The following is a 72,089-nucleotide window of genomic DNA, read 5'->3' as shown; positions in this document are numbered from 1 at the left end:
TCGTCCACCCGGCTACCGCGAGAGGGCGCGAATTTCGGCGGCGGGGTAGACCACGGCAGAGAGAAGTGCGCATAGGTTTACAGTGTCCGCATGGTTTTAAGTGCGAAGCACTTCTTAGCAAACTTCGGCGACTTTGGCAGTATCTATCTATCTATCTATCTATCTATCTATCTATCTATCTATCTATCTATCTATCTATCTATCTATCTATCTATCTATCTATCTATCTATCTATCTATCTATCTATATATCTAGCTGCCTGGGATTTTTAGCTTTCCCGGCCGTTTCAATAACGGTGTATTACCAAAATTGGTATGGCATAACATGACTGTATGACGAGCATAATTTACTAGTCATAACATGAAAATGGTGACACGTGTGTCATGAATGTCATAATTTATATTGATTATCTTGCTGCTCTTGCGGCAGTTTCGTTCATTTGACATTATGCAAAACTGGTATGTATGACATGGCTGCATGGTGAACATAAGTGACAGACCCCATAACGTGGAAATCAAGACATGAGTGTGATAAAAGTCATGACTACATGCCACGCTCGTGGTCATTTCGCTAGCGTCACATGTACCGAATTCTGTATTATGTGACGTCAATGAATGGCGAATGTGTATAACTGGTGCAAACATGATGATCATGACATGAATGTCATGTACGAACATGACAACATACCACACTCATGATGCGCTTATGGCCGTTTTGCTAGCTTCACATATACGAAATTTATGTTACGTGACGTGAATGGACGATGAAGGCAAATGACACGCCGAAACATGATAATCTTGAAATACGTGTTATGAAAAACATGACAACATGCTATGCTCATAGCGTGCTCGGGGCCGTTTCGCTAGCTCCTCTTACCGCGCCACGCGATACTAGAATAAATATCACGTGACGTAAATTTTATGTACAAAAGTGATAATCATGGCATGAAAGTCATGTACGCCATAAGTTACGTTCATCTCGTAAAGTTTTGCTTCTTTCAAAGTAACATATCAACCCTGTTCATCCGTGCTTCGCTTATCAACGATTCCCACAGTACGTAGTTTCTGCAAATTTTTTTTAATATGAAAATGCTTGTTATCTTTTCACCTGCACGCTGAGGACTGCATCTGGCTTGAGCAAGCTTGGGAGTCTGCATGAATGCAGAGACTCAGCGTGATGTGTGCTTCAATCGACTTGAGGTTGTTTTCTTTTTCCTCTACTGTGACTTTCTAAAACTCTATTAGTACGTTCTCTTTCATGTTTTCACCTTACGTGCTTTATTGTAACAAATATCATTATTATTATTGTTATTAATATTATTATTATTATTCCAGCTGCTGTGATTCCGATTCACGGCTACTTACGGAAAGTAGTGGCCATCCCTAGTATGCTTTGACTTTCACCTTCTTGGAGTACTTATTCCATCATTTGAGCATCAAAAATGTGCAAACTTTGTCATTTTCAAAGACACTGCCGGCCCACATGTGCATTATAAGTGAACGCTTTCGAAAGAATTTTTGCAGAAAAAGATTGTTTCTGTTTTTTCTTCTGCCGCGGTTAGTGACGGAGCATGCATCCGAGCCTTCTGACCACGACAAACAATTTTTCATGCGTGAAAACAGAATATTATTTATTTCACTCATTGCTTGAAGAGACAGAACACAAAAACGAAAAAAAATGCTTTGATATGACCGCGTTAATGATCTCCTGAGGCCAGAGTTGTCACATACACTTGCTACATCGTTTCTGTCACATTGGCACCACCATGAAATGAAACAGTAGGTAGAAACCTGAGCATTGCTTTCGTGGTCTAGCCTGCGCAACGGCCTGCGGTGAGTTAGCTCGGAGTGTCCCCGCGAGATTGCGGCGATAGGTAGAAACAGACCCCTGTGCGCAGACGGTAAAGGAAGCAAGTGCGCCCCTCCAGACCAGCCGTAGCCCAACGTATCCACTGAACACCGTAAAATTCACAGTACAAATGGGTGGGCATATGTCACCAAAACGTGCCTGTAACCAGCCTGTGGTCGTAACAGAACCGGCGACGTTTAGTATAGACCTAGTCTAGACGCATGGTGACCGTCTACACCCTCGTCATCCTGCTTCTGTAGTTTGACGGAAAAATTCTTGAAACGACGCTACAACGAAAAGCAGCGCTAGTTCCATGAAAGGGAAGAAAAATCCACCCTTTTAAATCGAGTGCAACGCGTGAACGTAGAAGGCTGCACACTTCTGACTTCATTGTTGATCGGGCTGCCATTTCTTTTTCTTCGCCAGTACCCTTTACACTACAAAGCCGGCAAATTTGGAATTTTGAAGTACAGTAGGTTTCCAGCACAACCGGACCTCCTGCAGAAGAATCGCAATTATAGGTGCTCTAGCATAGCCAGCGCGAATTCGAAGCAAAAAAAAAAACCATTGTAGAATATGGATGGTGAAGCATTGGATTTACCTCTCGTGCGCCTTTGCCCGACATTCTCAAATGAGCGTGGAGTTACATGAAAGCACAAAACAATACTTTTTTCACCACATGCAAGCTTTGCCAACAGGGTGGCAAGCCTTTTCGACCATACTTAGTGGCGCCGCGGTATGGAGAAGAGAGCGGGTCACGCCCACCTATGGAAACACGATCTCTCCACGCGATCGGCATGGCTGGAGACAAACCCGCCGCACACCCACCATCTCGGAGGCCATGACCTGCAGGACACAATCTCAGAAAAGGCAACCTTCTTTTTCTAGTGTTGGCTACACTGGCCGAGCCGATACGGTTTCGCGTGCACGTAGAACAGCCGTGCTGGGCACGCACGAGGAGCAGTGACTGCGCTCGCCTTGGCGGTCTGCTCATTCCACAGGAATTACGTCATAGCCGTGGCAGACGCATTCTGTTCGTGCCTTGTTCCTCCTGCATCTTGAGACACGTTGCTCTCTTTGGTCACGTGTGCCGCGGCACTACATAAGCATAGCAGGACGCTTGCCAGTATGGTAGAACAAAGAGCACAAAATTGCTACTCTGGGGCGCAGTGGAGTAGAGAAGCTCAACTCATCGAATCTCAAATAGTTGCCTGGCATGTAGCAGCTGAGCGTAGGAAGAACAAACAAAAGATGGCTCAACGTGCCGCGGAGACACCGGAACAAAGCGAAGCAGGTCTAGCAATGCGGCGTCGCCAGCAGGCCGATTGGCTGACTATACGGTGAAACTTAGCGGAAGTGCCAGTGCGGCTCGAACTATGCAGACAGACTTCGTAAACAATCCGGTGACGGATTGTTTACGAAGTGCATCTGTGTGAAAGAGTGCGGCACATGAAAGACTTGACGCTGGTAATTAGTGTCATACGTGAGACGATCTGTTAAGCAGCGCTCATTAGCTCTCGAATATCGCGGCATAGCCAACCTAGGCCACTGCCAGATTTTTTAACACTGGTCCTGGACATGCTTCTTTTTCCTGGCAGAAAAGTCACGACACGTTTCCTAATCTGAGAGGCTTTTCTTGTAGAAATCTTTTTTAACGAAACCCATGTTTTTTAATGTATACGGAGCAGATGAGCGAGTGTATGGTAACCGTTAAATGCTGCGTCTCCGAGTTCGGTGGTTATTGATGTGCGCAGCTAAACACCCCGGTTTTCGGGAGGCAATCAAGTTTTTTGGTGTTTTTTCCTCTACATATACCGAGGTAACCCGAGAGTTTACGACTAAGAAAAAGTACATTGTAAACGTAAGACGTGGGGCGCCTACATATATAGCGGCTAAATTATCTGTATTTCAATTAGGAGCTCTCACTTTTTCCGTCTCACCAATGAACTAGAGTACCTTCACCTGGCTGCTTTCCAAGAAATGCCGTTTAGACGCTACGTTGGTCGTCTAGTTATCTCACCTATCGCTGTCACGTATCGGGGGTATTCCAAAAGTCATAAACTGAGCCGTTGCTATACTTAAGCTAATGAATAGAGTACATAGCTAGAAATATTCGCATGCTGAATTGTAATGCTTGAACAGGTCGCCTGTACTGGGCACAATCTTGGCTGCAGTTTATGAGTACGTGGCACAATATATATATATATATATATATATATATATATATATATATATATATATATATATATATATATATATATATATATATATATATATATATACATATATATATATTTATATACCTTTTTGCTTCCCTCTCCGACGTTTTCCTTATCTTGGAAACCATTCTGTCAGTCTCAGTTCGGTAAGGCTGCCCTACCCTTACTGTTCTTCATTTAGGTTTAGAATAAGAAGTCCTAAACACCCATTTGTTGTGTGATCTGCCTTATGTTTTTTAGGTTATCATTCTGTCAGGATACCGTGCACAGTTAGAGACTTTCTTAGTGCCCGTGAGCTGGCAGTGCAGCTTGTCGCCAACAAAAAGAAACCACTCCTACGTGAACTCACATGCATCGCGAGAACCGTCTACTTTCTGAGACATACACTTATGACGCGAAAGGTTTGATGCCCCGTAGTGAATAAAAATTCAAGCCATTTCTAACCTCCTCTGGTGTGAAAGTGTTAAGAAACACAGCAGCTGGTGCCAGAAACAGAAAGGTTTTTGGCGAGGAAGTATTCTGGTGTTTGGCAGAAACTGGGAACTTCGCACGCAGTACGCGAAAAAACAGAGTGCAACTTAAAGTACACCTTTGTGGTTTCATAGATGTGTGGGAAAGGTTTGATTTTTTACCACTGAAAGAAGTTCGATTTAGCACTGAATCCGGACTGACGTTTTTGTAGTACATGGTTGAAGCTAAACTTATATAGAATGTTGGGATTCTATGCGATGAAATCGTGATCAATTTATATTAGTTGTGTTAGTTGGAACGTAAGCTCTATTGCCACTGACTACCAGCGATGGAAAGGCGACTATATATGTAGGTGTGGTGGGGCACAAAAAAATAGAAAGTAAAGTCTAGTTTAGTGAGATGCTACAGAACAAACAACGAAAGAAAACATCTGACAATACAGTTAGCAAAATCTCTTTGTTTTCACAAGTGTGCTTTTAATTTTTATATTCCAGTTTGTTAGGTGTTCTCTTAGCGACCCTCAGAGATGTGTTATTCAGAGACAAATAATAGTGAAAATACGCTAGCTCGTGCACAGTTTATTCATCGCACGGAAGTTATCACTTACTTAAGGGCAGTGTTTTAATCACACGCTTGTGGATTCTTTGCGTTTGTGTATTCGCCGGGTCGGTTGATAAGTTGGTTTATTGCGTTTAACGTCTCGAAGTAGACTCTTGTAGCGAGAAAGGCCACAGTGGATGGCTGTGGATGATTCCCACCATCTAGGGTTCTTTAACGTGCACTGATATAGCACTGTACACAGGGTCTCTTGCATTTCACTTCCACCTAAATTCAGCAGCCACTGCACAAAATCGAAGCCACGCCCTTGCAAATGCTAGCGGTGTAGTATGGCAAGCTTTACAGCCTGCGCGGCAGCTAACGAAAAAATCGAGAAATTTCTTGCGTCCAGCTCGGGACACGTACTTTTATTCAGTAGCACACACTCCAGGAGTAAATCATTGAGGAGACCAACCACCCATCCGGAATGGCCCCTCGCAAATTCCTTGATCCCAGGGACAGCGAGGCACGCTGCGAAAATACACGCCCCCCATAAATCACTAGAAGGGGGTAGGGCCGTGATTGACCCAGGGTTGAAACGAGGGTTTTTAAAAGCGTACAAAGAATAAATACAAAATTTTCAACACTGTTTGGACACGCCTGTTCGTGAAGCGGTGGCTCGCCATCGCTCTATCACATTTCTTGGGGATGCCTAAAACGAGCACCACAATTGTGTACGTTTTTTGTTCAATATACTCGTCGTGATACTTTCAAGCAATAGAAAACGCAGCTCGCCCGAAGGTACAGCTGGCCCACTGGGGTCACGTCAGGCAGGCAGCAGCAGCCACAGGGGCCCTGGACTTGGGACTCTAGCCAACGAGCTCATGACCATTTGTTGTTGTTGTTGTTGTTGTTGTTGTTGTTGTTGTTGTTGTTGTTGTTGTTGTTGTCGTCGTCGTCGTCGTCGTCGTCTTCTTCTCCTTCTGAACCTGGCTCGGGGCCATTGAAGGAGATTGATCGAATATAAGATTAATTTTCCCGATACTTTCTGCATTGCTTCAATCCTAGGAACACTAGTTGGTGAATTATGATTTGAAATGCTAATCGCGATTTTGAAAATATGTAGTGAACATACAATTTCTCAAGAAAATTGTTTGGTCGCAGTGATCCATTTTCCTATGGCGAATAAAACATGCCTCAAACTGTACGCCAGTGTAGATGTTCCAAAAGAAAAAGAACAGGCTCTGATAACTCCAGGCCTAGATATTGAAGATGTAGTGTTAATATGCTCTTCCTGAATAAATGGAACCGGAACAAGATAATAGAAAAGGACTAATTGTTTTCTTTTGATTACAGTAAATGCACATAGGGGAATTCAATTGACCCGATCTATGCAAGAAAAAATTAAGAAATGTAATGCAGCAACAAAGTTTTATCATGGTAACTTCCATCACGCTTGAATTAGACAGGTGACTGCGCCAGGGAAATAGGTGAGTTTACTGTGGAGAGGCCGTCAGTGCAGGGTCTGATGAACTTTGCCTTATTTCAAGTGTGCGAAATCACACCACCGTAATGTGTACTGTAGGGGAGAAAATAGGAATGATCAGTGCCGAGAGCGGTGCTTTCGCAAGACAATCAGCCATGTAATTTCACAACAAAGCTTTGTGTTCTGGTGCCTAGAATAAATACATGCTTTGGAGATAACAGGGAACCAGTGATCTAAAAAGTTTCAGTATAGGTGAGCAACCAGATGTGAACAGGGAAGAGCACAAAGATATTGAGTAAGTTGTTGCTACGACTGCTATCGAAATATTCAACCTGCGCAAAACTAACATTATTGGCAAAAACTCAGCCAAAAAAAACAGCGATAAAATCTGGTAAATTCAGAGAAAATGACAAGTAAAGTACCCGACAATATATTATGACGCCTACCTTTTAATCTGATTGTGATTCATCTGTTGCAATAATGACATTCGTTGAAGAGTGTTTTAATGTTCCTGCAATAAACCATTTAAAATACCGCTACGTAATAGCTTAGCATTAATTGGGAAGATATCATAGTGAATAATTTCTTGAGAATTCCATTGTGCAGTTGAAGAAAGGAGATCACTAACTTGTAAATTTATAGGCTCAAATAATGATCGAACAAATACTATTCGTGGTTTTTTTTATCCGGGCCATTGTGCGGAGAAAAACAGGTCGGGAATAAGACTACAAGTTATTTGATCAGAGTTAAAGGTTTCCTCATATATACGTAAAAGAGCCTGCACAGTGAGAATGTTAAAGCCCTGAAGATATCGCAATCAGCACTTGGCTGAGCAATCAAAAAGTACATGAATAGTGGTGGCCGAGCTAACATCTTCTTCAAGTCCAATTTGCTATGAAGGGTGATTTTAACCGAAAAAGATGAAGTGCTATTGAAGGAATATCTACTGAGAGCAATGACATGGGAGCAATCTGAAGCACACGTGTGTAACCTAGCCTCTCAGCTTGAAATGCAAAGTTCTGAACTTTCTGGTAGTATCTCGAGAGCACATAGGTTGGGCGCTTTTTCAGCCACAAAAATGCGACCCATCATCGTCAAGTTTTCTTCTACCAAAGTGAGGGACCGCATACTTTCACGAAAAGCCAAACTTAAAAGCTCAGGCGTGTCAGTGGGGGAGGACTTTTGCCGAACCACTCGACAGTCGCGCAAGAAGCTAATTGAATTTGCAAGCGGTCAGCGTTTTTCACTGCGTAGCAGCAAACTTGTAATGAACAAGAAAACGTACGTATACTGCACGGCGACCGATGAGGTTTGTGACGTCACTCCTAACCAAGTTTCGCATGTATCGAGCGGTAGCGCGTCAGTGCATACTCCCCGCGCCAGTCCCCATCCATAGCTATCTTCATCGCAGCCACATGTCGAGCACGTGTCTGTACTTTTCACAAATACACGGAGCATGATGAACAAGCGAGTGCAGTTATCTTCTACAATTGATTCATGTTCAAGAGATATTATTGTTTGTACAGAGACTTGGCTGTATGCCAAAATAAAGAACAGTGAAATATTTGAATGCGAAAAATCGTACAACATTTATCGTTACGACCGTGACGTACGTTCTGGGGGAGGTGTATTGATTGGTGTCAGCAGTGCTCTGAAATCTTATGTGGTTAATGTATCTTCTGGCCTAGAACTTATCTGAGTACGAATCTGTCTGCCAAGCCAAGATTTCATTCTCTGCGCGTGTTACCGGTCACCCACTGCCTCGCCATCGTTTTCTGACGAACTACATGATGTTTTAAACAGTGTCGTTATTAGTTACCCGAATTTCCTCTTATTTCTTTTGGGAGACTTCAACCTACCAAACATAAAGTGGCAAAGTGATATTGTAACCCTTACTCAAAATTCGTCTGAGTGTGTTGACTTCATAAACGTATGCTCTGACTTCAATCTAACCCAACTCGTACACAAACCCACACGCACTACAGCTACTTGTTCCAACACCTTAGACTTGATCCTAACAAACAAGCCAGACTTGGTTACTTCCCTTAGTTACCTTCAAGGAATAATGATCATTTCATGTTACACTTTAATCTAAAGGCACGTGTTTCTTCTAACAAAAGTGTTAAAACCATCCGGGATTACTCTAGAGCAAACATCAGGTCAATAACAGAAGAAATGGAGCGATTCGTCAATGAATTCATGGCGAACTTTGATGAACGATCAATAGAAAAAAAACTGGTCTATTTTTAGAAATAAACTTTTATATTTAGCTGACCGTTACGTTCCCCAAAGAAATGTCCGCACTAACCCCCGTTCGCCATGGTTCAATGCTACACTTCGACGCTTACGCAACAAAAAGAAGCGATTGTTTCGCTCTGCCAAAAGAGTAGACAGACCCAGCCGTTGGTCCGAGTACCAAAACGCTAACGCCGAATACCTCCATGAAGTTGCTAATGCAAAAAATGTTTACTTTAACGTTACTCTTCCCTCTTATCTACAAAACAATCCACGAAAATTTTGGTCTCTTGTGAACGGTAACAAAAACAAGATAGTGCAATTAACACACTCTGGCGAACCTGTTCCAAATAGTGAATGTTGCAAGCTTTTAAACGATGCATTTTGTTCAGTTTTTCTGCGCAGTTTTTTGTCTACTGTTCCAACAGCCCCTAGCCATAATTTTTTTCTTATGGACTATATTGTAATAGATTGGGTAGGAGTTAGAAAACTGATCAACAACTTGAATATGTCTTCTTCTGTGGGTCCTGATGCCATAAATTCCAAAATATTGAAATGTACAGAGTTGTACTCTTCACTAATTCTTTCGAAGATTTTTCATCAGTCTTTGCAGTGTTCATCCCTACCTGGCGACTGGAAAAAGGGCAAGGTGGTTCCGGTTCACAAATCAGGTAACACTAATTCACCGGAGAACTACCGTCCCATTTCATTGACAAGCATTCCATGTAAAATGTTAAAGCACATATTATATTCACATTTAGTTAGTTTTCTCGAAGAAAATTCCTTTTTGAACAACTGTCAACACGGCTTCAGGAAGATGGTGTCATGCGACACCCAGCTTTTGTCCTTTACTAACGACCTGTTTGTTAACGCTGATCAAGGTTTCGATACTGACTGCATTTTTCTTGATTTTGCGAAAGCATTTGACACTGTATCTCACGACTTACTAATTCTGAAGCTTACCAAACTGAACATTGACCCTAATTTTCTCTCTTGGATTAAAGACTTTCTTTCTAACCGAACCCAGTACGTAACCGCTAATGACTGTTTATCCCCCTCTTGTGCTGTAACGTCTGGCGTACCTCAAGGGTCAGTACTGGGGCCGTTGCTCTTTCTTATTTACATTAACAATCTTCCCGCCTGCATCACTTTTTCAACCATTAAACTCTTTGCTGATGATTGTGTATTGTATCTGAACATTTCTACCCCAGCTGACACCTTGAAACTTCAAACCGATCTTATCAACCTATCCGAGTGGTGCAATAAATGGCTCATGCGTCTTAACGTGTCCAAATGCAAATACATGCGAATTACGCGTCGTGATAATACTGCTAACACGTGCACGTATAGTTTTCATGCCGCTTCTTTATCACACCTCGATTCATATAAATACCTCGGCCTTCATATCACAAATAATCTGTCTTGGCAGATGCATGTTGACTATGTAACTAACAACTCTAACCGCATGCATGCTCGGATATTTACGTCGCAATTTTTCATCTGCACCTTCATCTCTAAAACTAACTCTTTACAAAACGCTAGTACGTCCAAAATTAGAATACGAATGCGCCATCTGGGATCCTTCCAAACATACTCTAATCCTCGCCCTCGAATCGATTCAAAAACGCGCAGCTCGTTTTTTATTTTCTAACTACTCCCGCAATTCTAGCGTAACTGCAATGAAGATGTCCCTAAACTTGCCTGATCGGTCGTTGCGTCGTAAATGTTCTCGGCTTTCACTTTTTCACAAAATATTTCATCACAACCCCATTTTAAAAGAACAGCTTTTCACAAACCCCTCCAACATTTCATCCCGTTTGGATCATGGTTTAAAAGTTGGTGTGCCATCTAGTCGAACTAATCTTTATTATGACTCTTTTATTCCACGAACAAGCAGGGACTGGAACCACCTTCCCGCCGCCATCGCCTCCATCACAGATGTAAATAACTTCAAGGTCATCACCCACCAAGAAGTGCTTTGAATGTATTATTGCGCGTCTTAGTTGTGAAACCCCACTCCTTTCTGTAATGCCCTCGGGCCCTGAAAGTAAATAAATGAAATGAAATGAAATGAAATCAAAATGCATTACGCGCTTACGAGGATGTAGGTCACTGATTGACATTTATTACACGGGTAGAGTCGATAGCAATGATAACATTGACGTTAGTGTCGAGTTCTTGCGCAAGAAAGAAGAGAGCTCCAGTTTTTACTTTCCTTCTCAGAAAGATGCAGGGACCATACCAATAGCATTTATCATGATGAAGCTGCCTGTACCAAAGCCTATTGGGGGCACAACGCGTCTAAAATTCTGCTTCAAGATTGATGTTGATCTTTCGACCTATATTGTTCACTGAAGACATTTGGACAAACGTGTGCGGACCTTCCATTCCTCCCAAGTGATGTGCCACTCCACCCACTGAGGGACGTGCAATGGGACTGATTTTGGCTGTTATAATATTGTTTTACAGCTACGCAAGAAGTTACAGAAATCAGTGCTTCTGAGAATATGTGTGGTGTACCTCGACCTGTATTATAATGTACCAAACTTTGTTCTGCGTTCGAAATAAAGAAAACTAAAAATACATTCGTGAAAAGTGTCCTAATCTCAAATTTTCTTCTTCCATAGTCTCGTGTGCACTCATTATTTCACCATCTGCTAGGCATGGTACCTTTGGTTGACGCCGAAGCAATTACAAATTCTGAAGTGTTCTTGGAGATTTCTAAAGCGGAACAGGCGCTTTTGCCAAGGTCCTTTATTTCGACCACTAGACACTGCCTCGATCTTTACCGCAAGCAGATTTTATGGTTTGTATTTGACCAATGTTTTCCTCTTTCTTGCAAGACATTTTATAGCACATGCAATTTCAAAGCGCACAAGAAGATGGTCACTATATTAACAAAAAACAAGTGTTTACTAAGATTTCAAAAAACACTTAAGCTACAAATTGTAATTTGTAATGCTGATCGTGTCTGACCACGAATAAATGTAGGCTGCCCGCCAATTATGCAGGTAAGGTTTTCACGAATGATTCAATCTTACAGAATAGTCCCGGAAGAGTCTGTTCTGGATCTCCACGAAACATGATTTGAATTGAAATCACCAGGCAGAAGAAATTCATTCTTGCAACTGGCTAAGTCGGTACAACATTGTTGAGTATTATGCACACCCGTAGTAAAATATTTGTTTATAAAAAAAAGGTCGGTGCCCAGGCATACTGAGATCTATTGCCAAAATTTTGCCGTCTGAGGACATAAGCTGAAAAGCTATGCGCGCTATGTCGTAAATTTTGTGTAATACTATAGTATCATTAATCTACCTCCTAGTGATAGGCGGTCTAACCGCAATGCTCTAAGATTTCGAGGATTATAATTCTTAGAAGGTTAAGCTAAATTTCATGCCATCATGTAATATCGCGAAATTATTGATTAATCAAGCAACGTAAGTCAGTTGAAGCAGAAATCAAAGATGGACTTATTCACTGTACTACTTTCAAGGTATCTATGTTGATGTAACAATCACTTCAGCAACTGACGTTTTTACATTACTCTTTTTGAAAAGCGAGCTGGCAGTAGAGTCGCCCTTTTTGGTTTTTGCACTTGTGCAAGGAGATTTTACTGAAGACCCCGTTCACTTTTGACGCCTAAAATCTGGACATACGTGCAATACACTCTGAGCTTGTGCTTGAGTTGAGGTAGAAGGTCAGACAAAATTGACGTTCCTTCTGTTCGGGGTATCCGCTGTGAGGCTTAATTAGACATCGCTTGCACTGCACAAGATGTCCACTTGGCTATCGGTATTTCTGCTGTTGAAACCAGCTGCGTCATTTGTGAGCAGAACACTTAAAAAAGGCACTCATTCTCGTAACTATATGTCCTAGTGCTTTTTACATTGTCTTTTATACTGCTATCTCAATACAATTCAAAAGCTTCATCTCTTTTAGTGGGTCGTGCCTTGAAGTGACCCCGGCATACTTAAAGACCCTATCCTTCACATCTGTTACCCCTTCTTGCTGCGATCAACGTCGTATGTCCATTATATCGAGCAGTTGGGTTTCATTGGCTTTTCGAGTATCATCCTCATGATTTCCAGCCCAGAGGCAACACTTTTTGATTTCAGCAAAGCACTCATTTCATGTATGATCATTGCCACAGACCCGGAAGCATGAGTTTGACTTACAGCCCCCTACACTGTAGCCTAAACGCCAACAGTTTTAACACTAGAGAGGACGAGTACTGAAACGTTTGACTCTGAAAATGATTGGCCACATGTTAAACTTTGAGTGGGCAAGAAGCGCCAGCAAAAGTAGCAATAACTGAATGAATGAGGACTCTCGCGCCGTCAACTACGCGGCTGCACCGGTGCACGGCTATGACCCCCGCATCAGACAGCTCTGCCAGTCTCAGTTTTGCTGTTAGTTTAGAGTCGACTCCTCGAGCCATTTCTTTAGTGCCTGCTAAATGATACGGGATAAACGCGCTCCCCGAGACCGAAACAAATGTCTTGCAATTTAGGTTGTCTAAAACGCATGAGGGATATGACGATCTGCACACTAAACCACCTCTTCCGATTGACGAACATCACTTATCAGTTGAAAGGGCGGCGTCATGGCCTGAAGCTCCACCTGGATCGCATTTGGGTTGTTGAGGCTAATAAATCCACCACTCGAGGGCACCAGCCAGACAGGGATGCTAGCAACACTACTGCGGAAAGAGCATTTATAGGCAAGTAATCATTAGGCAATGAGGCTGACAAAGGGCCGTGCCCTTGACCAGGAGGCAAATTAAACTTTGCCACTGATGCAATTGCCTAAACAAGTAATATGCAGCGTCAGTTACTTGGAACAAGAAAAATTCATCCAAGAGACAGCTAAACTACTGTCCGAAGAAGACCCGAGACTGCTTGTTCTTCACACCAAACTCCTATCAATGAAGTTCTTCTTTACTAATGTCATTAAATATGGATCAAACGTGACGCAACACCATAACATAGCGGATGCTGCTGCCATAACGAGATGCATCACACAAAATTTCTTTATTATTCACGCGCCGTTCTTGTCATGTAAATAGTTACAGAGGCGCATAAGTGGTTCTAATTACAAGCGATTACAGACAATAGGACGATGGCGAAAGCCAATGTGATAGCAGTGCGGCAAGTGTTATAGTGGCAAATGAGCATCTTAGCAAAAACTTTCAAGCCTAATTTGACCAGCGCAATTATTTATAAACCACGTAAGGGAAGAACGAACGTCAATGCGAATTCTCGGAGAAAGTTCAGATGCTTTCGGCGTAGACAGGTATGTGTGGAAATACAATAGTCAGGTGGTTTGCTTACATACTACCACACTGGAGACTGGTGCATGGACCGAATTACGGTGCGTATGCATGTTCTGCGGATATAATCTTGTATTGTAGCTTTGCTCATGCAGTTGAAGTGCGCGTGCTTGTTACGATGCGTGTTAGTGCAGCTAATTGGCTTTACCGCTCTGGGGATGGTCACGGAGTCATTATTATTGAGTAGGCTCACTTTCAGCTTTATGAATCAGCCTTGCTGACATCACTGCTGACTTCGATAAAGTATTTTTCTCTCTCAAAAACTACGTGGAAATTATAGTTTGGTTAGGTGTACGTGGTGCACATCCACAACTAAATCAAACTGTGCATAACATTTCAGGCACCCGATAACAGAAGCAACGTTGAAACGACAAAGCTCTTTGGCCAATTAACGCGGTTCTGCTCGATGGCCCATACTCAGTGGTCGATGGCCCCTACGCAACGGCTGTGAAAGATACCACCCTCAAGCCACAATCTCTTCGTTTTCTGCAGGTAGTTCTTCTGGCCCACTAACATAACCGGCCTCGTTCACATCATGAAAGAGAAAAAAAAAGGAGGTGGATATGGAAGGCAAAACATGCAGTAGAAACCGGTTTTCCTCAGTCGGTCAGATAACAGTAATCATTTGCTAGAAGCTTACCCCATCACAGTGCTATGTCTTTCTGTGTTGTTCCGCTTCTTTTCGGTTTTTCGACAAGTCACACTGGCTGCCCTGTTCCTTGTTATGGCACAGGCAGTCTTGCAGCGTTTGTTTAACAGCTCTAAGTCAACGTCGGGGGATCGGCGGGCCACCAGGCGCTGTGGTGTATGCTTGAAAAAAAAAAAGGAAAACTACCGCTTTTGCTAGACGGCTTATCGTGCATGAAAGCTGTAGGAACGGTGCATAATGAGCGCTGAGAAGAGTCGCGAAGGCGACCATTGTCGGTCAAATCACGCGCCAGCTCATTCTTTACCGCAAGCACGAGTTCACTGCTCAATAAAGAAACCGACAGAACGTGAGAGACGCCGTGGCATTCGTCAGGCCCATTGTCCTCAGGATGCGTGGCACGCGGTCAGTCGGTATTTAGAAGCCCACGAGAAAGTGAGAGCTGCGCAACATGGGCCGAACATTGTCGATGTCGTACAAGAGACTCAACGCTATGTGGAGGAGACTACCGTGGTTTCGCACTTCGAGGACGTGTATGGCTCAACATCCGCGGTGCACAACACTGGAGAGGCACTCGTCAACAGAAATAATGAGCATAGAAGAATTTCAGCCTGTTTTGAATTTGCAAGATAAACAAGGAAAAATATTTGTAATAAAAAGTAAAATATTTGCATATGAGACGAGATTATCGAACGTGCTGTAGGCTCCAGAAAAACATTTATTAATATTTACCGTAGGTATAGTTATTTTATAGGCCACAGTGTTCTTCAACAGTGTCCTGATGCAAGTTGCATGAAAAAAGTATAATCATAGTATTTCCTAAACCATACCAAGGTGTAATTGGCTTCTTATAGACTAAGCTTCTTATAAACTACTCTCTTTTTCTATTTATGATTATGACCAACAATTTGTATAGCACGAAAACCCCGTTTCTATAGTTAAGCTGGTTTAGTTACATGGGACAAGTATAGTGGGGGAGTTTCTCGTCTAGAATAAGCAGTCTGCACACCAAACTCCCCCCACCCGTACTTTCACTTTCTTGCTTACACCACTACTCCAGTGTCGTCCGCTCCGGTGTCGACACTGGCCACAGCTATCGGCAGACGGTCGACGCAGGAAGACGCTGCCAACTGTTCAGCGAACCTCTGAGACATGACGCATGCCGGTGGTTCCGCCTTTCCGAGCCACTGAACCACCCTTTCCCAAAGATCGTTATCGTAGCTGAAAAGGAGCGCTCCCACTGTCTCCGCTTCTGACAGTCAGGGCTTTCGATGCGGTCCAAGTTATGTGCCATGGATAGCTCCGGGGCGTTCGGACGAATCTTTCAGAGCCTGCACCAAATGACGAGCGCAAGCGCAGTCTCCTGGGACACTCGCCCTTTCGTTGCGGCTGCCGTTGCTTCACTCGTAGTTGCCATCGTGTGCTATTTGCTCCAGAAGAAGGGGACATTGAACGACTCCCGGAAGGTTCGTAACTTTTTCCACTCGAGCGATCAAAACGGCTTTTAATTTCTCGTCAAGGGCCTGTTCGTATACGCACTGTCAAGCACAGAGGCGGACAGCAATGTTGTGGACTCAAACATTTCCAACATCTTTGCGCACATGTGACCTCGGCCCCTTGAGGTTCTGGAACAGCTCGAATGGGGGCCGTTTAAACAGGAAGGGGCACTTTGTGGGATGAGACGATTTCGGGAAATATAAAAAAATGATTTAGAGAGCCCCTTGAAGGCAGAGAGCTGACTTTTTCTCAATGCTGAGATTTCATTTTTCGTAGACACACACTACAGTTTTGCCTAGCTTGTACCTAGTACAGGTTAGGCAAAAAGAAAACAAAGGAGCTCACTTACACTCGCTGAAGAACTTTATTTTGTGCTTAGGGCACTCTCTGATTCAGACCCATTAAATGTATCTTCACCAGCATCACTCAGGCCCATACATTTGGCTCAATCTGAGTCTAGGTAAGCGTGAGTCAATCAGCTCATGAGTGTGTTAACGAGCGATTATCTTTTTTGATCATGGTGTGGATGTTGTTCAACGCCAATATCTCACATAATTTGTGCTAGAAGTCGAGCCTTTGATCTCGTCACTTCAAAAACGAATCATGAGGGGTTGTGATCTAATAGTTGTTTTTAAACGTGACCAGCATGAGATACGTTTATGAAAAAAGGGCAGCTCCCACGTACAGTGGGAATCGACGGTATGCGAGAAAGGAATGAGAAAGGTTTATTTGTCACTTTAAAATTAGCACAACGTTACGAGGTGGATGGTCATAGCACACAGTAAACAGAAGTACAATTATTATACGCACTCAGGTATCTAGATTAGATGCAAGTATGTTGCTTATAGTCGCGTAACTACGGTACAACTACGGTTTCCGATACCAGCAAAAGCAGTGATAAACGTGTAATTCATGCCATACATGACTTGTCATAATTTTTATGTTTGCGCCTGGAATTTGTGTTCATTTTCTATTCTCGTCATATAATATCAAGTTCGGTATGTGTGAAGATAGCGAAACAGCCTCAAGCGCATCATGATTGTGGTGTGTAGTCATGTTCTTACATGACACGCATGACATGAATATTATATTTGCACCAGTCATATACCTTCGTAATCCATTCACGTCACTCACGTAACACCAAATGCGGCATAAATGAGGCTAGCGAAACAAACGCGAGCACACTATGAGCATAGCATGTAGTCGTGTTTTACATGGCACGCATGTTATGATTATCATGTTGGTAAGAGTCCTTTACCATCGTCATCCATTTCCGTCACGTAATACCGAATTCGGTAACAGTGAAGCTGGCGAAATGCCCGCGAACACTTCATCAGGGTGGTATGCGGTCATGCTCCCAAATGACACGCATGTCATGATTATCATGTCTGCAGCAGCCGTGTATCTTCGCCATTCATTCACGTCTCGTAATACACAGTATGGTATATGGGAAGCTAGCGAAATGACCACAAGGGCACAATCAGTGTAGCGTGTAGTCATGTTCTTACATGACACGCATGTCATAACTATAATGTTTGCACAAGTCATATACAATTGCCATTTATTCACGTGACGTAATACGAAGTTTCGTACAAGCGGAGCTTGTGAAACGGCCGCGAGCGCATCATGACCATGGTATGTAGTCGTGATTTCTACACTGTCGAAATTTGGGCTTGTTGCTGCATTGTGACGACAGAAAAAATAGCGCAAAGAAACGGGGACACAAGACGAGGACACACGGCACAGGCGCTGTGCCGTGTGTCCTCGTCTTGTGTCCCCGTTTCTTTGCGCTATTTTTTCTGTCGTGATTTCTACGTTAGGACCTGTCATCTATGTTCACCATGCAATCATGCCACACCACACCAGTTTTGTAATATGTCATGTGAACGAAAACACCGCTAGAGCAGCAAGGCCACGACGTGTTTATCAGGACAATCATGGCATGCATATCACGATTTACTTGTTGTGACTATTCATTTATGCTCCACCTACAGTCATGTTAAGCCATGACAATTTTGGTACAGACTTCATTAACGAAACGGCCTGGAGAGCTAAAAGTCGTAGATAGATAGATAGATAGATAGATAGATAGATAGATAGATATACAGATAGATAGATAGATAGATAGATAGATAGATAGATAGATAGATAGATAGATAGATAGATAGATAGATAGATAGATAGATAGATACGGCTAAAGTCATCGGAGTTCGCTAAGAAATGGTTTGCATTAAAAACTTCCCTTGAAAAGTTTGCCGCGGGAGTTGAGTCATCTTCCCCTCCCCACAGTGGCACACGCTTCTGATCAATAAATATGAAGCTGCTGTACAAACGCTTCTGCATCGAAATGCTTGTTTGTAGACGTGAGTGTGAACGTGAGACGCATAGGACTAATATTAATGCTGAAGATGAGTAAATAGGGGTAAGGTGGGCAGAGACCTGGATACACGAAATTGCCTTATTTGCCTTATATAGGATTTGATTCTTGAACAAATAGACACGAATGCACGATAGGCGATTTCCTTTAGAAATCTTTTAAATACAAAGCGTTTCTTAACAAAATTTTACAAGTTTGACCACATCTATCTATCTATCTATCTATCTATCTATCTATCTATCTATCTATCTATCTATCTATCTATCTATCTATCTATCTATCTATCTATCTATCTATCTATCTATCTATCTATCTATCTATCTATTATTCTATCTATCTATCTATCTATCTATCTATCTATCTATCTATCTATCTATCTATCTATCTATCTATCTATCTATCTATTTAGCCGCCTGCGACTTTTAGCTCTCCTGGCTGTTAGGATAATTATACCTATACCAAAACTGGCATGGCATAACATGACTGTATATTGAGCATAAGTTACTAGTCATAACATAAAAATCATAATACACATGTCAAGAATGTCATGATTTACATGTCATGGTCCTGCTGCACAAGAGGTTGTTTTGTTCACATGACATATCGCGAAACTGGTAAGGTAAGACATGGACATAAGTGATAGGCACTCACGTCAAATTCATGACATGCGTGTCATGTAAGAACCTGACTACATGCCACGCTCATGATGTGCTCGCGGTCGTTTCGGTGGCTTGACATGTACCAAGTTCAGTAAGCGTGACGAGAATAAAAGATGAAGTTATATGACTGGTGCAAACATGATAATCATAGCATGTGTGTCATGTGACAACATGACCACATGCCACGCTCATGATGAGCTCGTGGTTGTTTTGCTAGCTTCACATATACGAAATTGGGTATTACCTGACGTGAATAGAGTTCGAAGGTATATGGCTGGTGCAAGCAGGGTAATCATGACCTGCGGGTCATGTAAGGACATGGCTACATGCCATAATCTTGGTGCTCTCGCGGTCGTTTCGCTAGCTTCACATATACCAAATTTAGTATTAGGTGACATGAATGGATGACGAAGCTATGCAAACGTAAAAATCATTACATGCGTGTCATGTAAAACATAACTACATGCTACGCTGATAGAGCGCTCGTGGCCATTTCACTAGCATCACCTACACCAAATGTGGTGTTACGTGGCGTGGATGGTGACAAAGGTATATGAGTGGCATAAACATGATAATATTGATATGAGTGTCATGTAGTGACATGGCTACATGCCATGCTCAAAATGCAATGGCAGTATCTATGATCGGATCTTTACCAAAATTCCATGGCATAACATGACTGTATGACGAGCATGAGTCAATAGTCATAACATGAAAATCATGACATGTATCATGTATGTCATGATTTACATGCCCAGTGTTGCTGCTCTTGTGGTGGTTTCGTTAACATCACATATTGCAAAAGTTCTTTGGTATGACATGACTGCATGGCGAACATAAGTGGCAAGTACTATCGTGGAAATCATGGCACGCATGCCTTGTAAGTCATCACTACACGCCATACACTCATTGTGCGCTCGTGGTCGTTTCGCTAGCTTCACCTATACCATATTTGGTATTACGTGACGTGAATGGATAAAGAAAGTATCATCATCATCATCAACCTGATTACGTCCACTGCAGGACAAAGGCCTCTCCCATGTTCCGCCAGTTAACCCGGTCCTGTGCTTGCTGCTGCCAATTTATACTCGCAAACTTCTTAATCTCATCTGCCTACCTAACCTTCTGTCTCCCCCTAACCCGCTTCCCTTCTCTGGGAATTCAGTTAGTTACCCTTAATGACCAGCGGGTATCCTGTCTACGCGCTACATGCCCGGCCCATGTCCATTTTCTCTTCTTTATTTCAACTATGATATCCTTAACCCCCGTTTGTCCGCTAATCCACTCTGCTCCCTTCTTGTCTCTTAAGGTTACACCTACCATTTTCCTTTCCATTGCTCGCTGCGTCGTCCTCAATTTAAGCTGAACCCTCTTTGTAAGTCTCCAGGTTTCTGCTTCGTAGCAAAGTACCGGCAAGATACAGCTGTTATATATCTTCCTCTTGAGGGATAGTGGCAATCTACCTGTCATAATTTGAGAGTGCTTGCCGAATGTGCTCCACCCTATTCCTATTCTTCTAGTTACTTCAATCTCGTGGTTTATTTAAGACCAACCTTTCTGCTCTCCTTGTCTAACTCCGTAATCATGAGTTGCAATTCGTCCCCTGAGTTACTCAGCAATGCAATGTCATCGGCGAAGCGCAGGTTACTAAGGTATTCTCCATTAGCTCTTATCCCTAACTGTTCCCATTCTAGGCTTCTGAAAACCTCCTGTAAGCACGCGGTAAATAGCATTGGCGAGATTGTGTCTCCCTGCCTTACAACCTTCTTGATTGGTATTCTATTGCTTTCTTTATGAAGCACTATGGTAGCAGTTGATCCCCTGTATATTTCTTCCAGAATGTTCATATATACTTCATCTATGCCCTGATTCCGCAGTGTCTGCATGACGGCTGATATTTCTACTGAATCAAACGCCTTCTCGTAATCTATGAACTACGTATAGTGGTTGGTTATACTCTGAGCATTTCTCCATTACCTGATTGATAGTATGAATGTGGTCAATTGTTGAGTAGCTTGTTCGAAATCCTGCTTGTTCCTCTGGTTGAATGAATTCTAATGTTTTCTTTACTCTGTTAGCAATTACCTTTGTAAATAGCTTGTATACTACAGAGAGCAAGCTGATCGGCCTGTAATTCTTCAAGTCCTTGTCATCTCATTTCTTATGTATTAAGATGATGTTAGCGTTCTTCCAAGACTCTGGTACCCTTCTCGTCAGGAGACACCTCGTAAACAGGGTGGCTAGTTTTTCTAACACAATCTGTCCTCCATGTTTCAGCAGATCTGATGTTACCTGATCCTCACCAGCAGCTTTGCCTCTTTGCATGCTCTTCAAAGCTTTTCTGACTTCTTCTATCATTACTGGTGGGGTGTCATCCGGGTTACTGCTAGTTCTTATAGTATTAAGGTCGTGGTTGTCTCGGCTACTGTACAGATCTCTGTAAAACTTCTCGCTATTTTAACTATCCTATCTATATTAGTAGTTATTTTGCCTTCTTTGTTCTTAGTGCATACATCCGACTTTTGCCTATCCCAAGTTTCCTCTTCACTGCTTTGACGCTTCCTCCGTTTTTCAGAGCGTGTTCGATTCTCTCCATGTTATACCGTCTTACATCGCATACTTTACGTCTATTAATCAACTTCGAAAGCTCTGCCAGTTCTATTTTGTCTGTTGTACTTGACACTTTCATGATTTGACGCTTCTTAATTTGGTTCTTCGTTTCCTGGGAAAGCTTGCCAGTGTCCTGTCTAACTACCCTGCCTCCAACATGCATACGTCAATGAAGGTATATGACTGGTAAAAACGCGATAATCAATACATGCGTGTCATGTAAGAACATCACTTCACGCCGCGCTCATGATGCGCTTGCGGCTGTTTTGCTAGCTTCACATATACCAAATTTGGTATTGCGCGATGCCAACGTACGACGAAGGTATATGACACATCCAAACATGATAGTCTATAAAATACATGTTTTGTAGAACATGAATGCTCAAGATGCGCTCGTGGACGTTTCACTATCTTGATATATACTAAATTTGGTAATTTGGGACCTGAATGGACTATGAAGGTAAATGACACGTCCAAACATAATAATCGTAATATGCTTGTAATGTATAACATTTACCTGAGCTACCTCTTTCAAATAGGACAATTTACAAAAATCGTCCTGTTTGCAGCAAAAATAAAATTTTGTAAAAGTAAAAGTAAAAAAAATATAAATACCGCACGTTAAAAATTACCAGAGTCTTCTATATGAACATTCTACAAGCATCATTTGGAGGCTGGCATTCCTACAGGGCGTCTTTGTTGACTGAAGTGAAGGCAAAGAGACGAAAACCTGAAGTACCTAAGCTTTGGTATTTGTTATATGCCCTACAAATGTCTTCGTAATCACTGTTTTTGAATGTGTTATTCGAAAAAAATAACAGCGAAAGCCAGCATAAAGATTGTAAATGTGAGTAAAACCTTTTAAACATCAATATAAGGGCCTTCTCATATATTTACGGCTAATATGTATATGACAATAATTTTGTATGCTATCGCGAAGCATACTGCGCGAAGCACAATGCGATTATTTGCCTTCAATTATTCCTGCATATAACATGTATAGCTCTCGATAATCATGATGAGGACCAACCAGAGACAAAACGTAAGGAGAAACATGCATATAGAGGTCGTGATACGATCTGACAGTTAACAAGAAAAAGAGTAGATGCATTCAATAGTTCGATGAAAGTTCGTCTGGTCAGGCATCATGAAGATTACGAAGTGGTCACTTCCCAAGCTAAAGAGAAAACACAGAGACGCTTCGCGACCCGCACGGGTTCTTTGATCACTCCAAGCAGGCAAGAGCCGTAAGTCACTTGATCCTGAAATGCATCGAAGGGAACGCGTAAAGCTTGCCGGTAGATTACAATCTGTCCGGTTGATAGTATCCATGGTCGTATAAGAGTTAACACGTATTCGAAAAGTAGTCTCATGGTAGAGCTACTTTCGTCAGCTATTGTAGCGGCGTTATCCTAATAGAATGACCACGATCACGGCGACAGTGAATATCGGCACGCTTGGCATAGGCGTTGGACGCTCTCTTGTTGTTGCCCAAGTCCCTTTCTCGTTCTTTTCATCTCCTGATGAAGCAGCCAATGTCGCCAATGTAACTTGAGGCTACAGCGGGCACATGGTATCTAGTAGGCATATATTGCTGTCCAAGCAACCTCCTATGTTCGTATGCTGATTCCTAAGCTCATTACACCACATGTGTGCAACACAAAGGTAATTCTTTCAAATTATACGGCATAGAGCTTCACTGACTCCAAGATTACGTGGGATGCAAGTGCGCATTTGAAACTACTTGCCCAAGGATGGTGCGGGATTGATCTTCAATACCCTTAATGAACTTTTTGCTGTACCCGTTCGTCAATGGGTCTTAATTACTGTACTTTTTGAAATTCTTTCCTCTATTCGTGGTCCTTTGAGCAACTGCTTTGCTCGCGCCGAAAAAAAAAAGAAACGACGGACTGATTGTGGTATGTTGGGTGGTACGAATCGAAATTAGAGTAATATGTGGTATGCGTCGCTTTCCTGTGCTGTGCAGAAGGAGGCGACGCATACTAGTTAATATACGTGAATTTTAACAACAACAACAACAATAATGATAACAGTAATAGTAATAATAATAGTAAAATAAGAATACTTTTATAATAACAATAATAATAATAATAATAATAATAATAATAATAATAATAATAATAATAATAATAATAATAATAATAATAATAATAATAATAATAATAATAATAATAATAATAATATCTAGGTTTACACGCCCCGAAACTACAATACGATTATGAGAGACTCCGTATATAGGAAAGATCCAGGAATTTTGTCCATCTGGTGTTCTTTAACGTGCACTGACATCACACAATAAACGGTCCTCTACCATTTCGCCACCTTGAAATGTGACCACCACGGCCCCGATCTAACCCGTGACATTCGTATCAGCTGTGGTGCACCCTAACCGGACTGAACTTACATTCGTACCAACAAGCCTGTCCCAAGCAATCCGTCATTGGTCCTCTGTTGGTGCGAGCGACGTGCATTTGCTCATGTAACGGCAAATTCAAAAAATAACTTCAAGGAATATTGAATAACGGGTTCGAGAAAAAGCTTGCTAACAAATTCGCGGATCGGGTCCTCTATTTGAAACAATCCCATGGATATTTTGAAAGCACACCGGCGTCCCATATGCTCCTTGGGTCAGCGAAACTCTAAGCTATAACTTGTCAAGGTATGCCTATCATGTTGCGCACATGCCAACCAACAAGTTGAGTACTAAGCTTGCGAATGTCGAAGATCCCTTGGGTAGCAAGAGATAACCCCTGAACTCTGTACAAGTTAGCATGCGCAGACAGTAGCTGCAGTAACATTGTCGGAACAGGCTACCTTATCAGAAGACGAAAAGAACATCCAAGATACGTGGGCAGCAACAAAAAAGCTTCAAACACCCTTGGCCGAGCATGCCGATAGTCATGCTCATACCATCGATTGGAATAAAGCCTAAATAATCATTACAATGTCACCTATTTGTGGCTATTAGAGAAGACAAAAAGACCCAAAAATATTGGGGAAACAAAGCTTTTTTTGAGAGAATAAAAGCAAAACTTGCCACTCTTGAAGTTTCGCAAAACAAGAAGTCTTCACATGTTAGCCGAGTACAAAATGCACCGTAATGCGTGAAACGCCGACCTTAAAAAGCAAGGTCGTCATTTTACAAAAAAAAAAGAAAAAGTTTTCGAGTGTAGGTAAGAACCTTCAGCAGATATTAGAATAAATAAAGATATAATCAGGAACAAGGTTACGCAACACCTCTCGAAATGTTTATTCATGTCATTCATTACATTAAAGTTGCGCTAGCCTACAAATTAAACGAACATTTCTTTTAGAAGCGCGTAAATATGTTAACACTATGCCCCTCCCAAATAATAACCCCCATCCCTTTACGTCTTTCAATGATATATTACACTACGGCTTCATAGTCTTGACGCCACCGACTGAAGGAGATATTACATCCATTACTAATTTCCTTAAAAAAATGTGCTTCTGGTAATGATTACATCTCGCCATTGCCAACCAAGCTTTGCATTGGTTTTCTTATAGAAGCAGTGACTTACATATTCATTCTATTGTTGGCTACCGGTGTGTTCCCGGGTTGATTAAAGATAGCCCAAGTCAATGTTAACTTTAAAGGTGGAAAGAAAACCAATTCAGCAATTACCGGTGTCATTAGGTACTACCACTTTTTTTAAGGTTGCTTAAAGAATTATTCGCAAACGTTTATTTATTTACCATGCTGCAAATATTGTGATAAGTGATTGTCAATACGGTTTTCAGCCCAGAAAATTGACTGAGAACGTGCATGCCAATTCGCGCAGTACCATCGAGGCCATGAGAACAATGTTTGCTCAGTTTAGTATACCACGTACTATGGTGTCAGATAATGAAACATTTTTTCACAGGCTTTGAATTCCATCAATTGAAGAATCGCAATGGCAGTGTTCATCATAAAACATCTCCACATCATCCACAGAGCAATGGGCTTGCTGAGCGAGCTGTGCGGACTGTTAAGAACTGATTATCCAAGACTGGAAACGCCGAGTTGACGACCTCTCTGGCCCGAGTGCTTTGAAACTCTACATATACGCCTCAGCAATCTGGCCTTTCCCCTTAGGAAATACTTTTGGGCTACCTGTTGCGCACAAAGCTGGACTTGTCTTTGAACCTTCGCAGTGTTTCGGCCAAGCCGACTAAATTTTCGCACCCGGGCTATCCGTCTACGAGCGCAATTGCGAAACGGGTGACGAATCGATGCCGGGAAGGGTCAGGGGCCACGACCGGTGCTCGACTTTTGGAACTCGATACTGAGGCAGAGATTACTTGTCGCACGAAAGTGTGAAAAGTAATTGTTCTTAGACAGCAAGAACGCTCGAGAATCGGCGCTGCCTGACAACGACGTGACGACCGAAGACGCCAAGAACGCGTCTGCAATAGCAGAACCACTACGACGGTTCACAAGAACAAAAAAAAAAAAACGGTGCATCGTTATGGGTACTAAGGCGGAAGAAGTGTTGCAACGCCAGCGGTTGCCGAAGTGGACGCAGGACAGAATGTGCATGTGTCTTCTCTCTCTTTTTGTTCCCTCTCTGCCCCCTTTCCCTTCTTTCAAGATATAAGTTTCAAGCGGTCAGTAAACTCTGTCTTCTGCCTCGTGACACCGAGTAGATCATGTTTCCCGTGGCGTCTCTGCTGCCAATGTCACATAAACCTTCTTTCATCTTCCATCGTTGTTTATATGGCGACGACAACAATCTCTTTTTTCTGGCCCCCACCTAGAACTCCAACAGAAAGCAAATAGCTGGCTTAAAAAGTTACTCAGATTGTTGACCTTAAATCAACCGAGATTGAAAGTTAAAGAAATTCATTTCATTTTATTACGTAGTAAAAACAAAGCAATAAATCACAACCCAACACTCTGTTTTGGTAATTCCGAAGTCACATGTAAAGATGACAATTGCAAGTTTCTTGACATACACTTCCGCAATGACTTGAGCTGGTTTGATAATGTCACTATTGTCGAAGTGAAAATGGCTTGATACATTGGTGTTTTCATCCACGACGACCATCTTGTACCACATTTTGTGACAAAGCAGCTATACCTTTTTTTTTGTTCTCTCGCATCTAACATACTGCAGTTTTGTTTGGAACAAGAAGGTTGATTTCCTAAAAAAATGGTCACTATAAAAATAAACAATTTGAGGCGGCTAACAACAAGGTCAAATAGCCATAGGAATTTATTCTTGGTTTTAATGTCGTGCGCTTTTCTAAACGCTACAAACTCGAACTTATGGTCTTTTTCTATAACCGTAAACAAAAAAAATTTGCTGAATTTAGCTACATGTATCTCCCTCGAGATATTGAATGCAACTTACGAAATACTTTCTTTGTTTAATTATTTATGCCACACAATATGTTGATGTAACTAATTATGGCACACAGTCCGTTCAGCATAAAATTGTACGTTCATGTAATAGTTTTCTTTTTTTTAGAATTAGCTCAGCTAAGCGGATCCATTCATTACTTTAACAAGAAGATAAGATGATTTTTCGACCTAGGATGAATTGCTTCCTTCCGAGTTTACTTTATGCGATTCTATCTCGCAAAGTCTTCTGCCTAATGTAGTTGTACTTCATATGATTTCAATCGTTAGGTATGCGCATTTTTAGCTACACTTGAACATTTGCTTCTTCGTATCGGCAATTCATCAATAAGTTATTGTTTGAATCATTTGTACGATGCCACAAAAGTTCTCTTCGATTTCCTGTATTTGTTACATGATATTTTTCATAGGATGTGTTTGGATTGCTTTGCACCCCCATTCTTTCTTACGGACAACGCTACTGCTTCGTGTTTATTTTTTTCCTCGAGCCGGATAGTTAAGCCTAGTCAGGCGACAGTCATGTAAAATGTAATTGTAATGTCTACATGCCATAATAAAGCTGCTATTAATAATATTATTATTATTAAGAAATTCTACCACAAGACCACTCTTGGAATCATCGATGGTTATTAAGACGACCGAAGACCATAATGATAGGACCGATGACGATCTGCCCGCAAGCTTCACCTGTTCTTTACAATATATTTTATAAAAAAGCAATTTACAGGTCTTGCTGACTAAGTGTACTCAAGGAACCCATACAGATCCCGAAGTGTCTCTCCATTTTCCCTTTCGCTTAATGATTATTACCTGTCCTACATTTTTTTGTGTCCCAGAGAAGAAAGTGCCTGCGTTATGCACCATAACATGGCAAAAAAAGAAGAAAGTCGCGTGACTCGAGGTACGCGAGCCAGATTTCTCGCTGTGCTCACTCGATAAATTACTAGCAAGACCAATGACGCTCAACCTAGCACCGGGCACCTTAGAGCCATGGTCTGAAAAGACTATCCGCTTTTCCGCTCATAACCATTGCTGCATGCACCTTCACTGAAGAGAGATAACCATCCAGCTATCATTTGAGTACCATATTTTCGGGACACTGTGTCACATCTTCACATTGTTCTTCAGACACGTCAAGTGCAAAATTTGTGTTTTGTTCAGGCCCATATATCTGACTAGTATTGAAAACATTGGCATAGGCAATTTTTTCCAGGTTTTTAGACGAACTTAACTTCACTAGATTTCATTTGTAAAATAGACGAAAGTCATCCGCAAGCAGGTAGGTCGCCACTTCTGAGTCGTTATAATGTGTGCTTGTGTAGTAGATACTGCTTGAGGGGTATGAGCTCAAGTAATAACAGAATGGATCCCTTACCGGTTTACAAGTCCGTCGCTGGTTGGTAGCTCAAATAAAGCTTCCTCTTTAACAAAGAAACGACACGACATACAGAAATGCTTTATTCATTTTTATGTGAACCTTAGAAGAAGGCTTGAAATGAGCAACATTCGTTTTGACACTTTAAAATAGTTTATTTTTGTGCTCGAGAACAGCAAACCACTCACCGGTTGGTACATCTCATTCAAAATGAAAAAAGCACTCCCCGGTTGGGAAATTAAGCCCTTTCACCAGAGGGAGTGGCTGCGGGCATTTATTCCTGTAAAACCGAATGAAAAGTTAATAGCTTTATTTAGAGATGTCTCAAGCTTTGCGCCGTTCTGGGTCCTCTGGAGCCCCTTTTACCTGATTCGCATGTTTAGAACACTCAGGAATCACTGAGACTGTTGGAATAGATTTAACGCATTACGCATGTTACGTGCGTTCCAAGGTTTCTTTTCACCCATGGTATAAATTACTGCTTATTAGTAGGAAAAGCTTCATTATATCAGAACTTGTTGTTGAGGAATGGCCTTAACTCAAAAAACTCATTCTCAAAGTTTTCTTTCAGAAGAAAAAACTTCGGGATTAGTGGTTAAACTTGAACATACTGACCGATACTTTTTTGTGGCCTCTCGCCTACACAACTTCTGCCTTGTTAGACCAACAAACGAAGAAACTAACTAATACACTGATGCTCGAGACAGTATGAAAACATGCTCACTAATGATCTGTTTAGGTCGCTGGTGCATGTGGCACTCTTTGCACCTACATTTTTTATCACTTTCTGGTACTTTGAATATTTGTTGAAGCTGCTGTTATCAAACAGTAATTGATACAAATATATGCTTTCAATGCAAGTGCTGCGATTCTAATGTAAGATCTTATGTGTGCCATGTGCGGTAGGAAATATGAATTGTGCGTTCAGTTTATGTAATAACTCCTCGTACGCTATTCACACAATCGGTACATGCCAACGGGTTTAAATGGTTTCACCTATGTTACGGTGTTAGCAGTGTTAGAGGCACTACGGCTTCATAGCAGATAGTTGGGGATGGCATCATTATTGTTGATAAATGAGCATGGCCTCATTTTGTGTTTTGGGAATAGTAACGTGGAGAAATACCGTGGTTTCTAAAGTAGTTGCTCAATGTACGGCATCTGTAGTGTTTGTAAGCAACTACGACTTCATTAGTGCCCTATGCTGCAACAGGATACAGTCTGGCAACAAGAGTTAACCTTGCTGTTATACCGCAGGGCCTGGTATAGGACATTTTTTAACAGTGATGTGTTAAAGTTGGCCTAGTTAATGGCAGCTACAGTTATTGAAACGGCGTAATAAAGTGCCGTTTGCTTGTGCTACGACACGGAAATGGTAGGAGCTCTGTTGATATAAGCACAATAATGTACAAGCACTAACACGTGGAGTCGACACCTCCTTTTCAGTTGAAGTACCACTGTTGGTCAGGTGAATGTGCAGCACAGTGAACTGCACTTGAGGACTTTAAAAAGGGTCTATTAAAAAAAACACGCACCAAGCTGAGTGCAAATGTTGCATTACACAATGCATAATGTGTCATTTTTTATTGAACTGAGTGAATAGGACTTAGTGGTAAGCTGGCAGGCACAAAAAATCACGCTCATGTTTTTGCAGCCCGTGCGCCCACGTTCAGCGCGAGCCATGAAAAACGCGCCACCCGTTTTCCCGAACGGATGGATTCCTGTTGTGGAGTCTGCGCAGCTTCAGACGGGTGAAGTGAAGGCTCTCAACGTCATTGGTGAGTCATTCCAACCCATGCGTACATTATTAGCTTCGATAAGAAGATCACACATACCATGATCACACATACCATTTTTCTTCTGATTTAACATGGTCCCTTCACATAACGCATATTACTAACGAAGCAAACCGTGCTCTTGGCTGTCTGCGCCGAAACCTTCATCTAGCTTCTACCCCTGTCAAACTACTCGCTCACCAGACACTAATCAGACCAAAACTTGAATACGCATGCGCTGTTTGGGACCCTCATCAGAGTAACAATACTAAAATACTTGAAACAGGCAGCAAGATTCATCTTTTCAGATTATTCATATCAGTCAAGCGTAACCGAACTTAAATCTTGTGCTAACCTCGCTACCCTTTCGTCACACCGCTGAATAGCTCGTCTGTGCCTGTTTTTTAAGTTTTATCATGGATCGCCTCGTACTCCCACCATCAAGCCAGCCCATCGTTATTCAGACCGCATCAATCACAGGAAAGCTGTTTACCCGCCAAGAGCTCACACCACTGCGCACCTTTCATCCTTCTTTGTCAAGACCGCACAAGATTGGAATGGCCTTCCTCCTCACGTTGCGCACCACTCCAGTATCATAAACTTCAAAGCAGCGATCGAGCATCTACTCCTTTAACCGATTGTAATAGCCCACCCCTCATGTAAAACCCCTTCATTGGGGCCTTTGAGGTACTGTAAATAAATAAATAAATAAAAAATGTAACACGTTTACAGACTTTAAGCGAGTGTTCGGATATACATAGCCATTTCTCACGTCCATAGAGAAGGCATGTAGCTGAAGCGGTAAGCTTATGAATGTTTTAAACGTGAAGCAGCTTACAGCGGAGATCACTCCGGTGAGCAGCGTGACCACCCTTACTGAGCATGAAGAACAGCTGCCCAAACACTGCCAGAACGCGCGCACACACTTGCGCGTTCCGGTCTGTGTAAGAGACTGCGTAAGACACAATGACCACTCCACAGGATTTGGGTTAACGCGATAGCGTGAGATAGCTCATGTAGAAGAAATACCGCCGGCGGTGTCGGCCCCGTTGGTTGTGAGCGAAAAATAGTCTGTGTGTCTGCGATCAAAAAATCAAGTTACTGAGAATGCTGCCGGAGGCTGCTACTTGTCCGCGCGTGCGCGTGCGATCACACTGAAAAAGCCCTGCATTCGAAGGAAAAAAAAGTGCTCAAAGTCACGAGGCGCGGTAGTTTCTCTGCCCCTTCAACCCCCCTCTCCCTGCTCAGCTTTCAGCGCTTTCGTTGGGACGAAAGAAGAGATATGACGATTGCAATGCGACAAACCTTTGTAATTCCACCCGCACTGGACGGATTCTTAATATTTTTGCAGCGTTGAATTCGTGAGGCAAAGAGCTCATCTAGGGAATTCATTTCATGGTTACTTGAATAAGTGTTTCAGGACCCTTTCAACGCATCTCGTTTGACAAGTGTCACGACAAAAACGAGCCCATTTGGCGATTTGTAGGAGCATTTGGGAAGCCTCAAACTACGTCACAAAAGGCCGGGGCAGAGAAGCCTTTGCCGATAAAAACACAGAGGAACTTTAGAACAGCTCTAAAAATGAAGAACTATGTCCATCTAGCGGGAAACATATCATGCCTTTCCAGAAGTGTTCATCAAGCAAACAGCAAACGCTAGATAGTGTGCTGCTATCTGTGAGGCAATGTGAGACTCTTTATAGCCTCCGAGATGGCGAGCACGTGGTGTGTATCTTGGAAGCCATGCGACTCTTGCTTTAGATGAAAATCCTGTATGTACCATTCACGCTAACACAAAATACTAATAAGTATGCACTTAGCGGTCAAAGGGCGCACTAGAAGCAGTATTTCGCGATCGCGTTCAACTCTTAAAGGCGAAGCATAAGGGTCCCTTAATTTTTTGCTCATCAAGACCTCGTTACAGCAAACGATCGACCAAAACAACTGATCTGGAGAGGAATCACTCAACGAGGTAAACTGCTCACTCCCGGTGCTTTGAAGCATGGAGTATGCATGTATTTTAGATACTTTTTGAGTATTAAAGATGAATGTATATTAGATACTCTTTAAGTATCTTGTATCGGTATCACGATACTTTTCGCAAGACGTGCAACAGTATCTGTTTTTTGTGGTAAATGAAATAATGTATTGTGTATCTTAAGATATAGGTTACTGTGACAACAACATCATCGTGCGAAACAATGAACGTTAGCTGGAATCCGAGTATGAAGCTTATATCGTGCCTTTAAGCAACCTGGCTACGGCAGAGACATTCTTTCTTCATCCTGCTAGTCCGCTCCAGCGAAAGCTGGCTTAAAAGTTTGCGTGCTCCTATTTCTAGAACTGTGTCGCATCGTGGCGCTGCGCCACGTTGACAAAAACAAGCGCGATCATATACCCTTAACCAACTGTTACTTTTATTGATTTTTTAGGGGCGAGGCTCCTTATGGCGTGGGTCCGTGGCTTTCCGTATGTATGTATGTGTTTATGTATGTATGGTTGTATGTAATGTATGTATGTATGTATGTATGTATGTATGTATGTATGTATGTATGTATGTATGTATGTATGTATGTATGTATGTATGTATGTATGTATGTATGTATGTATGTATGTATGTATGTATGTATGTATGTGTATGCACGTACGTACGAAGCCACCGGAGGCACATACCCACTATAGAGCGGGTATGTGCCACAGGGGTTGCGAGATGGGAGATAGCAGCACTTGGAGTGTTCACTAGATGGACGCAAGGACGGACGTACAGACGGACGTACAGACAGAGTGGCAGATGGACAGACGGATGGTTGAGTGTGGGGACGTACGGACGGATGGACGCACAAACAGACAGACAGGTGGATGGGTGGACTCACGGATGGACACATGGACAGGTGGACGTGTGCATGAATTAATGCACGGATCGTCACGCGGACAGACGGACGGAAGCCCGGATTGGCTGACGGACGCTTCGCCCCGCTCATGATCATTCACTCCAAGGATATGCTGTGAATTGTTCAGTTGTCGAAGCCCTGGCACTAGAGCTGCTCGCCATTGCGCTGTGGCACGTACGCCAATGCCTGTGGCTTCTATCGCGCAAATTCAAAAGCAGCTACTGCATCTTCATCGGAGTGTCTCTTATGTGGTGCTTTGTTACAAAATCTGAACAATGCAAGAATGCGGTTGCTTTGCGTCTCATGCATTCCACACATTAGCGATTTGATGGAACTGGTTTATGTAATGTAGCACGAACGGTATACGCTAGATTCAGTTCAACAAGCAATTGCCGAGCAGAATATATTATGGTGTACTGAACGTTTTTGTTGGTGCGATCTTTATTCAAGCAGTTTTCACAATAATAATTTTATTTTTATTGTCCCTGCTTTTAGAACGTGTTCTTAATCTAAGCTGTCTGAATAATTTTTATTTTAACTGCGATTCTGTTATAGCTGGCCGTAGGTTTTTCTGAGTTACAAAAAAAATCCTGAAGTTAGTATACCCCACAGAAGTTGGAAAAGCGCCACCACAGTGTACAGCTGATGTCAGTCCAAAACTAGAACTAACACGAGGGAAATAACGAGGAATAAAGAGAAAATAACCAGAAACAAAGAGAGAGAACAATACATAGTGAAATTGAGATTATGTTATGAGGGGTTTAACGCCCCGAAACCATCATATGAATATGAGAGACGCCGTAGTGGTGGGCTTCGGAAATCTTGGCTACATGGTGCTTTCAACATGCACCCAAATCTGACCTCACGGGCCTACTGCATTTTACCTCCATCGAAAATGCAGTCACCGCATCCGGGATTTGATCCCGGGACCTGTGGGTTAGCAGCTGGCTGAGTGTCTTAAGGGCGAAGCACTAGCGCGCGCGTACGCTTCAAAAGCGTCTAGTTGCACAAGTCGAGGAAAAAGGTGCGCCACCATTGGCATGCGTTGACCGCGTCGACACTCACGTGGCCAAGGCTGAAGCACAGTGTTGATTGCTCTTTTGGCTGGAGACTGTTCAAGTTTAGTGCAGAACAGCGCGTTCTCCACTAGAGCGTCTTCGTACGTTTTTGAAGATATTAGAGCAAGTTAAAATATTGATTGTGCTTGACCAGCCACAGCCTTTGATTATATTAGAAGGAATCGACATCGCAGTGACTAGAGTAACTACAGCGGTACGCACCAGAAATCGGCATCAGTGCATGTGCCGCTCCCGCGAACGAAAATTAGCTTCAAGGATACTGTACGTAACTAAATGCAGAAAGAGCGCTACATAGAAGTAGTTACTTCGTAACTACGGAAGCGAAAACAAAACAAGGACAGAAAAGAGCGCAGCGCTCTTTTCTGTCCTTGTATTTTCGCTTCCGTAGTTACGAAGTAACTACTTCTAGGTTGCGCTGTTCCTGCATTCAGTTATGTCCTACCAACTTGCCCAAGTTTCCACGATTCAGATACTGTACGTGTACCATAGGCATGCGCAGGTTTTTAAGCGAATGGGGCGAAGCTTCGTCGTAGTGCCCCCCTTCCTAATATGTCTATGTAGGGGCTCACTTATGGCCCCCCTCAGTATTACAATAACCTATGGATTTGACATGCTCCCTCCCATTTTTGTTACTAATGGGGGCGGCAGCCCCTCCTCCTAGTCATGTTTATAAATCACCAATGTTTATAAATCACCAGGTTTCTATACTTAAACTACGAAATTAATTAGTATTATTGTGAGTATGCTGGTACATTCAGTATGTTTACACTTCAGGTTTCACAGCGCTCATTACCTTAATAATCATGCCTGAAACTTCATCATGTGAGACATTTAGGTCATAAGACTACAATCGAGCTCTCTGCAGAAGGCTTTCGGATGATTTTGGAGGTAGAAGTATCCTCTAATGCAGCAAAGCACACCTGGGTCTTAATGGTACGACAGATATTGGTCATAAGATAGGACCGGAGCACTGCGTAGAATGCCTTTGGAAATTTTCTGTAGTCGAAACACGCGATGCCTCACACATCATAATGTGACAGATATTGGTGATAAAACTGTAACTGAATCCTGTATAGAAGACTTCTAAACGTTGTATGTAGTCAAAATATTCTCTGACGAACAAATCGCACCCAAATCTTCATGAAGTCAAAGATATGGGTAATGCGATTGCAACTGAACCCTCCATGGAACGCTTTTGAACATAGTCTGCAGCCTAAATGTTCTTCAATTCATGCAAGCAATCGAACCTGACACTTCATGATGTGACAGGTTTGGGCCATAAGACTGGAATTGAGCGCTGTGTAGAAGGTTTTCGGTTTATGTGCCTGTAAGAAATATCCTCTAATGCAACAAACCACCCCTGGTTCCTAATGATGCAACAGACATAGGTCATAACAGAGGAAAAGAGCACTGTATACAATCTTTTGGGGATTGTTTGTTGTCGAAACATGCTTTAATGCAACAAACTCTGCCATGATGTGACAAATATTGCTCATAAGAGTGCAACTCAATCCTTTATGGAAGACTTCGGGACGTTGTTTGTAGTAAACGTATTCTCTGAAGCCACAAACCACACTCCACACTTCATGAAGTCACGGTTATCGGTCATAAGATTGCAAATGAACCTTTTGAGGAAGGTTTTTAGACGTTGTCTGCAGCCACATTGTTTTCCAATGCATCAAACCACACCCGACACTTCATGATGCAACAGATATTGGTCATACAACTTTAACCGAGCACTGCGTGGAAGTCTTTCGGATGTTATTTTTATTTGTTTTCAAATACTAAAGCCCTATGCAAGGCTACTGCAGAAGCGGTGTACATAAGTACAAAATGAAAGCATATAAACAGTAATATTATTAGAAGTGCGCCAACCAAAACAAATATTGCTGCCTCCTGAATGCATCGTGGAAAATATGAGAGATATAAAACAATAATATCATACAAGTGCCTCCAAAAAGTCGTACACACTTGTTTCACAAACCAAACCAGGTAGATCATTCCAGTGTTTGATACCTTTATAAAAAACACACGTTGGAGAGCACAAAAATGGCTCTATGTTAGAATATGATGGCAGGTCAGTGGTGTGTTGAAGGCCCTTGCACTTTGTTGGGTAGTTACTTTCTTCTTTATTGTCTACAAAATGCATCCAAAATTTCTTGATGTGACGGATATTGGTTTTAAGATTGCAGCCAAGCACAACGTAGAATGCTTTAACATCTTGTCAGTAGTCAAAATAACCTGTAATACATTAAAGCATACCCTAAATTTTATGATGCGACCGATATCGGTCATAGGGTTCCAGCCGAGAACGGTATAGAAGACTTTGGCAAGTTTTCTAAGATAGCTAAATTGAATACCTTGATATTTCAAATATGCCTAACTGCATGTATAGTGAAAGTTTGTGCATATACAAAAAATGAACAGAATTTAAACAGTACTTGAAACACACACAGAGATTTGTTATTCAAAACCATCTAATGATTTATTCAGCTCATATCAGTCTCGAGAAGGCATAAATCTATGCACAGCTCTGAATGAACTCCCTAAACAGATGAGGAACTGTTTGCATTTCTTTTAAACAAAGTAGAGTGCTAGTGCACTTGCATTCATTCTGTACGTACATATGGTAACACGCTCTTCTCTTCCCCACTTTTGTGACATCGTGCAGATGATTTCAAATCAGGTGTTTCTCAATTGCAAGGTATTCAGCTAATTATTTGTGCGGCTGTCAGCAAAATGCGTCTTGTAATATAGTAAGCGGTAAAACTGTGGAGAAGCGTCATTATTTGCTTGGGTAAGAGTATATTAGAATGGACTACAAGTAAGTGTGTGTTGGAATGTTGCCAAACAACGAATGGACCACCGAGCGTGGCAGAGAAGCAGAACAAGAACCAAGAAGGTAAATAGAAAGTAACAAGAGCAGCACTTAATCAAGAAATTTTCTTCTTCGATAACCACAGCAACGTACATTCAAGTTTCTGTCTTATACATCAATGGAAATCAGACTGCTAACAGTTGAATGTATCAGCGTCGCCGGTACAAAGCACGAAACCACATCACACTGCTATCAACCAGTACACACTTGTTAGTTGAGAAACACACGCAAATAATCTGCACCGAAGCCAACAAATGTTTAAGCGTTATAAAATCCGCAAATGCACTTCTGTAAGTACGTACGTTTTCACATTACCGAAGCGGGTTGGCGATTGCGAGGTTAGCTTTCAGCGATGATGAATACCGATGTTGAAAACAAACACACTGCAGATAAAAACTGATCCGTAGGCACTACGCGATCTTTTGGGTGTTGTATATGGTGCCTACATTGCGACGGAAACTACTATAGATTTTTTTCAACTATTTTTTCGCACATGAGCTCGTTCATACGAACTCGACGGTAGAGGCCTACGCTGAATACAGACGACACCTCTTTGAATTGACTTCGCGGTAGGCAAGGGCTCACGCTCAAAGCTTCAAACCTCTGAAGCCTGTTTACACTGGTTTTAAAGACACTGGTTCTGACACAAACATTTTTGTCTGTCTGTCTGTCTGTCTGTCTGTGTACATTTGTCTGTTTGTCCTCTCTTAACGCTACCCTAAACAACACCAAAGTGACCAAACGATACTCCAAACAGCAGTCCCCATCCGCAGCGCCCACCATTATTGCTTAATGTTTAGCGTTCCTAATTGTGCGATTGTCAATTGAAAAACGATTATTGCGGATATCTGAGGCACCATAACAACACGTCAATATTTTGTAAGTGTGCCTTTTACTAGAAAATGCATACATAAGAAATTCTAAGGACCGTAGCGCTTACCACGCTGCGCTGATCATGCAACGCTTCCACGAAAAGGCAAGTGTTTCTAATGCTTTGCTAAGACGACACGGTTGTGGCCCCTACCCATCGCCTTGCGTTCTATACCTTATCACCTCCGAGACGGGTGCGCAGGGCGCGTACACTCCGTTTTCCAGGATAACTGCCAGACAGAGCCTATGTCTCACGTGTGACGTGACTTGATGCGCTCGTTCACCTTCGCTGCACGCTCGAGGCACTCTAACGAATGCGGCACCTCTAGAATACCATTCACCAATTTTCTTGCGCAGGAAATCAAATAAATGTTTTGTTCACTCTTGTTTTGTTGACTATCATCGTTAGACGACATTTGCAGTGCAACGTGCAGATACAGGCCAATTTTTATCACAAAAAATCACAGACCAAAGACCAAAGCACAGGAACACCGACATGCTGCAATAGTCTGTACAACGTTTACACTTGGCTGATGATCACACTGCAGGACCTGCGCAAGCGTAGCCGGTTGGAATACGCTTGATTTATCGGCGTCACTCAAACATGGCACGAAACTGTGTCACAATCGTTGCACTCGCAGTCATTCGTCGTGCCATTCCATATGACGAAGCGGTCATTCAGGAACGTTTGGAGTAGTTTCCGTGCTTGAGCCCAGCACTCGGCTATGCTGGCGGTGCCTTCGAAGCGGTGGCCATTAGGCTTAGCATTTGGAGGCATCGCGGCCTCTGCTTGGTTGGCGCCGCTGTACGCGTGGTGACGTAAGCGAAAGTGTCAAGCCTCGCTGGATCTCTCGCGCATCGTCGCGTATGCACCTCTGTCTCGTACCCCGAAAGGAGCATTGTACGCTCTTGACGCGTAGGCTTGATCAGACGCGTTTAAGTGGTTAGCACTTTATAGTCACTAGACCACCACGGTGGAAGAGCAAATGAGGTATAAAAATATAAAAAGACAAAAAACATACAAAGAGACAGAAAGATGTAGAAAAGAAAGAGCAAGGACAGTAAGAAAAAACAACGAGAATTAGAGATTGAGAGCGAGAAAGAGAAGGAAACGATAAAGAGAAAGAGATAAAAAATAGAGATACAGGAGCGGAGAGAACGATACAGAAATTTCGGGACGTTAAACCACTTAAATCAATCAATGATGAAAATGAATCAATGAAGCAGAAAGAGAAGAAAGAAGAAAATAAAGGGAAGCAAGGAAGGTCAACCTGCTACGCGCTTCCTTCACGCTTGAATTGATGTGAAGTCACCACAATTTTGAACTGTCTGCGTCATCTCCACTAGTACTATGTCAAGGCAATATTGAGGATAACTACATAATAATTTGAGCATGCCACGGGTATGAAGTAAAAAAAAACATTTTACCCCTTAGTAAACAAGGAAATATTGACCCTTCATAAACAAGCGAAATTGAGTTTTTGTTCTTATAATAAAATTTATTAAGAGTCACGTTAAAGATGTTGAGAAAATATTGGACAAACATGGTTATGCCGAATGCTCTGTTATCCTTCCGAGCTTCCCAACAAGCCACGGGAGCTATTTTTTACAAGCAGTCAATTTTTTGTTGTTTTAATTTAGCGCACAAGTTCGCAAAACTTCATGCTTAATTTTTACAAAAACTGCGTAAAAACATGCCGAAAATTATGTCTCTTACATGAGACTGGTGTCTTCTTCTTTAGCTCAAGTTTTCGTAGTAAAATTCTTCATCCTCAAAAAATTGTATCTCTATTTTATGCTAAACTGTTATAGCTATATTACGTGCTACGCCTGTATCCTGTCTCTAGACTGCTTCACTCTGACTGTCTTGGAGAACTTCCTTGTTTATTTTGATTTGGTTTATATTCTTTTATTAGGCCAACCTTTTTCTTTCTTTCTTCTTTTTTTACTTTTATTAATCTACAGGTAAATTGAGCTGTAAGTGGTAATAGTGTATAGTGCCGCCGTGGGCTTTAACGCTTCGCGAAAGTATAGAATACATATAGACATTCCTAGGCCACATGAGCTCCTTCATGGCAAAAAAAAAGTTTAGAATGTTTCATGATAGTGACTATCTGGCTAACGGAACCTTCACGCCTTTAGATAATCATACTACTAATATTCATAGCAATTCGAACCGTTACATATATACTATGTAATACAAGAGAAGTTACTACCAGCATGATCACTGTTATAGACCTGTTCGTAATACGGATATGGCGTAAACGGTAATAGGCTTACGAAAAAGGTAAAACACTACATCGATATTTGCACCATAATGTGGAACATCTTTATTAGGGTAATTCGAGTCAGATAGCAGCCAGCTAGATCCTCGGAAAATAGAGCAGCGTGTGCCATCAATTAGAAAGGTGACTAGCAAAAGCCGCTCAGACAATTAGTGCATAAGGAACAGTCATGTTCATCAGCTAAAGCTAAACCAAAAAGTCATTTTGGAGTTGAAGTAATTTACTTTCAGTAGGACATAAAGAGCTCTTGAGACAGATGACGGATACGAAGCTGTTTTCATTTTGTTTGAAGTTAAGAAATTTGCAATAAAATTTGTGTGCTAGCTGTTTGCCGCAGCACAAACACATACACACACACGTATATATATATATATATATATATATATATATATATATATATATATATATATATATATATATATATATATATATATATATATATATATATGCAGAGGTATCCCAATAGCTCAAGATATACTTGGCAAATATTGTCCTGGATACACTGATTGCGGTAGAATCTTTGATCTGTACCAAAAATAGTTATTGCCCGAGTACGTTGTATCATATCACGATACCATTTTAAACTATATTTGCCCAGCCATAGTTTCTACAGCTGGTTATTTAACTCTGTTTTCGTTTCAAGCTTATAACCGTCTTACGGAATAATAAAATTTGGGCTTGAATATTTAGCCAACCATGGTACCATAATTCCTAAATTCCTCTAATCCATTTGCTTACTCAATCGGGACGATGTAGGTCAGTCATATAGAAGTCTAAACTTGATGCTTATGCTTCTAAAGGGATGGTCTGAAAATGCAACTATTGTAATCGAAATCTCAGCTAGAATTTCCAGCCCCGGCTTTTTTGCTACACCACCCGCGAAGAATACCAACACTCGTGAATATGCATAAGTAACCTCTGACAATGTCAGATAGGATTGCTGGATTTCGTGCCGACCAGTTGTGCCCCCGCGATCTCCGACGACAGCGCAGCTCTGGCCAACCAACTCACCCTCCTCCATCTCCTGACGCCGTGAAGCTTTCGCAGAGTGGTGCCCCGTCGTCGGACTCCTGCGAACCTTTGAACCTTTGCCATCTTCTCCTTATTTCTTTATGTGGGTCTCTCTGGCCCTGTCTCTATCTCTATTTCCATGACTTTTAATCCTCCTTATCTCTTTTAATCCCTCCTTACCCCCATCCCTCGTGAGCCACTGTTGAGGTGTCGCATTATGATGTAGACAGTTACGAGGCTCACTTTTATCTTCTTTTTTCTCTTTTAAGAATCACTTCAGCATTTCCGTAAGGAGGGTGGAATATTGTGTGTCGTTCTTACTAGCGTACGTGAGAAGGCCAAGACGCCTGTAGGACCGAACAACGTTGAACATGAGTTATAGTGCCACTGATTGCACTTTCCTATCCATTGTATTGAGTGAGCTTCGACATTCTTTTCAAATGAATGCTTAGGCCCGACCTCATTTTGATTTTTCTCGAGGTTGGTATCAGGCAGCTGCTCAATTTAGCTGCTCACAAGAAGTTGGCATTCATTCGTGAGCTTGCATCGAGAAATTTAGCATCCTGAGGCAGAAATCCAGGTAAATTAGCAACGTCATAAAAGCGTCTACTTGAGGCATGCTGTTACTGGCGACGCTTTGGAACCTAAGTGCCCTATTCTTGAAACACTTCCTAACAAAAACCATTTGCTATACATTTATAACTTTGCTTTCGCTATGAAGTTCTGACAATAAATATTTACGTCCAATTTGGGCTCCTGCTACTTTTTTTTCTATTTTTGTTTTACTTTTATTTTTTATTCTAATGTTTTTCTTCCATTTTTCTAATATTTTTGTTGTATTTCTTTTATTTCCTTCTTAAAGGTCTGGAGCTGGTCGCATTCCGCACTGAGGACGGAATTGCACATGTTATGGACGCTTACTGTCCACATCTGGGAGCCCACTTGGGGGTGATGGGCCGCGTGGTGGGAGACTGCATAGAGTGCCCGTTCCATGGGTGGAGATTCCAGGGAGAGACTGGAGTTTGTACACACGTCCCATACGCTGTCAAAGGTAAGCCATGTGTCCTTTTCTTGTGTATACTAGTTAAATTATTACTGTTCCTAAATAATGCGCGGGAAACATAATTTACTTTGATATTTGCTGCGGTACTACTTGCCAGGGCACGTGTAGCAATTTCAACATTTCGCTTGTACTGCATGGTTAGTAGAAAGATGACGCCGTAATATTCATTTTTAATATACGAGAGAAGTTCCTTTTCAAGTGAGTTCAGAAGAAGTTCTGTCCCAGAACCTAATGATGCTACATCATAGTGATGCCTCTGCAGTCAATTTATAGGTTGCCATGTGATGTGAAAAAAAAAACTATTCAAAATACAAGCAATAGTGAATACAATACCGATTTGACTTGTTGTATAAATCTTCCAATACAAACTACAGAGGCTTCACAACAATGCAAAGTATTCACTGTTAGGTGGCAGTCGAGGCCAGGAATCGAAAGCGTCGTCTAATTAGCCATAACATTTGCGCAGGCTACAAAATCGTTTCGTCCCATCCACTTTTACAATAGCTCACTCAATCAAGAGGTACTGAAAAAGTGGTACTTCAGAAATTAGACTAATAGTAAGGCCATGGTACACTGCTCCAGACGCCAGGTGAGCGTAAGCAAGACACACATGAAGAAATTTGTGCCCTACTTTAAGCGTAACGCAGTCACGCGCTCTCGTTCATATAAAAATATTGACTCATTGAAATTGATGAACGTCTATAGATATAGCCACTCAACTAAATAGTTATGTATAGTAATACCAATAATACATATAATTTGGTTGTATAATACTGAGACAAGTGTTGAATACGTTTTTGTGAATAAATATGAGCCAGATACACCTAACCAACGTGCGTCCTCTACGAACACCTTGTGGTCAAAACAACCAAACTGGTCTCTTCCACTCCGCCCCGCCGCGGTGGTCTAGTAGTTAAGGTACTCGGCTGCTGACCCGCAGGTCACGGGTTTAAATCCCGGCTGCGGCGGCTGCATTTCCGATGGAGGCGCAAATGTTGTAGGCCCGTGTGCTCAGCTTTGGGTGCACGCCAAAGAACCCCAGGGGGTCGAAATTTCTGGAGCCCTCCACTACGGCGTCTCTCATATTCATATGGTGGTTTTGAGACGTTAAACCTCACATATCAATTAATCAATCTCCTCCACTCCTTTCAAATTCAGCACACCTTTCAATAATTAACCTGGCATTGATTAATGTGTTTTTAACCTGGCATTGATTAAATCTTTGTTTTGAGGCCTCTAAAATGGGTTACAACCCCAGGCGTGTTTGCTACGCGATCCATGATTATCTTGCGAAATCCTGCTGAGTTATCTTAATAGCGAAGAATTACTTGCTGACTAATTATCTTCTTTTACGTATTACTCCAGCACACACATTTTCGTATCAACAGCGCTTGCTATACCATAGTGGTGTACATTAGGTCTTTATAACATCTAGGAATAATCAACTGATATCTTGTCCAATCAGCACAGTGCACGTGGTTATGAGCTATGTGCTTTTTATGGTTTTTTAGCTAGCGATATAAACAACTATCAAAGAAAGTAAGAGTTACTGACTGCACACAAAATTAGAAAAACATTTCTCATACATCATTGAGAATGTGCACTCAGGGCTGATTCTGCGCATATAGCTCAGCCGGGTCTTGATAAAATGCTCAAACTACAAATTTGCAATCTGCAACATTTTCACCTGACCCATTTATTATTCTTAATTTGAAAATATGCATATCTTGGTAAACAGGTAACGCAAAAATGCCTGAAACATGATCATTTGCGAATCAACTGGCAATAAGCCCCTTTAACTTTGCAAAAAATAAGTCTCATGAAGCCTCAGTGGTGCTCAAAAATTATTGTTATAAACTGTTATTCTACGTGTTTTAGAGGAAAGTAAAGAGCGTATTTTTCGTTCTATAGTTAGATTCTTGCTTCGCTAGAGCCTTACCTTGACCTATCGGAATTTACAGAATACAGTTGCTGCTATGCCAATAGGGCGTCAAAGTTGCAGTGGCAATGAACCTTGATAGTGCCTGAAACCTACGGCGCAGATTAGATGGTTAGTAACAAAATGAACAGGATATAGCTCATTCTCTAAATCAATTCACCAAAGTGAATATTAAAAAAAAACGACACGCCATAATGGGGTGGTTAAGTAAAACTCGTAAATCTTTCACTTGATGCAAATTGGAGAATATTAGCATGTGCAACATTTTTTACGTCTATTTGCCATTCTCACTCATTCATGACAATGGCTATAACACGGAAAGAAAGGGCCACCATATCTCACGCTGATAATTGGGTATCTAAACAGCTTTCCTTAATATTAACATCCATATATAGCTTGTTTGTCCTATGGCCATACACAAGTTGTCAAATGATCTCTTAAGTTTGGAGAGCAAACTCCTATTTAATGCTTTGGATCATCTTCACAAGCGTTTTTTAAAAACCTTCGTGGTTCATGCTGTAACAATTCAATCTGAAAGCTTTCCTTCTTGTTTGTTTGTTTTTCATTTTTGGGTTTTAACGTCTCAAAACCACCATATGGTTATCACTCATGAGAGACGCTGTAGTGACGGGCTCTCGAAATTTCGGTCACCTGGGATTCTTCAACATGCACCCAAATCTGAGCACATGGGCCTACAGCACTTTCGCCTCCATCGAAAAAGCAGCCGCCGCAGCCGGGATTCGATCCTGCAAGCCGCTGATCCGCAGCCAACCTTAGCCACTGGACCACCGCGGCGGGGCTTCAGTGCTAGAGTTGAACCCTTAAAAAGGCCCTGCCACAACTTTTCGAATCAATATCGAATGACCCTAATAAAGAACCCATTTCTTTAGGGATCAACTGTGGGAAAAATTTTAGAATCCATGAAGTACGAGTTGAGTTACAGGAATCCTTCGCACACTTTAGGTAATTATTCTCTCCGGCCGTACTTACTAGCAGGCTGAAAGCTATGCAGAGAGGGGGATGACATGCACGCGTTATGACCTTGACCACTTTAATTTCTCCGCACGCACGGATAGATTTAAGATTGATACACTGATATATAGGGTTTAACGTACCAAAACCACCATATTCTTATAAGGGACGCCATAGGGGAGGGCTCCGGAAACTTCGACCACCTGGGGTTCTTTAACGTGCACCCAAATTTGAGCACACGGGCCTAGATCATTTTCGCCTCCGTCAAAAATGCAGCCACCACAGCCGGTATTCAATTCCGCGTCCTGCGAGTCAGCAGTCGAGTACCTTAGCCACTAGACCACCACGGCGGGGTTGCTAGCGTTAAGTGTGATCACGAGCGAGCGAGCGCTGCCTTGTCGTGCCATCTCATGGCTACCATGGTAACTATGCAGCTAACAATGCTCAAATAAACTGACTGTTGTAGAATTTGCCTTTAATACGGTGTCGTTTGGGTTTAGAGCATGATTTGTTGTGAAAAAAAGAGGCAATTTGAGGCCGAGTTTGTTAATTCATTTCAAATACCAGGCTGTGTCCTTAGCTATATATTTTAGCTCACATGTTCTCGGGAACCACAACTGCTTTTCGGCAGAGTTTTCTAATCATGATAAAGAAATGTTGTAGGGCCGTTTATTAGACGTGGTAATTTCTATCTAATAAATCCGGCGTCGATTCTGCGTGAGTTCTACCTAATCTGTGGATTTATTCATAGTGCTTTCATGTTCAGTGATATAACTTTTAGATATGCTTAACGTAATGTTTCTTCTTGCGTACGTGCGTGCCATTTAAGGCAGTTAATTTTATTAAACACTATTATTATAAACACAATAAGCTCCAACACTATTGTTGGAGCTTTAGCGGCTTCTGTAAGACTGCATAGTTGCTAATGTTGCGGAACTTTTTTCTCACAGCGGGATCTCCACGCAGGCCTGCAAAAGCTGCTCTATTATCGAAATACTATCACTTCACGCTGTCACTTTTTGATCCTCTCTTAACCTATCATACGTGGCAAAAGCGTTACACCATTCTTGCCAACGCTTTTAATTTCGTCCACACAAAACCATTACCACGTGCTCTCTGTACCAAATGGGCTCTGTGCTCTTTACAGTTCCAGACTTTGTCAAGGCAACTAAGTGGGAGGCGCGCGAAACTCTCGGCCTGGTGTTCGTGTGGTACCACGCGGACGGTGCGGCTCCTTCTTGGCAGCTGCCGGACGTACCCGAAGTCGAGAAGGGACTCTGGACGCAAGAAGGCCGCTTCGAGCACATCGTGGAGGCACACATTCAAGACATCGCTGAGAACGGCGCTGACATTGGGCATTTTAACCAAGTTCATCGCGCTTCGTGCTTCATGACCAGCGAACAGTTCCAGCAAACACTTGGGAATACCTGGTGGGGTCGCTTGGTCAACCACTCCTGGCAGGCAAGCCCTCTAGTGGTGCTACGCACCATTCTACTTTGTACACCCATTCGCAGACAGTTACAAATATTGCACGTATTACGAGCAAAGAGTTGAATGTCGTAGAACCACGACTAGAAATGCCTATCTGTGCCATGGTAGTTTCTGCAGTTCAACATTACGACTCGATCACCCTGCTTTCCAACAGTATAGGCCCATTTTTTTTTTGTGTAACTACAGTTGAGAAGACAGACCTTCAGCAATCTTATTACGTCTTTGTTAAGCCTAACGTAAGTTATTTTCCCGACGCTAAACTACGATGAATACTTTTTGGCCTATTTTCAGCGGTTACTTACGAAAAATATTCAAAGTTCTTCCTGAAGAGGGTCCCTAAGGCACTTTTTATGTAATCGTTGAATGATATACCATTTACAGACTACATTGTCTCACAAGTGTACTCCCGCAAATGCTTCAAATTCTGACGCTTAGAGAAATCCAACACAATTATCATGATATGTTTAGGGAGATGCCAGACGATTAAATCGTATGGTAAGCCAAGAAATTATCAAAGCTGCTCACTTGAGGTGAAAAAACTCACAGCATCTCCACGTATTGAATATTGATGAGTGGGGTGAAGCGTCCGCCAGCCCGTCCTTGCTTCCGTCCGCCCATTCGTTCTTGCTTTAGTGCGTCCGCGCGACCGACCGTGCGTCAATCTGTGCGTCTGCCCGTCTGTCCGTGCGTCCGTTCACGAGTCCGTCCATCTGTCTGTCCTGTCGTTCGTGCGTCCATCCGTCCGTCCGCGCATCCGTCCATCCAGCCGTCCATGTTCTAGTCTTTCTGTGAACAGCCCATCTAGTGAACACTCAAACTACCACCATCTCGCATTTCGCATCCCCGGCGCCTCGAGAAGCAGCCAACCATGACATCAGAAATTGTTCCCTCCACGTGTAGCTTAGGAAAGACCTTTGCACTAATTGAATGTTTTCGCTAGTTTAAATTGGTGAAAAAAACCATGCGGGAAAATCGTATACGTTTAACGACAATTCTCATTTTAGTGCCGCCTTTCAGAAAGCTGCTCTAAATCTTCCACTTATTAGTTATATTGCCGCTCTAGTTGAGTTGGCCTTACCGGAGAAACTGTTCGGAGATTTGTGTCAGTGCCAATATATGACATAATTGGTGCGGTACGTGGCACCATTTGATCTCGTACTTTCAAATAGGTGTTATCAGAGTCTTTATTACAGTTAGGGTGTTTTATTGAAAGACATGGCTGACGAATCCTATGCACTCATCCGCAGCAGTAGTATCTGCCTTATCTAGACAAAAGTTGACACTCGTGCCTACTCACAAGTATTCCAAAACAGTATTGTTCATTCACCATTTCAATATTTATTGGTGGGAGGCGTGAATTTCATAGAAAAAGGGGTGCCTTGACCCACCTACTTCTCCAGAGAAGTTCATGATAAATATATTTGGTGTAGTGGTCTCTTTCAAAATATGTCGTTATTAGTATTCAACACCTTATAGCCATCTTTCGAAGGTATCATACCAAAGGGCGCCAACAAGTGTACCAAATACGTGAAATCTTACTCTTTATGGGCAATCAGATTACGCTAGATAATGCTAATTATTAGCTAGAGGATTCCTGTGAAGACTCCTTCAGACTTACTCACACACTGAACTATGAGCATGAATGAGTGCTGGTGGGGAATATTTTTGTGATTTTTAGTCTGAGTGAGTCCGAGTGAAGAAATTTTTTGTGAGTGGAAGGCTGAGTGAGTCCCACTTAAAAAACGTTTGCGCAATGTGAGTACACGTGAGTCCTAAGAGCAAAATATATTTTAAGGACGAGTCTGAGTGAGCTGCACAATTTTTTCCGACCTATATATGATTGAATGGAATATTTTTGTCAAGCACTTTCGATGAAAGAGACTGCGGAGGAGGAGACGGTTGGGCACATTCCCCCTGACACTCCGTAGCTCAAGCCTCTGATCAATCTATATTGAGCTGGCGTATGAATGCCACCCTGATACATGAGCGTGGAAGAGCTCACGTGCTCCTGTTGCCTTTTTATTTAGCATTTTATGAAAGAAATATCATGAACACCATGGATTGGTTGTTAAGTCACATTTTATTTTGAAATTTCGCTTCTTTAGTATTTTAGCTCTGGTTCCACATGTTTTAACAGCATAGAAAATTTAACACCCCGAAGGTTGCTATGCGCTGCTGCTGGCATCGAGAAACTCTGTGGGAGCATTTCCCGTTTGGTAGTTCTTTGTTTTCACAGCCTCAGCTTGTTAAACGCGAGACACTTGCTCGGTTGGTAGTGTTAGGGCGAGATCACGCCGGCACCAAGTATTGCATATACCCAAAAATTCAGAATGCTGTTTTACAACTAAGGTTCCCTAAGGCGCAAATATGACTACGGTATACTTAGGGCAGGGAAGTTGTGAAACGGCTGGAGGTTGCGTGAAATGGTGGTTTGGCTTGTCGCCCAAGATAATATTCATGGTACAGGTGGCAATTGTTCAAAGCGCCAAATTGAACCATTCCTTTGCACGTTTTCTAGATACGTTTTGAGGATGGTGCAATCCGCATCGCACATTGCGTGTGACGTTCATGCAAAACGTAAAACTAATTCGACGCAGGCTACCTGGACTCCTCATGACCACACGGCTTCGGTGGACGTGGCAGCCTGTGTGTCAGTGCTTGGCACCTGTCCCGAGTTCCTCAAGCATCGTGTTGAGGTGCTCCAAGTGGGGCCCGCTCTGGTGCTGGTGCGCTTGCATAGCCGTCACGGTGGTTGCCTCATCGTCCAGTCCCTGACGCCCTTGGCACCCTTCCGAGTGCACCTTGTCCATCGATTCTACCCTGAGCCCAAACTGCCTTGGATCATCCGGCGTCTGAACGTCCTGGGCTTCAGACATATGGTGGGGCCCCGTAGTGTTTTATTGCCTGTTTCATAAGCCGCTTTCACACGTATGTGAGTCATAATTTGGTAGGGAAGTACAAAGTGATCCTAATGAAATACACACGCGAGCACGCTTTGGAAGAGGACGACAGCAGACGCGTGCCTATCAGCTTTGCAAGATTAATTTATACACGAGTGCATGACGCAAGAGGTGGACGACACTTCTCTTGCGGCCTCTTGCTTGGCTTAAGTGATATAGGTACCCAATATTACACAAGAGAGAACTTTGCCACTAGTGTCTATGGCAGCTGCAACGCATTCAACCAGCATGGAAATGATGGGTAGTTAATAGATTAGTCTAATTTTCACTCGTTCGGCTCCATGTGGCACCGCGTGTCCTTGAGCCCATTTGTTGCAACAATAATTTTTGCAAATGTTCTGCAGTTCAACTTCTCAACTTCAACCTTTTAGGCTTACTGATTAAAATGTGGTCACAAAGTTCTGCACAATACATTATTTTATCCAAGCCAACTGCAAAAATACATCAGTAATGAAAGCCAAAAGTGCGTTCAAGGCCGCAAGCATGAAGTTTAGATAAATTCATATTCTACGTATCACTCCAACGGTCGCCGAACAATCGCAACGCAAGAATTCCCACTAGATAATAATATGTTTATTTGCCATGTTTTTCAGGTACAGAAACTGGTATTGTAAAAAAAGGCTGCCTTCGGACACCTTGACTAGCCTAGAGCCTTATAGCCCTTTGTTTTTGGCAGTGATGTGTGTGTTTGGGGGAGGGGGACGCTATGATGACTGGGAGACGTGGCCAGGCTCATAAGCCATTCTCACTTTTTCCATTCTCACTTTGTTTATGCCATTCTCACTTCTTCCTTTTCGGCCTCTACTAACCATCGATACCTTCTTACGTCACATAATTCACCCTCCCACCCAAAAAAATTCGCGAGTTACAATCAACAAAAAAGCGAAAAGCAGAGTATTAAAGCTAAAAATGATATAATGTGCAGTAATTTTATTTCCGAAGGCAGTTGCTCAACTCGCACCGTAAATTTTCATCAGAGAAAAGCAGTCTGGTGATATCTTTGCGAGCTCAGGTGGGCGATCTCATTGTGGCGTTTTGGACATAATAACCACGTCCTGCACAACTGCACTGACCATGACACGGCTTGAGCAGCTGCGAGGAATGAACAAGGTTGAATGTCCTGGTATTAATTAAAGGTTGGATTTCATAGACGCTGAATCCTCTGTCGTAGGTGCTGTATGCTGTGTTGTGGCTGATAAAGAAGCAGTGCTTCCAGCCTGCGGGTGCGAGAACCGAAGTTGATAGGATGTTTGTATTCCTGCGTTGTACAAATGGTAGCGTTCAGTCTGTTTCTTAGTTTTCTCTGGTGTTTTCTTCGTTGGTGGGATCGTATAGGTGATTTGTGCATATGTGGTGCAGAATACTTCCTTGGTGTTTTTTCTGCGAAGATGGCTCAGATGTTGACCCTTTCTAACTTTTAGTTGGTGTCGTTGCTGACGACGATCCTTAAGCCACAAATGTGCTTGCGATCTCACTTTAGTTCATCGTTGTGCTTGTTGACGTAACTGTCGTAGTTTCTGGAGTTCTTGATAACACTGCTGACTTTATGAATTCTGACAAAATGGTATTCCTTTAGTAGCTCGAGCCTGTTTTTATTTGTAAGTTGATGTTACTAGTAAATAGTCCGTAGTGGTTGGGTCGGTCAGGCACCTTGTGAATTGCTCTGCCCTGATCCGACCTTAGTGAGCGTGTGAAACGTAAGGTGGGCGTTGTGAGTTACCGAAGATTCCTGCGATGGAAAACCAGGAGGTGGGCTAATTGTGTGAAACGGGGAGTACAATGCACAGAGTAGTTCGCAAACATGAGTCGTATGGTGTGGTGATGGCGTAAATACTGGTTTACGTGCAGTAGCAAGGCGAGGTTGAAGATAAACTTTTCGTTGCAACAGATCAGGTTGCGCTTCAGTGATCGAAGTCTTTTTATTGGTTTTGTTGCAAAGGCCTATTTATTCTTGGTATTCCAGTGCGTGAAGACTGCTTTTGAGTCGGACGACCAAGTGTGATTGTCTCCAGATGGTTGGCAATAAGTAAGTCATGATCAAAGTCGTTGAAATGGGGGTTCATTTCTTTTTTGATCTTTTGCCATGAATCAAAGATGTGGGTGAGGTAAAATTTAAATGCCTCACCGGAGATGTAGTCAGTGAAGTTTTCGATCATCGCCCATTCTGACCATGATGCAGCAGTAGCATGGAGCTCCAACTGGTCGAATCAGTCTTGTACCGGTCCATCGTCCACTGCTCCGGTATACTTGCGAATGAGAAGGTCAATCGATGGTGCTGTCATGATGCTAGTCACGGAGTGGAAGCGCCTCTGTGGTCCACGCTCGGTTACTGCATCTTGCTGTGTTGTTCAAAGATGATGCCTGGTTGATGAAGTGGCTGGCAGGTCTTCATCCTGTCGACTTTTGACGCTATGATGACTGAGAGACGTGGCCTGGCTCATACACCTTGTGTTTACTCCATTTTCACTTCTTCCTCATTGGCCTCTATACCAACCACCGATGCCTTCTTACGTAATATATATATATATATATATATATATATATATATATATATATATATATATATATATATATATATATATATATATATATATATATAGATATATAGATATAGAATAGATATAGATAATCAGCACTTTTACATATATTGTATTCGTTATTATTAGGAAACATTACGGCTTTAGTAACGGCTTGCTCTACACTCTCTGTAACTTCGGCAAAATATGTCTGACATCACTTCCTTCTCTTCGGTGCTGCTAATGGGGCGACTTTCATCAAGAAAGATATCACACGCTTTTGGTTTGTTATGTTCTGGGTTTCCTGGATCAGAGGCCTGTAAAATTCTTCTTTCCGCTCACCACTCACAGTAAAAAATTTACACTTTTAAGGCTGTAATATGGGTGTTTCTGTTAAACCCACCCTTACAAACACTGCTATTTTAAAGATTAGGTTGTTCGTAATTAACACACTCTTGCAGCACCCCAATTATATCTTTACCTCAAGGGTGTTATGAACAAAGCTACAAATGCACGACTTTTTAGAGCAGTTTTGATGAAACTTTAACTATACATTAACCATCGTGATGCAAGCAAGGCTCCTATAATAGCTACTTTCGGGACTAGTAGTGAATCGAAGCAATAAGTAAAGTAATGCAACCGAAACGTAGGCTTCATCAATAAAGCGCGCAATCTACAAAAACGGAAGACACAATAGGAGCACCCCTTAGCCAATATAGTATAAGAGCCCATACTCTTGCATCTGTTCCTCTCATCTCTGTCGTTTGCGGGATCAGTGAACACTCGCAAAGACCACTAATTTGCCTGAATCAAGTGGTGTGCACAATGGCGTATTCACGGGACAACCGCAGGCAGGCTTGATGTCGGGAAAGCAATCGCGTCAATACGACTTATAAAGCGTTTTAAAGCGGCAAAAGAACAACCAGTCGTCGCACAATGCGATTAGCATAACGAGTTGATCGTCCAATGCTTCAACCCATTACAAAAGCTTGTTCTTGATCACCTATTGAATGTGGCGCATACCCACTACAGCCAAAATTCTTCATCGTCGTCAGCCACTGCATGTACAATTGGCTCAAAGTTCCTTGCAAGCGTTTAGCGGATACCACGCTTCTCAGAAGAATGATCAAAAATAGCATAGCGAATGCCAGCCTACTGCCTAAAAGTTTATTAATAATGCCCTAGTGGGCACCAAGCAAGTGTGCTTGCAGTAGTTACCCAATGAGTGTTTTGAAAAGGCTCTGAAAGGTTGTTGTTGATGTTAAAGGCCGCTCTTCTAGCTTTCGCTGAGACTGTGCTGCGTCTACCGCGCAGGCCTGGCGTTTTTGTTTAATTAGTGTCGCGAGTATTCTTCTTGTTGTGTCCTGAAAAGTGCGCCGTTAAAATAAAAAAAGGGAACACCAATCATAATGCAAAATGCGGAAAAAAGCTTTTTGGTGACCTTGACGGAGCCTTTCTTACAACGACGGCCGCTGTGATGACTAAACTGGGAACAAAGCTTTCCTCAGGGGATCCAAAACGCCTCTTTTTGTTCTTTATTCCTTTTTTTGCGGATGCATTTCTTTTATTTTATGTTACTTCTCGAGCAGACATGCTTCGGTCCAAACATTAAATATTTAGACAGCGGGAATTCGACATTACTTAAATACTTTAGGCCATGGTCCTATTTGAAGGACGGCAAGTCAAGTACAAATAGATGTTCTCATCGAATGGTGTGACGGCCTATGCTGGCAATGTTGCGTGAAGTGATGTATTTCCCGAAATGAAGGTGCTGATAAAATATCGCCTGCGTGGTCATGAATGCGGAGTCCTTAAAGACCCATGAAGCTAAGCAAAAGCCATCTGCTTCGCTGCTTTACTCGTCTTCACGACGTTAGGTCGGTTATGTGCGCTAAATTTTGCTCTTGAATATTACTTTCGCGCACTCTGACTAGCAGCTTGTGCTTGTCTCACTGCATCGTCGCAATGCTGACTGCGATTAGAATACACGATAAAACAAAGAGTATAACGCTACAGATCACTGTAGCAGAAACAAAGCTGCGGCCACGCCACCCCGTCAACGGCTGGAGCAGGCGTTGAACCGGATAATAGGGAGTTTTAGAATACCGTTTTCAAGCGCTGCGGGCGTTGCGGGCGTAGCGGGCGCCATATGAGCTTTAGAATAGCGTTTGCCCTGCTGCGATCCGCAAAGCACGATCGCAGCGACACCATAGCCTCGAAACCAACGCTTGCGTGCCACATGCGGGCCGCCATCACCGCCCGTAGCCTCGAAACCAGTGCTTGCGGGCCACATGCGGACCGCGATCGCCGCACGCTATTTCGTATTTTCTGCGTGCGGTCTACGAACGCGAACGCGGACTCGCGTTACGACGCACGCGCAGTGGCAGCGACCGCACCGCAAGGGCTCGCGGTGCGCTATTCTAAAACTCCTCATTAGCCAGAGTGCAAACGCCATGAAATCTCACTGCCTAAGCCACCTGGGCTGCCAGGTCCGCCGTGCGTGCGCAGCGGACGCAGAGCGCGAGAAAGCACATGGCTTCGTGTTGCATGTCACTGCGTGCGCTGGAGATGTATCTGAAATGCTCACCTGTTTGTTTGCGTGTGGTGCGCGTTGCTTCTCGATCGGTCGGTTTTTTTGTCGGTGTTTTGTTATTAGAAATGTTCCGCCACTCTGGGCTCGTCCTGTGTGTTCTGTTAGTGCTACTTATTACGAGGCTGCAACGTATTGAAGGGAAGACCTGCGGATTATTACTGTGGGGCTTTCGAAGTGAAACTGTAAGTATCACTCTCACGTTGCTGTGGTCAGCGCTTTGTTACCTGCTTGAGCACGAGAATGACGCCTTAAACATTTTTTGGTCTTAACTAAGTGACAACAAGTGAGCATTTCTTTACCTAGTGAGCATATTTCCGTAAATTGTTTCACCGGGATGATGGAAAAGTTGTGTGAGTGCGCGAAAGTTTTAGGTTGCTTGTAGTAGAAAGAAGAGTGCGCACGCCCGGATGTGGTTCTGCGAGTAATTTGAACAGAAGTACAGTGGTGCTCTTGTATGTTGGCAATGGTGCTTGGAACTCCGCTCACTGTGAAGATCTATTTTGCTTTAATACTACTTGCGTCGGTATGGAGCCTGTTAGCTGTAAGCGTCGACCGTGTATAAGACGGTCGACGCTTACTTACAAACAAATGAATTACCACCATGCTTGGGCATGGTGGTAATTCATTTGCGCTTTTTTATCGTATAAAAAAATTCAAGATTGCAAACACGAGCGTGGTGTCCACGTTCTTCTATTTGGTCCTTGCTATTTTTGTGCACGAAAGATACCGCGATACTTTAGTTGACGTATGCGGTGACAATACAGCAGAATGCTTCGTGTTAGGTGTGCCTTGCGAAGCTCGATACACTTCATTCCGCCATTTGGGTGCCCGTTAAAGGACCCCAGGTGGTCAAAATTTCCGGAGCCATTCACTACGCCGTCTCTGATAATCAAATGGTGGTTTTAGGACGTTAAACCCCACATATCAATTATTCAATCAATCAATCAATCAATCAATCGTTCAATTTCGTCAAATTTGTTCTTACCGACGTTTTTGTTCACCTGCAACGTAGGTTACGTGACACTACTGGCAGCCGCGAATGTGTAGCCGATTGTTGAGTCATTCTTATGTTCGAAGGGGTCTTTCATCTGTGTGCGTGTGGCCGAATAGCCATAATTGAACTGTGAGAACGCTGGCGCTGAAGTTCGAGCACAGGCCCCGCCGCGGTGGTCTAGTGGCTAAGATACTCGGCTGCTGACCCGCAGGTCGCGGGTTCAAATCCCGGCTGCGCCGGCTGCATTTCCGATGGAGGCGGAAATGTCGAGGCCCGTGTGCTCAGATTTGGGTGCACGTTAAAGAACCCCAGGTAATCAAAATTTCCGGAGCCCTCCACTACGGCGTCTCTCATAATCATATGGTGGTTTTGGGACGTTAAACCCCACAAATCAATCAAGTTCGAGCACAGTTTATTTTATTCTTCTTGTTTCCGTCAGGCCTAACTTTCATCATACTCTTGTTATTCGCAGTTATATTAATGTCGCCCTGCTTCGGCGTTTAACCTCCCAAGGTACTTAACTTCGCAAAGTACTAGAGATGTTAGAAAAATTTTCGATATGTAAAACACGTCAATACTTTCTTTGTTTCACAATAAACACTGTAATGGTATACATATTGCACGGTATCCATGCATGTGTTGCCAATGAAATGTCAGATTAGGCAGTATATCATTCTGAGAAGACAACAAATATAGAATGCTTTTTCTCGGTATCCTGGCAATAAAACAATTAAACAACTTGAGAAATCAGTTTGACCGAATGATAACTATATGGATTACAAAACTGCGGTCGAAAGCTTTAAGGATTCCGGTACGTTTCTGTATATACTGTCGCAGAAGCACACATATTTTTCATGATGGCACCGGGTTCAAGAACAGTGATTTTAAGTCCGAACATTTACGCTTTTATTACCGCACAGCCACTGAACAGCCTATGCTGCATCAGGAAGGTGTTCTGTCGTTTTAGCTCACCAGCATCATTGAAGCTAATGGCCTTAATTTAACTGCATGTAATGGTCATTGAGTGACAGCAAGAATGATTTCTTACATTATATGATCGTGCTCATGTGATTCACCTGAGGAACACCAGTTTTATTCGTAAGTGAACACGTAACAACGCCCTACTGATTTTACATGTTGCCTGCGCTGAATACCTTACGAATGTGCCTGGTGTCATGTAGACTCAGTGGAATTGTGCTTTTTTGAAATATAAATAAAATGTTCGTATGTTGCACATCCCATCGCCTTCCTTACAAGAAACAAATTGCATGAGTACTACGGTAGATCTGCAGAAATAACCACGTGCCTTTGTGTATGCATACTTACGCATAAAACTTCACATTCACTTAGACATGTGTGATGCAGACAAATAATGAAGCAGTATTGCCTTGGAGCTGCATATTTGTATTAGCCTGTGTGAGCAAGCTAAAAGGGTACATTAGGGTTTATTTATGCGGCATAAATGATATAAAATCATGGTATTACGCACGTTTTATGGCGTTTATTTTGCGGCATACCCTTTCTCCAATTTGTCACTGCAGTGAAACCCTATGTCATCATTTATGCTGGCTATGTACTGGAATTTAGCACCACATATTTAAGAGAGATTCATGCAGGGTATATATTGTATGTTGCACTTTTTGTGAGACTTTCGGTCATTGCTTCTTGTGTATTTAGTTTAGGTTTCCTTGGGTTTAATTTACTGTACAGAAAGAACAGCTTAGTCCCACTTCTTTCGAAGGAACCAGTGCAGGTATTCAGTGCAGGTCACATGTAAAATAAGCAGGGCGTAATTTTGTGTTGAATTGCAAATAAAACTACCGTTCCTCAGGTGGCTCACATGAACACTATTGTGTAAGAAATCCGTATTGCTTTTACTCAATTACCATTGTATACTGCTAAATTAGGGACATTAGTATCAGTGATGATGGTCAGCAAATTCCTTACTAATGTACCATAAAGCAGAACTGCCTAATGCAGCATAAGCTGTTCAGTGTCTTTGCGTCGAAAAAAACAGGTGTGAAAGCCGAGACCTAAAACTCGCCACTCATGAATGCCCTGCCATCACAATCAATACGGGAGCTTCTTCTTGACAATACATACAGCAACCAGAATCCTGAAAGCTGTTGACCGTAATTTTGTAATCTACAGTAATTTTTCAGTGACACTAATTCCTCAGGTTATTTATTTGTTTCAATGCCAAGGTACGGAAAAAAGCATGCCATATTTGTTTTGTTCCCAAATTATTACACTGCCTAATTTGAAATTTGGTGGCAACACATGCTTGGATACCGTGCATGATCAGTACTATTACAGTGTTGGTTTATGAAGTAAAGACATTTCTGATAATCTTCACCGAGCGAAAATACCCTTCAACACATATAGCACGTTGCGAAGTTAAGTACTTAGGGAAGTTAAACGCCGAAGTGGGGCGAGGCGTATATAACTATGAATAACAAGAACACCATGAAACTTGGACATTGTGTAAACAAGAGAAATAAAATAAACTACGCTTGAACTTGAGCACTTATGTTCACAATAACGTTTGCACAGTTCAGATATGGCGATTCAGTCACAATCACAGATTAAGGGTCTGTTTAAACACAAGTCTAGCCTAACTTCTGACTACACATGTAAGGCTGCCGGCAGTGTCACGGAACCAATGATTCGGGTGAATGAAGACATCTGTAAGAACGAATTTGACAAAATTGATTGTTTTAGCACAAAAGCGGGCCTCGCGAGGCACGCCAAACATGGAGCACCATACTGTGTTGTCACCCCATGCATCAACCCTGGCATCACGGAATATTTAGCCCACAAAACAAAGAAGAACCGAAACGAACAACGTGAATACGACTCTCTTGTTTTCTGTCCTTTTTCCTCAGCCATCGGCCACCACATAACCTATTAGCCAGAGTGCTGTGTTTTTAGGACGGAAAACCCCACATATCAATTTGTCCTTCCTTTTGTGCGATAAAAAAGCCCAAATATTTACCAACATACCCAAGCATCTGCGTCTCAGACACGGTTGACGCTTATAGAGCTCACAGGCGCTATCACCACGCAAGTAATAATAAACCAAAATAGATGTTCATCGCGAGTGGGGCGCCGAGAACGCAGCCAACAAACAGGGTGTAACTACAATTCTGTTCGAATTACCCGCTGAATCCCCGCCTCGCATGCGCACTCTGCTTTCTACTCCAAGCAATCTAAACAAAGAACAACTTACCTGCCCTCACACAACTTTTCCATCATCCCGCATAAACAGTTCCTACAAATATTCTTGCTAGGAAAACAAATTCTCACTTATCTTCATCTATTTAAGAAAAAAATTGTTTAAAGCGCTATTTTTGGGCTCACGCAGTTAACAAACTGCTTACCACAGCAACGTGAGAGCGCTATTTATTGTTTCACTTCGAGTGCTCCACAATATGAATCCGCAGGTGTCCCCTTCAGTATAGTGTGTCTTCGCAGTAAGCAGCACTGCCAAAACACATAGGACTAGTACAGCGCACAGGCACAGTACAAACAAAAAAAATCACAGACTACAAACTCCAACAACCGAGAAGCGACGCGCCCCGAACGCACACAAACAGGAGGGCACTTCTAGTATATTGCCAGCGCACGCAGTGACATGCACCATGAAGACGTTGGCTCTCGTGTGCTCTGTGCCTGCTGCGTACGCGCGGCCAACCAGGTAGCCAATTTTGCAAGGCAACAACACTTTGTGGCGCTTACAGCCCGGCTAGATCCGGTTCAACGCTTGCTCCAGCTGTTGACGGGTGGCGCGCCCCTGGGTTTCTTTCTGCGACAAAGATCTGTTCTATTATAATGTTTCTTTAACAGTGCAATCCAATCGCAGTGAGCATTGCGATAATGCAGTGAGGCCAGCACAATCTTTTGGTCAGAGCACGCAAAATAATGTTCAAAAACAAAATTTTGCACACCTTCACTTAACTAACGTTGTAAAGACTGGTGAAAAAGCGAAGCTGAAGGCATTTGGTTAGATCTACGTGTAGATAGAAACTGCGCATGAAATGGTCAAGCAGGGGATTTCTGTTTATTAGCAAGTTCATTTCGGGAAATACATCGCTCCACGCAACATGGCCTTCATCGGCCGTCACACTATTCGATGAAAAGATTTATTTGTACAAATCTTGCAGTTCTTCGAACAAGACCGTGGCTGATATTTTTTAGTAATGTTATTTCTCGCTGTCGAAGAAGTCAAAGTTTTTGTTGAAGCACGTCTGCTCTGGAAGTAACATAAAATAAAGGAAGGACATCCACAAAAAGCAAAAAGAACAAAAAAGATGTATCGGCTCCCTTTAGGGGAGCCTTCTTCATAATTTAGTCAACAAGGCTGGCTTCATTGTTAGCAAAGCTCTGTAAAGGTCACCAAAACGTATTTTTTCTGCATTCTTCATTATGATCGGTGTCCCCTTTATAATTTTCATGACGCACTTTTCAGGACACCTAAAGAGGAATATTCGCGACACTAATCAAATAAAACGTGCCTGCTCAAAGTACGTCACATCAATGTCCATTTTTGTAAGGGACCTTATGGTTCGTTGACGTGCAGGTTATGGCTAGTCAACTGTGCAGATAGTTCTTTGCATATGACGGACATTTTCTATATAATGGGGTGGAGTGGATGTCTCATTGCTACGCCTTTGTACGCAGCATTAACTTGATTCGGCCAAGTTAGTAGACATTGTGTGTGTTCACTAATCACGCTAACGGCGCAGATAAGTGGAGTAGATTCAAGACGATTGGTCCTTACTCTATTGCATAAGCGGTGCTCATGTTGTGTCCTCCGTTTTGGTAGTTTGCGTGCTTTATCGACGAACACTGCGTTTATGTTGCATTACTTTACTTTATTCTTCGATTCTTCACTAGACCCGCAAGCAGAGATGGTAGTAAAAATCTTGCTGGTATAAACATGGTTAATTTATACTTAAAATGTAAAGACAACTGGTCCAAAACATGCATTTGTACCCTTGTTCACAACACACCTAAGATAAGTGTGTAAATGAAGTGTTCCAACGGTATTTCATTTGCATACACCCTAATTGTTAAAAGAATGGTGAAGTAAGGGTGTTCATAAGGATTTTTTTACACAAACATCCGTATTACTCTCTTGAAGGTGTAAATGTTTTTAGTAATTAATTGATACGTGGGGTTTAACGTCTCGAAACCACTATATGGTAATGAGAGACGCCGTAGTGGAGGGCTCCGGAAATTTTGACCACCTGGGGTTCTTTAACGTGCACCCAAATCTGAGCACACGGGCCTACAACATTTCCGCCTCCATCGGAAATGCAGCCGCCGCAGCCGGGATTTGATCCCGCGACCTGTGGGTCAGCAGCCGAGTACCTTAGCCACTAGACCACCGCGGTGGGGCAAGTTAAGAGGTACTGACACAAAAAATACTGTCTCGCATTTTATTGCTGCAGTGTGTTCCTGGGAGCCTGTTAATCATAACAACACACTGTTTTCTGCATCGCACGACAGATAAGTTGTTACGGGCTTGTTATTACCGACCAGTGTTAGTTTCGGTTTTAAAAGCGACAAGCCACCGACTGGGTGCAACTATCACCACCTAGCGGTGCAACACTCGACTATGTCAGCACACAGAACTGGCGTACGTCTTTTGAGTTTGCACAAAGGAGATTTTTTGATGAGAAAACTGGACAGCCATGTCATCAAACACAAAACTTTCAACTCGTGCACCAAGGCCACAGACTCAAGAGCAGCTGCCGAGTAATAGCTGCTAGAGCAAACTAGACAAAAATGGCGGCTATGACCTCGTCATAACTTGTTGCAGCTGGTCACGTGAAGCAAGTAGGGGGTCTCCAAGGGTCCCCTTTGAAGGAGTCAATAGCATGACGGAGTCGATCGCTCATGCATACTTCAAAATAATAAAAGAATTATCTTCCAGGCTTCATTCACTGTTGATATGTTCAGATTAAATACGCATGTTGACGGGAACCGATCCCGCAGGCTATCTCGTCCTCGAAAGTTTGTGTCAGTGCCTATTTAGGAACTGGAGACGGAGGAGCTGAGAGGAGTTGGGTTATATCGGTTTCAGGAGCCTGTACGCTGTATTACCGCCGCAGAATATATGCACATGCTCGCGCATTTGCTTTAATAAGGAACTACAAATCTCTATGCGATACATTTTATATTTATTTTAAATCACCAAACACTTCAAAAGGCACGTACGCTTGGGGTACACTTCTTTTGAACATCGCACGAATGGAATGAGAACGTTTGCATAACATTATACGTGTAACATGCCGTGGTGGTCTATATAGAATATGGTGTTGAGCTGCTGATCTCAAAGACGCGGGACCAAATTTAGGCGGTGGCGGCCGCATTTTCAATGTGTCAATATCCTGGGGACAAGCGCACGCAGATTTAGAAGCACGTTAATGTACCCAGGTGGTAAAGACTTCCGGAGCCCCCGCTACATTGTCCCTCGTAATCATACGGTGGTTCTGATACTTGAAAACTTCAATAATTAGGCAGTCATAGCACTATATATGTGTTAATTCACTTCTCTTTTTTTTCTTGCCTGAGTTTTCTGAGGAATATCTCTATTCTTCTCAAAGAGCAAAATATGAAGAGATTGACTCTGAATTAGGCCACTGCTTCAAGAATAAGTCGCAATGCTCGGTTTGAGATTTACCAGGATTTAGCACTATAAGCGTTTCTTAATTTTTATTTATTACAAGAACATTTACCCTGCCAAACAAAGGCGACGTGACGGGGTGTTTAGAATGACACGTGAAAGTAAAATTGGTGGCTTGCAGGGCTCATGTCAGAGAGCACTGATTTATGGTGTGACTGGCTGCGTACCCACGTATATTTCAATTTTTAGACTTCTGTTTTCAGGCAAGAAAATTTAGCGTTGAAAATAATGTTGCTGAAACCTTAGAGCTGCATGATCACTATATTGGCATACAAATATTTAGATTGCCCATCACGACTAGGATTAGAATTTGCGAGTTTGAACATTTGCTCTGTTCAGTGAATTGAACGTTGCCGAAAGGAAAACAAATTGCACCTACTGGCAAATGTGAGAGCCCTTATTCTCCCGAAGCAAATTTTACAACGAATGCGTATTTGCTACGACCGTATATATTACTCATAAGTGTTTAGGTGTTGCTTCCATCACGCATCCTTGACGGAGAGACGCTCACATTTCACTTAACCTTTTTTTTTCAGATATATACATATTAACATCTCGAAATGCCAGCAAGCTCTGTTCTTTTGACAATATTTAATAAGTTTATGCACATTTGTCCACATTCGGTGCCAATGAGCTTTCATGTCAAAGTAAGATGAAGTACTTGACTTTGTTCACAATCACAAGCTTTGTAAAAACCCTGGTCGAAGTTTTGTTTTGCCCATTGTGGTCGCAATAAGCCAGAGTTATGTAGACGCCTTGGGGGTGTGGTACTTCACTTTTACTTAAGTACCTGAAATAAAATTGAAACAAGAAATTGTGTAAGAGAGGCCTAAAACTATGCAAGTACGAAAAATTATTACTTCTGCAAGGCCTTAGTTTTACGGAAACAGTAAGCTGAGAAGCCGTAATTACTGAGCTTAAAACAGCGCACCAGAAGTGGACGAAAGCGAAAAAACAAAAGCACATATTCACAGCAAACCATTTCGTGCTGATTTGCGCACAGTACGTGCCATCTGGCCCACCAACAATCAGAGTGACTCAATAAACGTCTCGGAAACATTCATGTTGCCAGTTTATGCGGCGCGTATGAGCGTGGTTCCTTGTGATTTGTAATCTCGCCAAAATGTGGTGATGCACAACTTGTCTTTGTTTAAAAAGTGGGCATTTTTCACTGCCGCTATGTAACTCTCCGCTTCCGCACATTTGTATAACAAAATAAAAACAGAAAACTTATTCCTCCGACTGTTGTTTGCCATTTTTTCTTAGGTGGAGAGGGATATAGCCGTGTGGAACTACAAGACCTACATGAAGCATCCCGCCCTGGTCAAGGAAGACCGGACGATTGTGGCTTTCCGCAAATGGTTCTCGCAGTTCTACAGTGAAAGCAGCCCCACGTGGCGTGATGTGATGGAGAACAGTCTTGACTGGTGAACTCCTTCTTGTAGTGCCAAAGAAAAAGAGTACTTGGACACCATAGTGCATGTGTTTTCATCGCAGCTATAGCTGTGCTGTCTCTTCGTCAGAGTAAGTAATGTGACTCTTAAAAGTGCAACTGACACGATGCACTGACATCGTCATTTAGGAGTTGCTTCTATCACTGGACGCTGCGCAGCCGTGGACTTTAAGTAGTTGCTTGCAGCCAGATCATTGCAGTGGTGCCTCCTTCCAGCTCTGTAGTCGGTTTACTCGCGTATTTATGATATGTATCTTTTAGCGTTATAATTGTTTACGCACCTTGTTCTTTACATGCAGGTGACCATAGACAAAGCTTACTAAGCGTACAAGGAAAGATAAACTGCAAGTATGAAAATGAAGCCTATAGTTCAGCGTTTTGCTGAATGAAGTTTTAGAGCTTTCAAGGAGCACGAGCGCACACATTTGAAACTGTAAAGTTTCTGCCACACGTTTCTCGTGGACGCAAGGGTACGAAAACACAACATGAAAATTGGGGGTGTAAAATACTTTAATTGAACACGAATATTGGGTGCAAAACACCCAATATAGCTGCATCGACATCACGGTGATTCCTTAAACGCAGTGCGAAATTGTATACGCTGAGTTAGAGCACGAATAAATTTTGTCGCATGTATTTCTTGTATCAGAAAGGCAAGCTGCGTGATTAAGCCGGTAATTAAATGTCTGGTGAATTGGTGCAGTGTGTGAAGGTGAACAAGAGGAAATAAAGACATTGTGAAGAATACTACTAATAAAAGAAACACAAAGTAACCTTTTCTGTGTTTTTTTCTCTTCATTCAAACATAGTTTCTGGAAGAAATATTCAGATTGAGGAAGCTATGAATTAGTGCAAGAGTGCTTAAGACATCAGAATGGTACCACCACCACAAAGCAAGTAGCACAAGTAGCAAACATTCGTTTTCGGCAGTGCCTATGCATATGCAAGCTTCTCATAAATGCTGCAAAACATCAGGACAAGTATCTACAAAAGCTCTAATGCGTGTAGAAAAACGTTCACAAAATGTTTAACAAATCTTGATGTCTGCAAGTAACAATATACAGGGTACCCTTGCTATATTCAGCCAAAGTTTTAAAATATGCCAACGCACTCAAGACGCCACGACCAATAGTATGACATACTATTTTGTGTCTTCTTGATTGCGAAATCAGGCATGTTTATTAACCAACTATTACAATTAAAATTAATTTATACATTAGTACAATTATAATGAACAATTGTAATAGTTCTAATTGTAATTGCAACTATAAGGATTACAATAAAAGTTACAACTATTACAAATTACATTGAAAAAGGTATACAAACTTTTTGCAAAACGTGCGATCAGACGACTTCTTACTTTTTTGTTTTTGAAGTATCCATAACTTTGGGTTACTAGAAATGCTTATGAAATAACGAAAATGCCTCGTGACAAGCCCGTTAGCGCACCTACGCACGAATGCTGTGATTTGTCAACTAATTAAAAGAGTAGTTTGCACTGAGCACTCATACGGAAAGAGGACCCGGACTTATCCCTCAAAACAGGAAATCCGCCCTGGCTTGCTCGGATTGCGCCCTCACGCACACTTGCGCCCTTACGGATAGCGTGGAAAAGTTGGTCACTCTGCCCGCAGCCAATAAGAGCATGAGACGCGCACGCACGCAGTATCAGGTAGTGCCCCGAAAGGGCGACACGTCCAACACCGATTGATCAATTGTTCCGCAGCTGTGGTGGAATGTGCAGAAGAGAAATCAGTCGGTCTGAGCAGCCACACGCCTTTGCTGCCTCTCCGTTTTGAAAATACGCTTAATTGCTTGAGTGTCATAATAATATGGTGGTTTTGGGACGTTAAACCCCACAAATCAATTGCTTGAGTGTGCCGCGCCTGGTGCGAACGTGCCCGACAAGCATGCGCGGCGTGGCTGCTTCTCCTCTTTCAAAATCCGCTTAACCGCTTGCGCACGCTGCGTCCGGTATAGACGTGCCTGAACAGCAAGCACGCCCGGGCTACCTCTTCTCTTTGAAACTCTGCTTAACCAGTTGCGTGTGCCACGCCTGGTGTGAACGTGTGTGCGTGAACAGTAAGCACGCCCTGGTTGCTTTTCTTTATCAAATATCCGTTTGCCCGTTTGCGTGTGTCACGTCCTGTGAGAACGTGCCTGAACAGCAAGCACGCCCTGGGTGAATCTCCTCTTTCAAAGTAACCTTGCCCACTTGCATGTGTCTGAACATAACAGAACCACAAGCACGCCCTTGCTGCCTCTTTTTTATTGAAAATCCGCTTGTGCGCTAGCGTGTGCCACGTCTGGTGTGAACATGCCTGAACAGCAAGCACGTCCTGCCTGCCTCTCCTCTTTGAAAATCTGCTTGCGTGCTTAGGTGCCGCATTTGATGTGAACTCACCTGAACAGCAAGCACGTACTGGGTGCCTCTTCTTTTTGAACTCCTCTTGCGCACTTGCGTGTGCATGCCGTCCGGCGTGAGCATGCCTGAACAGCTAGCACATTTCAGCTGCCTCTCCTCTATGAAAATTTGCTTTTGCGTTTGCGTGTGCCGCGTCCGGTGTGATCATGCCTGAACAACAAGCACGCCCTGGCTGCCTGTCCTCTTTGAAAATCTTCTTGCCCGCTTTCATGAGCCGCATTCAGTGTGAACGCACTTGAACAGCAGGCACACTCAGGCGACTTATACCCATCGAAAATCCCCTTGCACGCTTACGTGGTCCGCGTCCATTGTGAACGTGCTTGAAGCCAGCACGCCCGCACTGCCTCTCCTTTTTCAAATTCGCTTGCGTCCTTGTGTCTGCCGCGTCCTGTGTGAACCTGCCTGAACATGAAGCACTCCTTGGGTGTCTCTCCTCTTTATATTCTCGTTGCCCGTCTGCGGTCGCTGTGTCTGTTGTGAACGTGCCTGAACAGCAAGCAAACCCTGGCTGCTTCTCCACGTCGACAATCTGCTCGCTCGCTAGCTTGTACCACTTCCGGTGTTAACGTGTCTTAACTTACAGCGCACAAACGATATGCTTCCCTCACGGTAGCTCACGGCAACGATAAGCAAACGAGGTGGTTATCACTCGTGTGGGCACTAGCAAATTGTGCCTCATCGTACCGCCACCATCATCGACCCTGTTGTGTCGAGACAGCACACCCGGCCAAATGTAACCGGTGTGGTCTTTTCCACACGGAGAATCAGGAAGCGCTGCAATCACAGCACGCATAGGCTCACAAGCGGTTATGTCGTGAGCCATTTTTCATGTTTTGCTAGCATTTGTAGTAGGCAGAACAACACTGGCGCTTAACACACACACAGACTGTTACACGTACGAAACAGAAACTGTTTCGTACGTGTAACAGTCTGATCTACAGTTTTTTCAATGAAATGTTTCCCCAGCTTTCAATAAAGTACTTTAGACATTTCTAACTATAGGCAATTGAGAAAAAAAGTGCCACGTGCTCCAGGTAGTAATGAGCAACATGCATTTGGTAGCTTAGTTGTAGTGCGTGGCAATATATTTACAAAACCTCTAGGTAATTGAAGCAAGGGCATAATGTAATATGCGACTAACCATTCACAAAAGAAGTTAACAAGACAGACTTTCCTACATCACGAGTCGTGTTCAATACACCGAAACACATCTTAGCCGAACAGATATTGTGCGCCAAACAAATGTATGCTTTTTTCTTCACTGATGCTCTAACGTGATAAAAGGGATAGGGTTTACTAGCAAGTTCCTTTGCATGGAAACAATATTATCTATATTTGCAATATTCTGTGCTTGATGAATATCGTTGTAGGTAATCATAATTCAGGAAATACAACTTATGTTTAGGTATATGTGGAATTTCGAATGTATTCCTCCCTTGAAAAAGTATATCTCAATTATCCCGCCCCGTCAAAAACAAATCTATCTTTTTATCTGTTTTTGAGGCTTCCAAGACATGTATTGATTTATCTGTATTCCGGAATACTTTTCTGGGTCTGTTTGTCCATGCCACCAAAGTATTATATAGCAGCACAATTTTTTGCCGACATTATAGACTTATACCTAAGACGACCTCTCTGGTTAACCTCCCGGCCTTCCTTTTTTTCTATCTCTCTCTCTCTCTCTCTCTCTTGATTGATTTGATTTGTAGGTGGGGTTAAAAGTCTCAAAAACACCAAATGATTATGAGAGACGTCATAGTGGAACTCTTTCTGTCTCTTTGAAACACAACACACACAAAAATTGTTGACTTGAGGTGTACGTACAAAGGATTAACCACTTGCCTATAAAAGCAGGAAAGATCTGTGCGCTGCGATACTTTGGTTCTCACTTTTTAATTGTTGGTTAAAACAGTCACTCGATGCTGATGTAAAAGTATCCGCCAGTTTTACCTATATTGAGTGCTGTGTAAACAGAGGAAAATTGATTAGCCTCTCTTTTTCTTGTGCCGTTTCGTGTGATTGTTTGATTTGTTTTGAAATAATCAGTTTTGCTACTCTGTGGTCTCTATTGCATTGTTTTGGTATCACTTTCTGCTCCAAACGCGATGTGACTGACTCCCGGCACTGGCGTTTTCCCGCCGCTTCTTTCTTCTGTTGATCTGTATTTAACTCATCTAATCTACACATGCAAGCCTTATAGTTGAATGATGTTTTGTTCTTTACCATTTGAACATTAGGCTCACCGTACTGCTTCGCTTTTTTCTTGTTTTTACATCACCATCTAAAGTAGTCACGTGAACAAAATAATGAAACTGTACCATCACACAATTCAAATAGCTTGATAAAAGTTACAATAAAGCTTATTTAGAAAACACTGGTTTTCCACTTCACCAATGCGTTTTGTAAGCACGCAACACATACCATTATATAGGCAGTCTGTCTAAAGCTGACACTTTTGCTAACTGCAACTTTACCGCATTTAAATGGGGTGCCGTTTTGCAGCCTAGTCGAAAAATTTCGATTGCTTACATCGAACTAACACTTCATGAAGCCTCCTGTCCAGGTAGTGCAGCTGCTTTCAAGGCACCACACATTAACTGCTCTCAATTTCTAATACATGTATAATAAAATAGAAGTTGGTGTGCTGAGGCTGACAAGACTTGTGAATGTAAAATTTAGTATAACAGGTAAAATAATGAAGTCAAGGAAGCTATCTAGATGAAAAAGTAATCAATGTGCCCTTCAGTAAGGAACATTAAAAACCATTACGAGAATGTCTGAGAAGGAAGGAGCACTGATTAGCACAGTTTATTCCTCATGGTTTCAGTCTTTGTATATGCCAACATTCTTCTTTGTTTAACTAGACGTTTTTTGTAGCCACATTGACCTGCAAGGCGGTTTTAGGCTAGGTTGTATTTTCAAAATTGTGCAATATGATACAGAAATACTGAAAAATGCACGAGTGGGATCTACAGCAGAACCTACTCGAGCATAAAGCGAAGCAAGCTACCGGGAAATGTGTTTAGAAGGTTGCTTCATTTTTGTGCACATATAAAGCTACAGTATACAGAGCCCATTTAACCTGCGAAGTGGACTTGCTCTAGTAGTAGGATCGACACCTGATATGGTCCATTACATTTAATACTGCTACCTCAAAAATGCACGCAGCCAGTGAGCTACTTACCCAATCATTTCATTCAGAATACATCATTTATCGTCAAATTGAGGACTGTGCTTTTTTTTTCTTATACTTTCTCTTATGGTCACAGTTAGTACAAAAGAGTATTTTTCGCCAAAAGCAGAACAAAAAAACGATGCTAAATAATAAAGTAATGAAGCTACTCCTGAGCTTGCACATAGATTTGTAGTGATTTACAAGAAACCGTTCAGAAGCTATGCTGGTTCTAAATGTTGAAGTATGATGTCTCCGGGCTATACATAATTGTTGTTTCTACAAATATTGCTCCTCTTCAGAAGTCACCCACTTTAGCATAAATGTTGACCACTAATCTGTAGCAAAGCTTGAATGCACTAGTATTGTATCTGCTTTATATGAGGATGGCGCAAAGTTTAATCTCCAGTGTGGTCGGGCACCCACCAGTGATACAACGGGTACAAGCTTCCCTTCGCCTGCTGCTTGGAATATCTGCGGTATATTGGCAAAAACTTGGCCCTATATGTCATGGAAAAATTGGCCCTATATGTCATATTGTGTAAAGAAATACATTATGAGCCATGGCACCTATTGGCCAAAGTTGCCATCGCAAATATTCATCATCATCAGCAGCAGCGTTATGCTCTTCAGACATTGCTAATAGTTACATTTATGCTCACTGGTACCATCTGCCAAATGTTTTGCGAAGATAAAAACACCTTTAGCAGAAATCCTGCAGAATGGTGGCACCACAGAGATTGAAGCAAGGATACTGCTTCTATGTTTTTTTTTTCGGCCGCATCTTCAGTTTTTCAGTTAGGTTCGCATTGTACCTTTAGCAGTTCAGTTCACATAATGCCGTGGCCCAGAGATCAAAGCACTCGCATTTCACTCTCGGAACAATGCTTCAAATTCAAAATTTGGAAAGAAGTTTGTTTTGTTTTATTGATTATTTCTTTGACAGGTGCACCAGCTATGGATTAGGAGGGTTTTTTGTTGGTGTGGATAGCCTTTTTCAAACAATCCCAGTTACAAAGGTCTGCCAATTCAAGCTTTTCTTGAAGAACAAAAAATGTACCAACCAAAAACTTCAGAATGGTTCACATTCTTGTGCAGAAGCGCTGGTGTGGCTTACCACGCGTGACAGACCCTTGTTCGTAAAGTTATTGTAGTTTCATTTTTATGGATTTCAGCCGTTATAGTGAGTGAACTAAGGTGAACAGAAAAAAAAGGTTTATGAGCTCATCTACCTATACGTGTGCTTCCGGCTTGAACAAGACAAGGTTATCGTCCATATATCTGACAACTTTGGCAACACCGTGCTCCGACAAGAGGCCTGAGCTCAATCATTATAAAGGTTGAAGAGCTGTGCGATAACGGACTGTGGTTTTCAGATATTGAAATTGAATTCATAGAAGAGCACAGGTGTTTGGATTACAAACCCAGAGCTATGCCAATTGAATATAAACCCTGTTGCCATGCCAATCTGATCACTTGAAGATCGGTAAGATAAGTATTGCCAATCTGTATATTGGAAACGCATTGAAACATTCCTGCTACCACAAGATCCATAAATTTTCTAAGGATCAGTCCGAAACGTCATTGGCAACAGGTTATCCATAGTCATAACGGGTGTTTGTGGCTCTGTTTGAAAGATATGCCACTTCGACAATAGTCATCGGTACGCGGCCAGCTAACAGGCAGAACGTTGGAGCAGAGTGGCCTAGTGCCTTACCTGCCCGAAAAGAATCATAATCAACATAGCTTATATTGATTGATATGTGGGGTTTAACGTCCCAATACCATCATAGGATTATGAGAGATGCCGTAGTGGAGCGCTCAGGAAATTTCGACCACCTGGGGTTCTTTAAAGGACCCGTAAACAACCCTTAGGTTCGAAAATTATTACAAAAAGAAATATGTGCACTTTTGCTTCGTGAGCATGCTGCCGCAATAATTTTGCGAATACGTGTTATAATAAGGAAGTTAGAGGGATTGAAACATCACTTCCAACTGGTTTTAAATTTTCTCGTAGCCTTGCCACTGTTTTCTTTCAGAGGGAGGGGAAGGCGTAGCCCATCGTCGTGACTCCGCCAACCTTGGGAACGTGACAAGACGTCAGCAATGAACGTCATCGGCGAACTCGATCAGTCGCAATGTACTTCCGCTTTCTGCGATGCCTTGTAGTTTACTGTTTACCCAGTGCTTATGCTTCTATACAGCGCAGTCGCTCAATTTGCAGCCGACAATGATTTACAGCAAAACTGCGTTCCAAAACCCAAACATGAAGTTGGCCAGATTTCTCGGGAGTTAGATTTTTTTTTTTTTTGAAGCAGAATGTCGTGCTGTCTGAGAGCAGCAACACAAAACAC

At 42.4% G+C, this 72,089-nt stretch overlaps 1 protein-coding gene across 1 annotated transcript; it reads left to right on the top strand.

Moving 5' to 3' along the window:
• Window positions 1–16,043: 16,043 nt before the first annotated feature.
• Window positions 16,044–64,890, top strand: LOC119162163 (cholesterol 7-desaturase nvd-like). Its single transcript, XM_037414634.2, has 6 exons — window positions 16,044–16,240; window positions 30,333–30,456; window positions 42,329–42,517; window positions 46,588–46,901; window positions 49,529–49,810; window positions 63,952–64,890. The coding sequence occupies exons 1-6, from the start codon at window positions 16,046–16,048 to the stop codon at window positions 64,114–64,116; spliced, it is 1,269 nt and encodes a 422-aa protein (XP_037270531.2). The 5' UTR covers window positions 16,044–16,045; the 3' UTR covers window positions 64,117–64,890.
• Window positions 64,891–72,089: the final 7,199 nt, after the last annotated feature.

This window comes from Rhipicephalus microplus, chromosome X, assembly GCF_043290135.1.
Source record: "Rhipicephalus microplus isolate Deutch F79 chromosome X, USDA_Rmic, whole genome shotgun sequence".
In the NCBI taxonomy this organism is placed as follows: domain Eukaryota; kingdom Metazoa; phylum Arthropoda; class Arachnida; order Ixodida; family Ixodidae; genus Rhipicephalus; species Rhipicephalus microplus.
The sequence above is the reverse complement of the archived record's forward strand: the minus strand, read 5'-3'. Positions and strand labels throughout refer to the sequence as shown.

Excerpts from the sequence above, each read along its gene's own strand:
- LOC119162163 (XM_037414634.2), top strand. The coding sequence starts at position 16,046 with ATGCGGTCCAAGTTATGTGCCATGGATAGCTCCGGGGCGTTCGGACGA. Across the intron at positions 16,241-30,332 it reads CATTGAACGACTCCCGGAAG|CCCGTGCGCCCACGTTCAGC; the intron begins GTTCGTAACTTT and ends ATGTTTTTGCAG. Across the intron at positions 42,518-46,587 it reads CGTCCCATACGCTGTCAAAG|TTCCAGACTTTGTCAAGGCA; the intron begins GTAAGCCATGTG and ends TGCTCTTTACAG.